The sequence below is a fragment of the Dermacentor andersoni genome, chromosome 10, assembly GCF_023375885.2.
Source record: "Dermacentor andersoni chromosome 10, qqDerAnde1_hic_scaffold, whole genome shotgun sequence".
In the NCBI taxonomy this organism is placed as follows: Eukaryota; Metazoa; Arthropoda; class Arachnida; order Ixodida; family Ixodidae; genus Dermacentor; species Dermacentor andersoni.
The window spans coordinates 66,839,350-66,911,438 of NC_092823.1; the positions used below are offsets into that span (position 1 = coordinate 66,839,350).

The 72,089-nt window shown below is 46.7% G+C and overlaps 1 protein-coding gene across 2 annotated transcripts; it reads right to left on the reverse strand.

The window, feature by feature from the left end:
- Positions 1–15,903: 15,903 nt before the first annotated feature.
- On the reverse strand, positions 15,904–26,575 carry LOC126543992 (uncharacterized). Of its 2 annotated transcripts, none has more exons than XM_055062427.2 (5): positions 26,375–26,575; positions 25,533–25,623; positions 21,630–21,815; positions 19,654–19,815; positions 15,904–16,006 (listed from the first exon to the last, which is right to left on the reverse strand). In XM_055062427.2, the coding sequence occupies exons 1-4, from the start codon at positions 26,452–26,454 to the stop codon at positions 19,738–19,740; spliced, it is 435 nt and encodes a 144-aa protein (XP_054918402.1). In that variant the 5' UTR covers positions 26,455–26,575; the 3' UTR covers positions 15,904–16,006; positions 19,654–19,737. The 2 variants fall into 2 exon arrangements, with proteins under 2 accessions (XP_054918402.1, XP_054918401.1); XM_055062426.2 differs by having other exon boundaries at positions 15,904–16,009.
- Between the last annotated feature and the right edge of the window lie 45,514 nt (positions 26,576–72,089).

Genomic DNA, 72,089 nt, shown 5'->3' on the forward strand with positions numbered 1-72,089 from the left:
ACCTAGGCCTCTACCTAAATGACGGCCTCGAGCCCTTGGGCCCTGGCGGCATCTTCGGCCTGCTGGATTGCCTTGAGTTGGTCTTCCGGTGCACAGCTGAGCAACGCGGTCTTCCACTGCTCTCTGGTCTTAATTATTTTATTCTGTATGGGTGTACGAGGACAAGCCCAAACAATATGTTGTAGGTCCGCCCTTTCTTCACAGAATCTACATCTATCCGTGTAAAGGTCCGGGTAGTAGCGGTGGTAGGCCACCGGGTTCGGATATGTATCTGTTTGTAAGAGGCGCCATGCCGTCGCTTGCCGTCTATTTAACGAGGAGTGTGCCGGGGGGAAATGGGCCCTTCCCAATTTATAGTGTTTGGTGATCTCGTTAAAGCTGGTCATCCGGTCTCTCTCCGTTCCCAGTATTTGTTGCGTGTCACCTGCTCGGCCTGTCAGTTCTCGAGCCAGGTTGTGCGCTATTTCGTTCCCGGGAAGGGAGGAGTGTGCGGGTGCCCAAATAATGTGGATGTCGCGATCTTCACGAAAGTTGTTTAAAATTCTCAGTGCTTCCGGCGAGATTCTTCCCTTTGCATAGTTCTTGACGGCTGTCTTGCAGTCGCTTACTACGATGTTAGCTTCCGTGGAGGCTATTGCCAGTGCTAAGGCAGCTTCCTCCGCCACCTCTGCCTTCCATGTTTTTACCGTCCCACTAACTCTGCAGTCACCCTCTAGACTCGTAGCAACTATGGACATACTATGTCCATTTGCGTACTCCGCCGCGTCCACATAGACCACGTCCCTGGCACTACGGAATCTTTTGTGGAGAGCTCTCGCTCGTGCGTTACTTCGATCTTGGTGAAACTTCGGGTGCATGTTTCTGGGGAGTGGGGGTATTGATAGATGTTCCCTTATTTTCCTTGGGATGTCTCTCCGCACTCCGTGCTGTGCTTCGTAGGTTATTCCGATGTCATCTAAGATGTGTCTCCCCGTCAAACTCTGTGTAAGCCTTTCATACTGCGCTACTCTCTGGGCCTCAATAAGTTCGTCTAATGTGTTGTGCACGCCGAGCGCCAAGAATTTATCGTTTGACGTATTTGCCGGAAGTCCCAAGGCTTGCTTATACGCCCTTCTAATAATGCAGTCTATCTTGGTTTTCTCCGCAGCGTAGAGCTTGAGGTAAGGAACCACATATACAATGCGACTGATTACGAATGTTTCTATTAATCGGATGAGATTGTGCTCTTTCATGCCATAGTGCCTGTTGGATATCCGCTTTATTAGTCTGATTGTTTGTTGAACACTATTGTCAAGTAGTCTAATGGTTTCTCCGTTATGGCCGTTTTCGGATATGCGGAGTCCCAGTATTCTCAGGCTCTCCACTATCGGTATCGTGGTGCCTTCTACTGTGACCACAATGCCCGGCCTTTCCCTAATGCTTTTTCGACCCCGGCATGTGGGCCTATAGAGCAGAAGTTCTGATTTTCGTGAGGAGCATCTCAGTCCCTTGTCTTTGATGTAGTCTTCCACCGTGTTTACTGCTGTTTGAAGGATCTCTTCCACATGCCCATCGCTTCCACCCGCCACCCAAAGGGTGATGTCGTCAGCGTAGAGGCTGTGTCCGAGTCCTTCTATCTTGTCAAGTCTCGCAGGAAGACCGATCATTGCCACGTTGAATAGAAAGGGAGATAGGACTGAACCCTGCGGGGTACCCCTATTACCTAGCTTGAGCGCGTCCGATTTGGATTCTGCAATTGAAATCTTTGCGGTACGATCTGTCAAGAAGTCTTTGATGTACGCGTATGTTTTACGTCCTACATCCAGCTTTTGGAGATGTTGTAGTATGGCCTTGTGCGTGACGGTGTCAAAGGCCTTAGTTAGATCGAGACCTAGTATTGCCTTAGTGTCTAGACTTTTCTCACCCGCATCTATGATCTGATGTTTTAGTTTGAGCATAACATCCTGCGTCGATAACTTTGGTCGAAATCCAACCATGGTATGTGGGTAAAGTCCTCCATCATCCATGTATCTCGTGAGACGTGTGAGAACCACATGTTCCATGAGTTTACCGACGCAGGATGTCAGTGATATCGGCCTTAAGTTCGTCAGTTGTGGTTTCTGTCCAGGCTTTGGTATAAAAATGATTTGGGCTGATTTCCATTGACTTGGAATGCTGCCTTGCTCCCAGCAGTTATTCTTGTAGTCCGTGAGAGCTCGGATGGATACATCGTCGAGGTTCCTGAGTGTTTTGTTGCTTATCCCATCAGGTCCTGGTGCAGATTTCGAGTTGAGCCTGGTGAGTTCATATCTGACTTCTGCCTCCGAATAGGGGTATCAAGATCAGGATTCTCGTTACCTAGGTAATCCGGAAGTAGTTCTCTCTCCGCATCTCCAACGTACATCTTTTGGAGCTCTCGAAAGAGCTCTTCTTCTGTACCGTTGTAGCTGTGTATAACCTTCTGTAGATTGTGTCTTTGTATGGTTTTTGTACTTCCGGGGTCCAAGAGACATCGGAGAATGTTCCAGGTCTTGGACATTCCTATCTGCCTTTCCATCAAGTCGCACGTGGCTTCCCACTTCTGTTGGGTTAACCTATTTGCATATATCTCGATTTACTTGTTTAATTCCACAATTCTCTTCCTTAATTTCCGATTATGTTTTTGCTTTTTCCATCTTTTCAGCATGCTACCTTTGGCTTCCCACATGTGCAATAATCTGCTATCCATCTCCTCTATACCTGCCTCCTCTGGAACAGTTTTGGTAGCTCGTTTAATGTTTTCTTGCAGTTTCTCTGCCCATTTCTCAATGTCCGTTATAGTGTCTTCCGCATCATCTTGTCGGATTTTGCGGAAAGAGTCCCATTCTACTAGCTTGAGTTCTCTCCCCCTCTTTTTCCTTGGGCCTGCTTGTACCGTTGTGACGACGATGTAGTGGTCACTACCTAAGCTTTCCTGCATGTTTGTCCATTGAGAAACTGCTAGATTCTTCGTAAATGTTAGATCTGGTGTCGTGTCGTTGGTTACGCTGTTTCCTATTCTGGTTGGTGTCTGAGGGTCAGTTATGAGCGTTAGTCCTTCGTGCTGAGCGTCTGCCCATAGGCTTCGGCCCTTAATGTTCTCTATCCTGTATCCCCAAGCCGCGTGTGGCGCGTTAAAATCGCCGACCACGACTAGTGCCTACGTCAAGGCTAAATGAAATGTCATCCGTGAACTCAACTAGCTGAGTTAACGTGCTAAAGCCGCGCCTAAACCCATGTTGCATGTTAGACAGTAAATTATTTGATTCCAGAAAGAGCGTGATGTGCTTATGAATGATGTGTTCCAACATTTTGCATGACTGTGACGTCAGTGAAATTGGTCTGTAGTTCGACAAACACTGCTTATCTCCAGATTTATAAAGAGGGAGCACTTTGGCTAACTTCCATGAAGAAGGTATAGTAGAGGATGATGAGGACTTTCTCAATATGACTGACAGATATTTTGATGACCATAACGAGTGTACGAGGTGCACCATGACACAGCACAATGGCATCCAAAAAGAAGGTGGCAACGTCGGAGGCCGAACTAGAGTGTAGAGATGCGGTCTCTGCGTAACGTGTGAGCTAGTCAACAGCTGTCACGATCCATCGGTGACCTGCCGGTGTTATGGGCAGAAGGCCGACTAGGTCTATCCCAAAGATGGCAAACGGTGTCTCAGAACATAGGATGGACGGTAAAAGCACAGCAGGAGGCGAAGTCGGTCGTTTCTGCCGTTGACACTGGACGCAAGAAGCGACGTACTTGGCTACAAAAGTAGACATGCGTGGCCACAAAAAAAAAAAAAGCGGCTTCTAACGCGGTGGTATATTTTGTGGTAACCCAAATGGCCAGCACATGGGTCGTCGTGACAGGCTGCAAGGACTTGTGTGCGCATCGAATGTGGAAGAACAGGTACCCAGCGGTGTCTGTTGGAGTTGTAAATGTAGCAGTGCAGCACATTGTTGTCGAGCTTAAATTGTCGCAGTTGTCGGCGTAATCTGACATTTGGTGCAGGAGTAGTTCCGCGCAGGCGGTGGATAATGCTGTTGCTGTAGGGGTCAGAACGTTCATACGAGGAGAGCTGAGTGACGCGATTGGCAGATAACGTGTCAGTAACAGCTAGAGGTTATAACGGGAGTGGCGACTTCGTCTCACCATCAAGTGGCGAGCAATGGAGTGATGTACTCAAAGATAATAGTGGCAGCGGCCAGCGAGAGGGAGTGTCGGCATCTTGACGCTTTTTCCCAGACTTGCAGACAACGTCAAAATCGTACTCTTGTAAGCGGACCACCCAGTGACCAGGGCGTCCAGACAAATGTTTGATTGACGACGACCAGCATTAGGCATGTTGGTCGGTTATGACCGTGAAATAGCGTCCGTAAAGGTATGGTCAAAATTTTCGTATCGCCCAACCTACTGCGAGACTTTTCTGCTCTGTGATCGAGTAGTTCTTTTCGGCAGCCGTTAATGCGCGGATGACATAGGCAACAACTTTCTCTCGTGACGTGGTATCACGCTGTAGAAGGGCAGCACCGATCCCATGGCCATTAGCGTCGGTGTGCAAACAAGTTGGTGCGTTCTCATCGAAGTGACAGAGGACAGGGTCGGCGGTTAATGCTTGCTTAAGGGCTTGGAAAGAAAGTTCGCAGTTGTCTGTCCAAGGGAAAGAAGTGCCCGACGTGAGAAAATTGTGCAGCAGCGACGCCACGGCAGCAAAATGACTGATGAAGCGGCGGGAGTAGGATGCCAGGCCCAAGAAACTTATTAATTGTTTTTGATTTTCAGGGCAAGGGAAGTGATGCACGGCAGCAACCTTGTCGAGATCTGGTTGAACGCCACCTTTGCTGATAAGGTGGCCGAACACTTTGTTGTTCTTTCTGGCAAAATGGAATTTCTTTGTGTTCAGTTGGAATCCAACGTCGGAAATGCATGCGAAAACTTCGTCCAAACGCTCAATGCGCTGAAGATAAATTGTAGAAAAAATAGCGATGTCTTCTAAATAGCACAGACAGGTCTTTCACTTAAGGACATGTAAATCTATGTCGTTAATGCATTCAAATGTTGCAGGAGCATTACATAAACTGAAGGGCATGACTTTGAACTCGTAAAGTCCGTCTGGTGTTGCAAAGGCTGTCTTGCCCTTGTTCGCTTCGTGCATGATTTGGCAGTACCCGGATCGGAGGTGTAGAATAGAGAAATATTCTGCACCCTGTAGGGAGTCAATGGCATCGCCGATTGTTGGCATCGTATATACGTCCTTGCGCGTCTTCGTATTTAGGACTCGAAAATCGACGAAAAATCGTACAGAGCCGTCTTTCTTCCGAACCAACACAACAGGAGACGAACAAGAACTGGGCGATGGCGGAATGATGTCTATTTTGAGCATGTCATCAACGTTATCCACAATAATTTTCCGTTCTGTGGAAGACACCCGATATGGGCGGCGGCGTACAATCGAACGCCTTCGATTTCGATGCGGTGTACTGCGACGGAAGTGCACCCCAGAAGCTTGGAGTGAACGCCAAATAAGGCGCTGTGTTTTTGCAGGAGTGCCAAAAGGTCTTCTTACTGCGCAGCGGTCACATAAGGATTTATCGCGACCGTTAAAACAGTGGCAGCAGTATGATAATCAGTTCTGGTAGGCAAAGGTGGTGATTCGGTGTGAAGCGGTACCAGTGAGAGAGGATCACTGTCAGTAAAGCAAGTCACAGTAGTGCCCTGGGAGAGCACAACTGGCGAAGATGTAGGGTTACGAACAGCGACGAACGTTCTACCGTCCTGAAACCGCAGCAGGCTAGGAGTAAGGTTAAGCCCACCAGAAACGCAGTGACCGCTCGGCGCAAGGAACACATCACTATTAAAAATAGTGTCGGAAGTCAGTGTGAGAATATACTCGTTGCCCATAGGAATGAAGGAGTTGGTAGACGTGACGAAACGTAGGCTATGAGCATCGACAGCAGACGAAGATTCTGTGTCCGTCACATGAATAGTTTGCTGACGGCAAGAGATGAAAGCTGAGGCGGAGTGCAGGAAGTCCCATCCCAAAGTCATCGCGTAGGTAGACGAAGACAGCACGACAAACTGAATGTGCTGAAGGATGCCATCAATGAAGACACGCGCAGTGCCAACACCGGAGGTCTGAACAAGAACTGCATTAGCACAACGAAGGGGAGGGCCATTATACTGTGTCTTCACTTTTAGCAATCGAGAACACAAGTCAGTACTTATAATGGAAAGCGGTGCACCTGTGTCAACCAAGGCTTCGATTCGGACACCCTCAACACACACCAAACTACATTTGACGGGCGCTCTGGGGGAGTTTCACGTTGCCCAAAGGACGCAGCTTTCCCTCCTGAAGCTGCACCATTTAGTTTTCCGGGCGGTTATCGGAGGACGAAGTAGCCGGTCGAAGAGGGGAAGAGTAGCGCCACGGCGGTGATGGAGAGCGACGACGCGGGAAACGCAATGAACTGTCAGTGTTGAAGTCCTGTGAAGATGGGGAACGTCGTGGAGAATAATCGTAGTAAAAATGCCGACGTTGTGATACAGGGCCATAAAAATCATTCCTTTCAAACCCGTGTTAGCCACCTCTTTCATCTTGTTGACGGCCTCGGCAAAACATCGAAATGTGGCCACATATGCCGCAGTAGTAACAAACCGGTCGAGGTGGGCTCCATGCATTTTAAGACGGAACAGGTGGTGGTCTTGTAGTGATAGGATTCAGGGACGTGTGTGGTGCAGGTGCCTGTTGTGGTGGCTGCTGGGAAAGTGGCACTATAGAGGCAACCTGAGTGTAAGCTGGCGTAGGGATAGGGTGCGGGGTAGGGACTAGCGGACAGGTCAGGGCAGCTATCTCTTCCTTCACGATATGGCGTAGGCCGCCGCCACGAGGCGTCAGATGGACCCCAGGAGGGTTGGACGAAGCTTGGGCGTGCTGTTCCTCACGGATGATAGAGCGAGTGAAGGCACGTAGCACGTTGTCGTTGGACGCCTTGAAATCAGTAGTGTCAGGGTGTAAGCGGAGCATATGAAGCTCATCGAGTCGCTGACACGTACTAATGATGTCTGCGACGGTTGTGGGATTCAGCACTACAAGAGCATTGAATGCCACAGTCCCAATACCCTTGAGTAGGTGGCGTACACGGTCACTCTCTGCCATCGAGGTGTTCACGCAGCGGCAGAGGGTGAGGGCGTCCTCTATGTACGAAGTGTAAGACTCGCCCGAGTGCTGAACACGCTCAACAAGCTTCTTCTTGGCGATATCGGAGCGGACAGACGCGTTTGCGAAAATCTGGCGTAGGTGGTGTTTAAAGGTACTCAAGTTGAGGAAATCGAGCTCATAATTGTAAAACCAAGTTTTCGCAACGCTAGTTAGGTAGAAGGCGACGTGAGAAAGTTTTGATGATTCTTTCCAGTGGTTAAAGTCACTCACGCGCTCACATATCTCGAACCAGTCTTCAACATCGTCAACTGGAAGCCCAGCAAACACAGATGGATCCTTGTGAGGGGTGGTGACTGTCCAAGAAGGGGTTCCCGCAGGAGCAGGCAAGTGGATGTAGTAGTATTGGTCTGCTGCTTTTGGGACATGGTTGAGTGCAGTTAATAGAGGCGGCGGCCCGAGAGAAGTTCCAGGGATGTAGCGTAGGTGAAGCTGGACAGATACCGAAAGCGAGAGGACGAAGGAACCGGGCAGCACACTCCACCACTTGCGAGACGTTGTGAGACGTTGTGAGACCACTGGCAGCCAGTCTCTTCTTTATGCTCTCGAGTGAGAGCAGCACCACCAGGTCCCGAAACGGTGATGATGAGTATGTACAGGTGAGAATATGAAGCGTATGATTAATAATGCACACAATAGCAATAATATAATGCCTCTGTTTGCCATATTAATCATCCGACCTTTTCGTTTCAGTTCTTGGAAAAAGATATGAGAGTTGACTTGGTGATGACAAGCCTAAGAGACGTATTTGCTCATCCAAACGGCAAGAGCGTTCGGTGTATTAGTGCTTTAACGACTGAAAAGGATGACAACACATACGAAGTTACGGAGGTGGTTTACTACAAGCAAGCTGAATCGCAGAACTGGTAACGTATTTATTGAAATTGACCATTCAGACGCTCTCAAGTAGCTATTATTTTTTGTACGTTATATACGTTATAGAGAAACAGAGAGCCCGTCGTACACCAAAACGCCTGCTTTACTGTGTTTCTTCTTCTTTCCTAGCGCCCGCCGTGCGAGTGCCCGCGCCCAAGTGCGTCTCTTGTTCTTCGATGCACTTCATTCTAATTTCCTCGCGCTGCCTTCTGCTTGCCTAACGATGCCAATTCTTAAAGTCGGTCACGTTGCAAGCTCAGTTCCCGTTGCGACTCCATGGCCACTTTGGTCTCCGAACATCGCTCTGGCGGACAGCATTAGCTGTTTCGAGACGCTTGCAGGTCTCGCAGACGGTTATCTTGTCGCACATTAAAAAGCATCGCAAGAGAGCATGTACGCTAAATAGCACTTGGCCGCACTAACGCGTCGTGCAAACCGCGAGAACTTCTGCCTGAGCGTCGCGTGCTACTTCGTAACGTTGGCAGTGACAGATCAAAGCTTGCCGATTGAGTATAATTGGCGAAACTCGTCAAAATTGCGCCTGCTGCCGAGTCGTCTATGTCCCAAGGCAGAGTCTATAGCGAGACCTAGTCAGAAGCCGCGATATTTTCCCGGCTCGAACCAGGGAACAACTATATATGCGCCTTTGTCTCCAGTCTCTTTTCCGCCTGATTGAGAGCTCTCGGTGGTGCAATAATGTTTTCCACAATGACGTTCTACGCGACGCTAGCCGTCTTGGCTTGCTTCACACTCAGTGCGGGGCAAATGGCGCACGTTCGACGAGCGACTGCAGCGAAAGCCCGACTTAGGGCTGCTACTGGTCCAGAACTAAATTGTTTGTAGAATGTAGACAGATTATGGCTGCGGAGTGGTAGAGGTTCATCATCGCAGCTCGACGGGCCAACGACGTTCAGAGGCATAGACGGCCGTAACTGGTGAATTCGAAGTTCCTTTCCGCCAGCCATTGTTATGGGCTGAATGGAGCTTCCGGAAAGCGTAAGCTCGGCAGCACACTGGCGTTGGGTCACCGTAGGAGCAGTGGTTAGCCGGGTGACTCTCCCTGACTGGAGTGAATCCAGCAGTGTCACCCTATAAGCCGGCGCTTTCAGGTGTCCAAGTGATGGAGAGCTTGCAGGCGGCGTCGCTGACTGATGTGGACATAAAATGGGTGCGTCCAAGCGGTGCATCTCGGAAGCAGCGACCGCGTAAGATTTTTGGGAGGAGTCGCTGCAGGCATAGGTGACTGGGCTGAAAGCCGCTATCAATGTTTCAGGCTATACAGTTCAGGACCAGTACCTGATGGCGGTGTACACGTTCCATGCCTTGGCGCGACCATGAAATCAGTTTACTGCAACTGCACATTTATCGTGGTCCGACAAACGTGACGACCGCTGGGACTGTTGGCTGTTAGCACCCAAACGACTGTGTCATCGTGGACGCCAAGAAACTTCGGCAATTCCCAAAAACCTGGCAATGCTAAAGCGGCGGATGAAAGCCCGCAGGTTACCAAGGCGACGTAGCCTAGTTGCTCTGAAAGCAGCCAGATGGCTTGCCGGACGTCCCTGAGACTATCTGGTGAGCCGCTTGAGGAACCCCGGGTGGCGTTTGCAGAAAATACGGCAGCCCCAGTACTCACGCTACGGAAACCTGCAACCAAGGAAGCGTGTACGATATCCATTGACAGCGCAGAGGTGGATGGTGTACTGGGGCAAAGATTTATGGCAAGGGAAACGTGGACGGCCTTCCCTGGCTGCAGGGTGCACTACGGACAGAAAAATGCCACGAGGACTGGGCTTCAAGCTGGCCCGCCTTCGGCTGTTTTTGTAGACTGTGCCATTGTAGAAAAAGACTGGCATTTCCGCCCGAAAGGCAAAGCACCGATTGCGATTGCAAATTAGTAGATAGGTGCACGAAGTAAGGATAGTAGTTTTATTGGCCATATAAACTTGTAAATGTTCGCTTACTGACTAAATTAAAAAAAAGATAGAATATGTAAGTGTGACTGAATGAGGACGTAGAAAGAAACATACACTCAGAGATAGCGCGGTCTTTGCGTGCTTGCTTTTTCTGCGTATATGATCAGTTGCGATTACATATTCTATCATGGATTCACTAGCCCGTCAACGTGTTTTACGTATATTAAACACCACTGCGTCACGCGCACACAGGTATACATGACCACATGTCGCTCTATGAGTCCTGAAACTCACTGTGACAATTCTGCAGCCCGGAGCAAGAAACATTTAGGAGTGGAACCTCCGCTGTTTGCGGCGACCAGAAAAGGTCACAAGCCCGCGGAGCCATTATCATGCTGGTTGCGCCTGGCGCCCTGGAAAGAAATTACCGCCATTTCGGTTGCCAGGGCAACCAGTCGAGCGTGTTCCCGCTCGGCCGCGCGCGCCTGACTTCCGTTGAGGGCACGAGGAAGTGACCGGAGAGCGCGCCGGAGCCGCCTGCTCGGGCGCTGCATTTTTTTTTCGCTGCGGCTGCTACGATGCGGCTTCACCTCCTAAATGTCTTCCTCCGTGTTCTAGAGTAAGTAATCGCGGTAGTAGCAAGCGAACACACCTTCATGCATGTTTTGCTTCAGCGCGAACGAAATGTCCAAAGCACAGCTGATACAAAGCTACTGCCACTACGCGCAATCTGAAAACATCGGAGATCGCTTTCAAGATGAGGCCCGCACGGGCGCGCACTTTAGCCACGTCGCAAATCACTTTCAAGGCACTGTAGCCGTAGAGAAAGGGATTCAGCAAGAGCAGACACTGATATAGAGCCCAGCGGTCGAATTGACTGTAGCGCGCCAAGCGGATGGTATTAACATGTTCCGGTTTCGGTTATGGTCGCGCGCGTTTTGAACGTCAGCTGGTACCCGTCACGTCAGCTCCGCTGATTGGCCGGGCATTTTTCTTTTTTCTTTTTCTCTTCTACTGCTGAACCACGCGCAGCCTTGGCGCGGAATCGTGTTATTTAGTAAAAGTGATTGCGAACGATCTTTACCGAATCTGTGTGACGTGCAATTTCATTAAAAAAAAAAAACTGAAGACGCCTTCCGAAATAGGGAAATGTTTATTTTGCTCCATATAAAAACCCTATCCGGGCTTTTGGCGCACTAATCCAAAGTTGTGGCACCAGGTAAGCAGCAGTCGCCGTACGAAGCCCCACCGGACATTATCAGCTGAAAAAAAAAGGTAAATTACAAGCGTGTATCATTTTGGTATATTGACCTAACAGGAATACTGCATCTAGAGGTGAAACGTGCGTAAGTGGTGAATGAGAGGCATTACAGATAAATTCACTTTGAGGTCCATTTCGAAGCGAATAGACTGCTCCCAAAAAATGCCATAAAATCTGAAGAAAACATCTGAGTTTCAAGCATCCCTTTCCTCACGGGCATTATTTCCTGCACCTTAAGAGAACAAATACACGGGTGACTGCGCGTTTCCAAAACAGCTAGGCGTCAGTCGACGCGACGGTACGCCAAGTACACAGAGGTGGCTACAACACAGGCTCTCAGCCTGACCATGGTACGCGCTCGCAGAATGCCTTCTAGTCGCACTCAAGACAAATTCGTGGGTGCAAGGCCTGTTTTCAGTCGCTTAGAAGACAGAAACATCAAGTTCTTGAGCTGTTCGGCGTTATCTTTTACGCGTTCTGCTGGCGCAAGCAAAACACTCCCGTGTTATCACTCGGCAATCGCTCGTCGCGTTTTCGACAAGGCGAGTACCGAAATAAGGTATTTGTTGTTGCAGGGCCACATGAAGCGTCAAAAACTTGTCCGAATAAAATTCAGTACACGCAAAACTTAATTCACCATGGCCGGCTTGCTTTTTTGCTACCAGCTTCACAACCCCAGGCGCGGCGAGCGTGCCTCAAAAGTATCCCAAAACGTTACGAAATGAATTACACTAATTTTTGGGGTCCGAGAATGCGTCACGAACTTCTCCCAGTAAGATTCAGTACGCACGAAACTAACTACGGCACACAGCCGAGCTGCTTTTCACTAACTGCACCACTACGCCGAGCGCGGCCACTGTGCTTGAAAAGTACCCCAAAAAGTAGCAAAATTAGTTACAATAATGTCTGGGGTCACAGAAAGTGCCGAAACATTTCGCGGTGAGATTCAGTACAACCGAAAATGAGTCACACGGTCGAGGTGCTTTTCGTCACAAAGCCAGGTGCGGCGAGCGTGCCCAAAAACTACCTAAATAGTTATGATAATGCTTGGGCTCAAAGAAAGCGTCGCCAACATCTCCGAGTACGAGTAATTCACTCAAATTAACTAGGCCTGAACGGTGGAGTTGTTTTCCGATAACCGCGTCACTATATCGGTTCAGTTTTGTGCAGTATGCCTAAAAGTGCTTGAACTGCGTCGCAGACTGTCAAACAAAATTCCGCACCTTGCTGTAGTCCAGTAGTGCAGCGGTGCCGTGTCGAAATGCAGATGGAACGCAAGAAAACGCCGGGAGCCCGACAAACTGGCTACATCCAAGAGACGGGTCGCCGAGCAGGCGAGCTTCACATGCGCAGCCGGCCTCGTTCGCTTCGGTGGCACGTCTGGCGAATGTAGCATGCATATGGCGCATCTGGCGTGCCGCTAGCTTGTTGCTAGGGGACGCAAGAAAAATAAGCCGCGAAGTATAAGTTCATTTATACGAAAACCTGTTTAATTTCAGTGGCAAAGAATAAAAAAAAATAAAACGTTGTCCGTAAGTTCATTTCACATTATTTTTTTCCGAAGCTCGCGTCAAATAACGGATGGGGTTTTCACTAGGTGTGACGTGTTTCCTGTGGCCAGTTTTCGCGGAGTGTACCCTTTTCTTGAATTCCTTTTTCTATGCTGTAGAGCCAGCAACGCGTTCCTACGGCGTCGTCGGTTCGCGTGGCCAACGCCGTGGTTGTCTCCAATCTGTACGGAGTGGCGGGCGAGGACGACATCGACGCACCGTAGCAGCCGCCGGAGAACAACGCCCCTGCTCCTTCGCCTCAACCCCTGCCTCGAGCGCCACAGGAGAGGGCGGGCACGCATCGGGGCCGCGTTCTTCGCTCGCGCACGCTATTGAACCGCGTTCGCCGGCTCAGCCTCACAAGCTTCACGGAACCTCACAGTGAGACCGACAGTGACGGCAGAATTGCGCCTGGAGTTCATATAATGGATTATTCTGCTACCTATTGATTCCTAAGCTACAGAATCGTATGCAAAAGGGTCAATGCTGAAAGCGCTCGCGGTTGGTTGGTTGGTAACAACTTTATTTATAATCCTGCAGAGCTTCCTCCGACGGGGCCTTAGATCTCCCGCGTGGGGACGTCGATGTTTTGCCTCGCAGCCGCCTCACCACCCAGAGTTACTTGCTGAGGCTGGGGCGGTGCAAGGCAGCGGCCCACCACGGCGGAAGGGTTCCGGAGTTAGCATCGTGCGGGTTTTTGTTACAGTCCCAGAGAATGAGAGTTAAAGGGGCTATATCAGAGTGGCAGACCTTGCATATATTTGTGGGGTATAGCGCTCGCGGTCTGTCTTTTTTTCTCAAAACTAATCTGTTTTATACCGTGGTCCACGTTCAACTTCCTGTAATGGATGTGCTGTCGGTGCGAACGCGTAAAATATTCTCTCTTGACAGGGATGGCGCCGCCATCTAGGAGCGGTGAAGCTAAGTACTGCATCATGACACTAACGACCGCGGACAGCGAGTGCTTCAGCAGCCTCAACGTAGTGGAGGCTCCAACGCTGTGTAGATTGGTGTAGGCCATGTAGGCCTTCTGCTGAGGTGACAACACAGTTTCCGAATATAGTTTGCCTTGCGCTTCGGATTAGGCTGTGACGCCTCGTCGCCTACGCAGTGCAGCTTTAACATGCTTCAGCAATACCTACATTCCGGCTACAGCTTAGCTTGCAACGGCACCAACTAAGAAAACTGCTGCGCAAGCGGCCCAGAATGGCAACGACGTCAACGGCTGAATCACGCCAGCGAAAAGCAGAACGCCTTCACGCATTGCTTAGAACTATGACACTCGCGTTCCTGAAGCTGCGCGCTTTGCACCTCAATTTACCGCTCCAGACACTATGAAGATGGACCAAAGTGCTCGTACCTTCGCGTAAGTGATTCGGCTGCAGCACACTGATCGCCAAGAAAACCGGCAGCACGATCGCTGACCCACAAATCGTGCGCCTTTCGCTGCAGCAGACCGTCAGTTCACGATGTTTCCCGGTCGTGATTCGATGGACAGCTTTCGGTTGTGTGGCAATTGTCAAGGATCCGTGTGCACGGGTAGGGTACCAATGATGGCTACTTACAACGTGATTCTTCACGTACAATAAACGTGCAACAGGTTCTGTTAAGACACGTTTCACTTTCACGTTTTACTGATGCCTGTGAAAGAAGGATCAACCATATTTTTTTCGCTTTCCTCCTGCGTTTTCTTGTGTTCCCTTCTTTTGTAGCAAGTCGCTTAGATAGTTCTTTGTGCCCATTCTTCTATTTTCCTTGAGCACGCAATATACTGGGCGCCCCTTATCGCTGCTCGGAAACAGTATGCCACGCTAGTATGTTGTTAAAAGCCGAATTAAAACCTTTTGTCACGCGCGCACAACTAGCCTTCTGCGAAAGTACGAGCACAACAGGCCAGCTTCGAGCGGCCCCGGAGGTGATTGTGGTGGAGGACCTTTTTCACGGTCGCTGCGAGTGGTCGCGCAGAATGAGCTCCCGCCTCGAAGACCACACCGCGCGGACATTTTGAATTGACGCTCTCGATGTTGGCATCATCGCATCCGCGAAGGCGAGCCACCCCTTTTGAGCACACCCGGTTGTCAGTATCTCGTCCGCATGGGAATCAAACCAACAACACTTTAACGATCAGCACTACGGTAGAGGTGAGACCTTGGGCATGTGCCCGCATTGTTACGACTTTTAGTTCCTCTAAATGATCAAGGTTGGTCATTTTTCCTACACACCGACGCAATCGAAAGGCCGCGCTGCACATCGGTCCGAAGACTTCACTAAATCATTCAATCGGTGGTAGCGACGGGCAGTGTGTACAGAGGGCAGGGATGTAATCAACGCTACACTGTAAAAAAAATTTTCCTTACTTTACAGAAAATTTGCTGGTAATTTGTGACCGAACACTCTTCCGTAAATTAAGAACGGTCATTCCCGTAGAACGGACAACTGTAAAAGAGAGACCGTAATACAAGATACGAGTGCTTCTGTATCTAGAAAACGGAAGACTCTGTATTCTGAATCTGTACTATAACCGTTAAAGTACGGTGCTTCTCGTATTCAGAAAACGGAACACACTGTATGCTGAATTTGTACTATGACCGTTAAAATACAGGTGCTTGCCGTATTCAGAAAACGAAAGACTCCGTATGCTAAATCTGTACTATATCCGTTAAAGTACAGGTACTTCCCGTATTCCAGAGCATATCCATTGTTCGAAGAATGTGCCATCGGGGACAAAATTGCCCAGGACGTGCGAGAGTCGACCGAATTTTATGGTGCACTATTTGCTGGGATCAGCCGTGCTACCATCTGCGTTCGGAATGTGCATACGTGACCCACTGTTTTCAGCAGTCTTGAACAGAAATGCAATTTGGTCAACGCTCGCACTTCCAGGGTACTTTTGTCCACGACAGTACATCGCCTTTAATGCAAATGTCATGAAGGCAGCTCATAGACAAAGCAGCAGGTCACCATTGAGAAAATTGTCTGGCCAACACACTGACATGGCTGCAGAGATAAAACACTTTGCACTTTGTGATATGAATGCACTGCATAGCATATATACACTAAGGTGCAACATTTCAGTCCTCAAGTTCTTAGATCACAGAAGCAACTTTATTTTCTTCAATCACTCGTCTTGCACTTCTTCCTGGTGAAAGTTGTTCTTGACCCAAAATGCTTGCAAGGATAAACTTGCTGCTGTTAGGAGAAACAAATAGTATTCGTGAATATCCATCCTAAAGAAAGCGGCAAAAAAGTATAATCACAGAACACGACAAAGCAGTAACTTCTGTGTTAGAAAAACATGTAAGTAGACCAACATTGTTGGAACAAGGGATGTTGCTATAGCCAACATTTCGACATAGGTGCTTGTCATTAGGGTAGCAAATGTTTTACTTGGCTGTGTTGTTTTGGATTGTGCATAGCTCAGTGGCCCCTAGCCTCATTGGGGGAGAAGAAACTGGTGCATATAATAGGTCAAGAGAAGCCAGTGTTAAAATAAAAGAAGGAAGGGTGTGCTTAGCAGTGGTGATTGTGATGGAGCGGGTATGAGCACTACTGTCAGTTCTTGCAAAGAGTAGGGGTGACCAAAACAGAAAATGATGTACACATGTAAGCAGTCATTAATCCAGTAGACCTAATCTTCTGAGAAGACAAAATAGGTATGAAGATAAACAGTTTGCACTTTTGGAAAAGCAAAACGAAGAATTAAGGAAAATAAATTTTGTATCAAGATGCATCTGGTTAAGATCACTGTAAATGGTAAATGAAGGCATATTACGAATATATATTTTGTTAAAAGCCGATGAAGAAAAGATATATTAACGAAATATTAAAAAATAGGGTCATTAAAATTAAACTGGGTATGACCATAAAACAGTAAAGAATAGCCTGTGGAAAAAAATGGGATGGACAATATGATAACCAGGTGCAAGATTGCAAAACGTCGAGCGCTGTTTGTATTCATGCTGCTGTTGACGGCTTCAAGTTTCTGTCTTCCTGTGGAACCTTTGTCTTACTTGAACAAGGAAATGGGTCATTTTTTAAACAAGTCAGTTGATATGCAGTTCAAAGCTTCATCATTATTATATTGAAAGAAAATATTATGGTCAGTTCTCCTGGGTGTGCTTTCATTCACCAGTTATTTCCACCGGTGTAAGCTCAAAATTTAATGGTCAAAACGGACCTTAGCTCCTCGCAAACCATTAGTTGGTCTTTTCTTCAACACAGATGCCTGCACATTATATGTGTTGGCAGGAGTGCTAGCGAACTACATTAAACTTGTTGCCACAACCAAAGTGAAACTTGGTAACAGTGATTGAAAAAAAAAAACCAGCATTCCACAATATTGATTCAAGTCGTCTGGAAAAGTTGCTTAAGTTAATGTACACCCCCCACCCCACCAGACACAATTATACACCACACTCACTCTCATGGTGTCAACCATGCTATTATAGCACTAGGCATCAAGTAGGAGAATTAGAAGATAACAGGGCACAATGCTTTTTGTTAGAACATCAAATGTGCTTTACATAAATGCTACATTCCAACTAACAAAGGAGCAGCCGATAGTGACCAATGCATACGAAAGCTAATGACATTCTGTGCAGCAGAATGTTGACGATGAGGTGTTATGCGCACAAGGGCACTCATTCACACAAAATGACATCCTGCAGACAAACCTTGTGCCAACATTACGGTTTGAAAAACACCACATTGGAAAGCAAAGAGTGCTAAATTTGTTGAAAATTACTAAAAATTATTCGATTATTCATTATCGTTACTGTTCGTTAAAGATTCACAGATTGTTCCCTACGGGTGCTGTAAACTGCTTTTATAGTGGTAGCAACAATGATCTGTGGCACAGACAAGAATAAATGCTCATGAAGTTTATTCAAGAGTATACCCTACAAATTACACCCCATTTTACATTCCAATGTGGTAGAAGAGGAAGACGAAAAAAACTACTTTCTCGCGGAGGATGCATACCCCAGAACAGAAGAAACAAGTGTACCCTAACCATTGCTGCTGCCGATGCCTGTGCACTAGCAGTTGCATATAATATGGCGGTTACAATTGTTTTTCCACAAGCACTGCAAGCTGCTGCCAGTTTACCAGTACAGAGCTGTAATAAATTTAGGGCAAGTTAAAGCTCTCTAATGGATTCATCTGATATGACACAATTGGAATGCAATATTCTGCAAATAAGTGAAGAGCGATGTGCCATCCCATACAATGAAACACCTTTGAAGAATCTGAATCACTACCTGCACTCTTAGGCAGTTACACCCTTTGGAGTGCCCCTTCTGCCACACAACAATAATCATTATCTGCCTTGGTGTGTTTCCTTTCTTTAAAACGCCACGCCTGCTACTTTCCTTTCGGGAATGCTATCATGCTGATAACGCGCATGCCGTTCGTTACTGGAAAGTACAGGGCTCGCAGCGTTAAAGAAAGGCAACGCAACAAGGCAGATGACGATTATCGTTGTGTGGCAGAAGGGGCACTCCAAAGGGTGTAACTTTGCCTAAGAGTGTGGGCAGTGATGAGGTAAAAGAGTGTGTTCTGTGTAAAGTAGTGCACCTGTATAACCTAAAGCTGTGGAGAATGCATTTAGTATCAGCTGTGAAGGTTTCTAATTTTAATTGCACACAGTAAAAACCTCCATGCAGTTTTGCAAAACGCAAATCCCCTACCTTTTTGTTGTTCAAAGGCAATGACACGTAGGGCCATAACATGTACATTATGAGTTTTGTTCCCAAACAATCAAAGTGAATAGCACCACCTTAAGTGTTATGTGCCTTCTGTCTCACATTTTCTGTCAAAAATTGGTAGTGTCAAATGCTGCGATCGGCAGAAAAACGGATTTCTGGAGCAATATAAAGTATTAAGTACCGTGATCTCAGTTCTTTCACTGCTGTTTAAGCATTATCGGGTCTTAAAGTAAAAAAACGAGGAATAAATACACGCATATTTTACGTCACAACCCTCATGAGGCATTTAGTAGTCTGGATTATAAAGGATTCCAGATTTACAACGCAGGACAGATTTTATTCCACTGAAAGAATGGCATCATGCCAATGATTCTGCATTTGGTGCTATATTTATTTGTATTTAGTTCCGTTGGAATGTGTGTGTACTGTCAGCGATATTGCTTGACATGTTTTAGATTGACTGTTTTCTAAATTTAGGCAAATTCATACTTGCAAATAACCTTGTATGACACCAAGAACTTGCTTAGCAGGAGTATTTCTAACATTTGCAAGACATTAGGCTCTTGAATGCATATCTAAGCCTGGGGTGCACGCCGCCCCCTAATCTCATCAGCAAGTTTCTGGAACTCATCTACAAGGTATGTTATGATGAATGTAAAGTTGCTTGAACGGGAGAAATAGGGAATTTAAACAGGTGAATTATGCAGCATAAGAATGATGTCAGCAAGAAGCAAGCATCAAGAAGCACTGTCACTCAATGCGCATAGACTATGAAACGCAAGAATTATTTGGGATGATTTAAAATTCTGGCATTGGAACGAAATGTCTTTTAATCTATATATAAACTGATTATTCACTCTACTACCACTACCTTTACCAGAAACATTCATAATCATTATCCTATCTATGCCACATCATCCTAGCTAATATTCAAGCCTTCATAAGCTGCTTTTTTTACTGCTAATTCTCTGTGGGAAAGAGGTGTCCGTATGAAGACCATATCATATACTTATTACCCGCTTTTTGATAAATGATAAGGGAAAAACTTCACACCAAAAATGCGTTGAGCTTGAGCAAGTTCTACGTTTGAAGCTGTTTTCTTTTTTCCCTTTGCCATCATTGACCCACCTGGTTAGCTAAGTAGACAGAAAAGCTGCAGGAGAAAGGTAGGGGTGCCAAATTAGACTTGTGCCCCAGGGGACCTTTTCACGGTCACTGGAGGAACTGCCTGTGGCCTCGGCATCTTCCTTGAGGGCCATGGCCATGTCTAAGAAACCTTGTCTCCACAGGCTGCATAAAGAAGGATAATTTTCTGAGCCAAGTCTTTTTCTTAAAAGAACCCATTTAAGGTGTATTCGTGGCTTTGCACCACAAAACTGACACATGACTGGCCACTCAAGACACTTTATGTGTATTCGCAGGCTTATTCCTTGGAAAAACACTTTTATGTAGCACACAATGAGTAACAGTAACAAAAAAGTGTATAAGGAGGCTTTCATATTGCTCTACAACTTTTCATTGACACATTTCATTTTATTATTTGAGATATTTATTAACTAATTAAGAATTATGTAATTAGGCAGAATGCAAAATGTAATCAGAGTATCTCCAAGCGACGGCAAAGAACATTACCTTCATTTTGTCTAGTTACATCGCATTTACATATTTCTAAATCTTGGTGCACGATAGTTAAGACACCCTGTAGATCAAAAAACAATATTACAATTTTCATAATCATCTCTTGCGTGTTATTGGTGGCTATGGCTGCTTCAAGTTATTCTTTCAGTACGGCAGAAGCAGTTTTGAAGTGAAATTGTTTTGCATCGAGGGCGGTAATCTAGAAAATGAAGCAAAAGGTCAAGTTGTGTTCACTATTCAGATGTTTAACTAAGAAGCTGCAGGAAAAGGAAACAGAACACAACACCTAATAAACAATGCAAAATTTGAAAATTTGAACTGAACAAGAAACCAGTTTTTGAAAACACAGAAAAAAGCCAGCAGCTTACGTCGAATACACCCTTGCTATGTACTCCAAGTGAAGTTGTTACCGCAATGCTTGGGCACCATAGGAACGTAACAGTCAACAACTTTGAGCAGAATATTAACACCACTAAATGAACTGGCCTTTGAAGATTCTTGATCTGAAATCCTCAACGACTTGTTCTGGCGTTTAATCTGTCGAGCTCAATCTGTATTCTCAAAAGCTGGCTCTCGACCATAATTTCTCTAAACGCAACATCAGCTTAAATCTCAAGATAGGGTTGACCTGTAAATAAAGTGGATAATGCATGGCAAACATCATGAACACTCTTACATGTTAACCAGAGGGTTCACTCATGCAGCCATGAAATTGTGATGCAGACACGATATATTGAAGCTGGTTTTGTGAAGTGTTTCATGCTTCCGAGGCTTCTTCTCCAGTTGTGAAAGCTGTCTACACTAGCTAAATAAGCGATGAGAATAAAAAAAGAACTTCAACATGCTCACAATACGTTGGCCATTTGCAAGTAAACAGCAGCCTTTTTGGGCGCACAGGTTGCCTGGTGCAAATCTACTATGCCACAGTACTTGCGTTACCCAGTACCAGCCACTTTAAAATGCAATGTGTTCAGAGCCCTTTCCCTCTGTTTTTTTGCTTTGGAAACAGTTTACCATGTGTTCAGTAGGCGTCGAGAAAGGGGACAGAAAACACTGTGCACCAGTGATTTCTAATGTTTTGCTGGATGCAGCACACCGCACCGGATGCAGGTGAAGCCAGTGGAAATGCGGTGTCATGCAGGCGCTTGTCCTGGAAGCAGGGCATATGGTGGACTAACTAGTGCGTGCGATCAGATAATATTGCTGCCGAAAAACTTTTCTTTGTGGTTTTTCACATTTTAGGAGGTCTCTACATGTCTGGTAAGCACTTTTATGACAATCTGAACCCGTATACGATAGTGTTCTCTTACATCAATTTTTCTCATTTACCAGTGTTTCCATTGCACGCCACTTATGTTAGCTACACTGTAGACATTGCAATGAAAAAATTCTGGACACCTCGAAACACTGCTTGGGTAGTTTATGGCACATCAGGCAGGCATGTTAGGGGAAGAAATGCCACACACCCGTGCAAACGAAGTGCTGCCGCAAAGTTGTGAAGCACCAACTTCCGGGACAAGGTTGGCTTCAGTCGAGGGTGCTCGATGTGCTGTCCATGCCCTGTAGTAGAGATCAGTGGTGTGGACCCTTTTATACTGGCTGTCTTTTCTGGTCGGAACCTTGGCAACAGCTTCCACCATACTTTTTTGAACCTGCAACATGTGCAGAGAAAGTCACATCACTGTGCGTTGATTGTATGGCTTTATTGTTCTACACATTCTATCAAATCATTAAAAAATACAGTTCGCACATTTTTACTACTGTATATAGACAGTCTAGTTGCTAGACACGCGAAACATTACCATCCCTCTGACAGAATGCAACAATAGAAGCGTACACTGTAAAGCTACACTAAAATTTAAATTGATGTGACACCGTATGAGCATACAGTATGCTTACTGTATGCTCTAGCCCTGTGTCAAGTAAAAGTTAATCGTCAATCATTTATGGTGTATTTCTACTTATTCTGGGTCATCAAACTGTACAATCAATGTTCCAAGTTTACACATTGTTGGCTTTTGATTGCCTATGTGATCCGTTTCCTACTTACACATGCAGTAATCCCACTGTAATAAGGAAAAAGAGTTAGAAAAAGAAATGCCATGATAATCTTCCACATTTGCTGAGGGCAGGAACAATGGCCAATAGCATGTGGTTGAAGCTACATAAATACTCAGTTTTCACACAGCTTAATTGTTCAGCAAGTAATAAAGAGGTACACTGTGCGCCTCTGCATAACCAATAAAATCTGACTACTTGACACTGTACTAAGGCTGCTGCTTGATAGTGTTCGGCAGTTCGGCTTTGGTTTTCTGATATACAGAACTGTTTAGGTACCAGTAGTTTGCTTTGCGATAAAATGGAACTTAGAGCACTGGTCATTTGCACATAAATAATGCGACAGCAAATATAACACAAGGATAGGAATATGGGTCTCTTAGAAAAAGTACATACACATTATGAATATAATGTGATGTGATGCCACAATGAAACAGAAAGCAACGCATAGAAGTGGACGGCACTTCCATGCCACCAAGGTTATTGGACAGACAGTACTTCAGAAGTGCCCGCAACACAGTCAAAGAAGGCAAAGCAGCATTTCTTTGCGTTCAACACAATGCATTGGCGGGCTAGTTGGTGCGAATCCATAAATACTTTGTTTAGCGCAAAACAATGGACACAAGAAAGACGACCAGCACAAGGCGCTACTCTCAACTGACATCACAGTGCATTAGTGTGCTTTCTTTAACCTTGTACAGTGCTCAATATGGTTTTTTTGGATTCTGTCCTATGAGTGTGCTCTTGTGATCAGATGTTGGTGGTTCCTGTACATGGTGTTCACAGCGCATGTTCTTCTAGATTCTGCTGTCTACAAAGGAGGGACGCAATAAAGTGATGTCACTTGAGAGTAGCGCCTTGTTCTGTCGTCTTTCTTGTGTCCATTGTTTTGCGCTAAAAAAGCAATTATGTATTCCTTGTGTGTGTTTGAAGACAGCTCCACACGCAGTAGCGATTCCAGTATTGCAGCCCAGTGGTTTAGCTCGCCGCAGCTTGAAGTGCCACAAAATATAAGGAGAGAAACCTGCATTATAGTTTTGTTGCAAACAAGAATATAACGTGAAGTGCATTCTGAGGCCCGAAACTATAGAAAAAAATTTCATGATGCACCACTGTGCAGGGTTTTATAGCAAAGTCAAATACATTTAGTGTAAATATCACACTATGATGGTACACAATGGTGGTAATCTGTAATAATATAAAAGGTGCCTTAATGTTACAACAAAAGTTGACATTACTTAATAATAGCCCTGTAAAATTTAGCATGCAGGGGCACCACTTGGTTAAACAATAGTGATGTAATGTCTATGTACACAAGTATTGCCCATGCATTTCTGCCATTGTCCAAATGGCATAAATGAATGGGTAATACTTGTATACATAGATATTACATCTCTATTGTTTAACGAAGTGGGTAAACTATGTCTGCCTCATACAAGATTAGAATTAAGCCATAAATTATATATAGTCACCCTAACAGTAACACCTCATTTGAACTTCACAGTAAGTAGACGTCACCTATTCAAAGTTTATATGTTGAATGTAACGAACCCTCATTACAGCAGCGCAGAGCATTCCTCACATTTCCTTACGTACTCAGAATTCAAGTCATCACCGCAACACATATGCTACAACATCGTCACACAGTGCAACTCACGCTTACACTACAGAAATAAACCAAACATGTTTAGGCCACTTGTACTGCAGTATGAGCAATAGGGTCGGGATTATGAAATTCCCCACGAAGTCCTCCAGGTTGCCAAGAAACCAGAACGGTTGGCCCCGTGGTACGATTTCACGCAGTTGTGTGACTGGACATTAACACATTTAAGGAAAAGAGACACTCCTCACGACCACATTATACAAGAATTCCGTGCTCTTCAGGACCAATATCAAAATCACATGCAATTCTACACTGATGGGTCCAAAACAAAACAACACGTGGGTGTAGGGGCCGTAACAGAAAATTAGGAAAGAAGTATTCGTCTACCAAAACATGCCTCTGTTTTCACTGCTGAAGTTTACGCTTTATGGGTTGTAGTGAAAAAGATTATCACTGGCAAGCACAAAAACACAGTCATTTACACTGATTCCTTAAGTACACTGAAGGCTCTAAACCTAAAATCTGAGTGTGAACCCCTGTTAGGGGACATACTAAACATGGTCGCACTTAACAAATATGGGAGATCAATCCACTTCTGCTGGGTACCAAGTCATGTTGGGATACCGAGTAACGAAGCAGCGGATAGATATGCATCGATGGCAGCGAACAAAGAGATAACAAACACAACACTTCCATACAAAGATAGCATCCGCGCGATTAGAAAAGCCTTAACGGCGAAATGGCAACGTGAATGGGACCACTGTGCTGACAACAAACTACATCTCACGAAACCCATAGTTGGCGAGTGGAAGTCATGCTACCATCAGGAGCGGTTCATCAATGTAGTTTTATGCCGACTACGCATTGGGCACACACACCTCACACACAATTACTTACTTACGAAAGAAGACACACCAACATGCGAGAAACGTCAACAGCCACAAACAGTTATGGACATATTACTCACATGTACGCAGACTGAAACACACAGACGAACACTTTTGCACAAATTATATCAACTACACATACCTTTACACCCTGCTCTAATTTTAGGTGATGATCCGCTAGTCCCATTATGTGACGTTTGTAAATTTCTAGACGACACTGGATTTTTACATAAAATATAATTATTAACAAAGCCTTTTCCTTCATTAACTGGATTTTAAAACACCTCATGTTTGGCGCAGCATAGCCTTAGCCGCTTTTGCGCCATTAAACCCCATTTAACTAACTAAGTAAGTAGACGCCTGTTGATGCCAGCCTCCCCCAATGCTAAACTGTGCTGCATGCTTTACAGAGAAACTATAGTGCTATCACTAAACTCTGAAGCTATTCAGGACTGCAGCATTGTAGAAGACATCTACAAATGTCCCATTTCATGTGTAACAGCCTGAATTGTTTGCACATCTTACCAAGTGCAAATTAAAATTACTTCTCCTTGTTTAGCATTTTTGCCTGCTAGACCACAATCCAATGTCATCAATATATTAACATATTACCTCACAGAACCTAATTTGGCTTATAGATTAACACCTTTGCATACTGCCACAGCTACACTCTGTCATATGCATTGCAATCATAAAGGAGTGCTTGTCCACCAGCACTCCAATGTCACTAACAAAGATCACCTACACAGCTTGATTCAGGTGGCAGGTGGCAGTCATGATTCAGGTGGCAAATAGCTAAGAGAAAAAAAAAATCCACTCACTTTGAGAGCTACAATACTGCGATAACTTGAGAGAGATGGACCCATTGCAGGCAGCAGACCTCTTCTCAGCTCCAGCACAACAGCAACTTGCCTTTCAGTAAAAGAAAAGGATTGATTAGTAATGATAAGTTACCTTGTTTTTGCTGAGTATCAATACAATCTGACTTTCATGCATATCCACTCTCCGCTTTAGTAATACAACTGAATTATTCGTAAAATAAAAGAGTCAATGATGATACCATTCGCTTCTCTTGTATGTCCAATTTTTTTCGCACTGATACCCCGTTTACTGCTTGCTTACTGACACGAATGCCTTGACTGCCCAGACATCATTCGAAGCAACACGTCTTGCTGCACTGCAAAAAGTTGCACCGAGGAAACACAGCAGAGCAGCCAGAGGAAAGAACTTTTTTTTTCTGGTCACAATTAAAACGTGCACCCAAGCAAGAAAGTAACGATCACAGGTAGTGAGCGACTGCTATTGCCTCGAACGTTTATTTCCGTATTTTAACAGAAGTTCTTGTATCGGATACAGTATGCTCTCAAGCCAATACAAGCGTCAATACAAGTGCGCAACTGAACGCAGTTTTATTCTACGCTTTTAACGCGAGTGAGCAAAAGGTTAGAAGTACCTCACGGAAATTGCGATCGAGCCGATCGCGCTACGACTGGAATCGATCTGAAAAGATAGGGTGATCCCTTTCCCCATTCATGCGTCAGTTTTGCCCTAAGAAGTTGCATAGTGGTCTTTTGAAACAATATTTCTGTTCGCGACACCGGCTTACCGCACATCACTTTAACACCTACGTTATGCAAACCAAATAAGATTAAAATGGGCTTACCTCATGAGCAAGTTACGAGTGCGCGTAGACTGTTGAACACCCGTTGAGGGCAAGCAGGATATATCCGTGTCCAAGCGCATACGTGCACCCAAACACAGGACAACTTCTTCGATGCCGCAGCGTGCAGAGTTTTGTACACGAAGTGAAAGACATCCAGCGCAAATATCTCCGCGCGATGACGGCAAATGACGAGCGCGCAAGCGTACAAAACACAGCGACAAATTCGGAACTTTGCCCATTCGAACGTGCCGAGACCCAAGCAGCGTAACCATCCATCGTTTTTGTTCTTCGCTCCCGATGCGTCAGTCTCTCTTCTTTGGAGTCTTGCTTCACTCTTGAGTACAAATCAAGAGATATTTACGGCAATTTAACAACTTTTGCAACACGACACGATAAATTCCGGCTGACTACACATGTGCAGCTCCGTCTGCCACTCCTAACGGGCGCGCAGCGCGCGCTGCTCCCTGGTGCCGCACTCTGTGAGCGCGGATAACAGAATCGGTTTCGTTTTCGCATTTGTGCTCTAGTTACTGTATCGTATCAGTTCAACGAGCACAAGCTATCTTGGCACGCTGGAACGACACGTGCCTTTCCTTGCCCTCTATTTCCACTACCCCCTTTCCCTCGCTCTGGTATAAAATGCCCAGCGCAATAAACATAACAGTTCACTGTTGTCTTGAAACGCCTGCTGTTGGTTTCTTCGACCGGGACCCGGTCGATACAGTTACTGGAACTGCAATATAATTGCTTGACAATTAATTGAATTCTAAAAGAGGAAAACACTTTCTCTCCCACAAGTTAGTGCGTTTTATACAAAGGGAGAGAGAATGCAAGAAGCAGAAAGGCAGGGAGGTCAACCAAAGCGTTCGCTACTGGGGATAGCTAACCCCTGTGCTGCAATGAAGTGCAAAGCAATGCACTGCGATGCGTCCATAATCTCTAGTATAGCGATAATTTGGGCTGGTTGGTGAATGTAATGAACGGGTAAATAATGAGTTGTGTCATAACATTACCCATATATAAACCACATGGAACTAATGGTGTTGCATTCTAGGTTAAAAAGAAATAAAGCTTGAATCGTTACATCTCGGCACTGGGCATTCTTTCTTTCCGTATTATTTTTTTCTTCTTTTTGACAGTACACACAGTACTAGCACGGTAATAGGTCCTTCATCTTCAGTCACCTTCCAGTAGTTTACACACATGTCGGTGCATGTTCGCGTTCTTTATTCTACCGTACAAGAACGAGCGCGCTTACCGGTCTCGGTTCAAGATGAAGCGCCAAATGTTTGCGATTACATCTTATCGCAAGAATTAACACATGAACAGTGAAGATTATGCGTAATCGATTTGTCTCAATGAATGGGCAGTAATTGTCAGAGACGAGATATTTTGTAAATATTAGGGGAATGAGTTAAACCAACTACATTGCAGTTCAGCAATGCCCTTTGACACCTGGGTTAATTGCTTGCCGCATTCGAAAATTTCATCCGACCGTTGTACTTGGATCTATAGGCCGCCAGCCCCCTTCGAGACCATTTGTTGCAAAATGTAAATGCCGTTACGGTCATTATACCACTCCCTGCGTTTCGGTACTGATTTAGAGTGCACACAATTTTTGGCGTATACAGAGCACCAATGTCATTCCCAGTGCACCAGCACCTGAATGCTGCAAGCTTGTTTACGTATGCACGTATGTCCACGGCTCTTCGTTCACTTAAACTACAGCTATTAACTACAAAGCGCTTAATTTGAGAACATTGCGAGAACACGCATATATTTGCGAATATGATCAGCGAGGCCCATATGCGCGGCAAACTGCGACCGCAATAGAAGATGCGTATATATATTTATACGATCTGTTATTGCAGCTTTTGGTAGAAGGCTAGCTCTCACATTTTGTACGCATCTTCATAATGCGTACAGTTTGCGTGTTCAATAAAATATTGTTGGCTGAAACTTTACGAGTACGAGCGCTCATTCAGACAGCTTAAGTTTTCTCACAATAATAGGGATGTTCGCATAACAAAAATACGGAATTCTGTCTGTTTCGTCCAAAACAGTGTATAGCCGTACATATGATTACAGTGAAAATGTCCGTAAAGCTGAAAACGGAGAGCACTTTCCGTAAATTAACGGCAGATTTTGCCGTATTTTTGAAATATGACATAGTTTCCGTATTTTTACCCTGCAGTTCTCCGTATAATGACGGAAATCCTCCGTATAATTACGGAAATTTTTTACAGTGTAGCTTATGACTCGCGCTTACTGTGAATTCCTCGTTCAAGGGGAACAATTGCAAGCCCCTATACCAAATTAAGAAAGAAGTTCCACGGTTTAACGAGTCTTTTCAGACAAGGATAAAGACACGCTGCTTCCTTCAGTGTATCGCGCGTGCGGCCCTGGACATCTAAGGGCATCACAGACCTGTTACTGCTCTGTTTCGTGCGGTTAGGAACCGCTTGTCCCTCTAAGAAGGTTGTAAAGTGTTGGGAACCCCGTACCTATTTAATAGGCTAGTCTCGTTCCTTATCGGAATTAACCAGACAAATAGCTCTACGAACTAAGAACGGCCATGCACCACCATCCATCAGCAAGAGCTCTACTGATGCCCTCACCTACTTCGTTCCGCCTGATGACACCGTGCGGTAGTAGTAGTGACAAACTTTATTTCTTCTATTTACAAGAGAAGTGTGAGCTAAGCCCTAATGGCCCAGCACTTACAAAGTCTAGGGGGCGGCCCCTAGTCCGGGACCCCCGTGGCTTCTGCAGCGGCTCAGGCTAGGGCCACCAGGGCACGTTGTTCCTGGAGGGTTCAACAGCCTAGAAGGGTGGCCTCCCAGTCCTCTCGGGTAGAGTGGGGGTTTGGGGGGAATGCAGGGTTGGAGGGGCATGCCCACACCATGTGGTATGTGTCCGCAAACACCTCCCCACACTGCGGGCGGCACTCGCCCGAAAATGCCGGGTTGAAGTGTTTCAGCACCGCCGGGCCCCGTACTGTATTCGTGTAGAGACGGAGAAGCCAGCGCTCCTCCGTTTTATTGAGGCCTTTGCTAGGGGGGAAGTATCGGCCTTGATTAAGCTGATACAGCTGTATGATTTCTTTAAAGGTGATTGCCGGTTTGAATTCAGGGACCTCATCGACGGTTGATAGAGGCGACGCCCGGAAATGAAGCGCGCGGGCTGTAGCGTCGGCTACTTCGTTCCCCTCTATTCCCTGATGAGCTGGGGCCCAAATAAAGGAGCGCCGGTGTTGGAATCTCTGGTTCTCACATTTCTTAAGGATTTGGAAGGCACGATATGGGATTTGGCATTGTTCTATATTGCGGCAAGCACCCCTCGAATCGGTGATGATGACTCGAGACGTTGGATCTGCGGCAGCAAGCGCGATGGCCACCTGCTCCGCGTAAGTAATATTGGGGGCCCGGAAAGTGAGGCCATTAACGGGTGTGTTTTGATGGACGACTGCCGCCGTAAACCAACCCCCATGGTGAGGGCCGGCAGCGTCCGTATAGAATACTCCCGGGCGATCTCCATATGTTCTGGTGATCCTTGTAGCGCGCGCTTGGCGGCGGCCCTCGTGAGTATCTGAGTATCTCGTGTCACGTTATAAAGGAGCGGGTTTACCTGTAAGGTGAGACGCCAAGCGTCTGGCAGTGAGACTCTGGGTTCCGTGTGGGTTATATATCGGACGTGCAAGCGTGACAAGAGGCGGCTTCCCGCTGGTGTTTTGCTCAACCGCAAGAATTAATTGTTAAGATGAGCCTCGCGTAGTTCCCCAAAACTATTCTTCATCCCCAATTTGAGGAGACGTTTCTTGGACGTAGTAATGGGGACATCGAGGGCTCTCATAGATTTTGCGTAAGATCACCTCAAGGGCGTTGTTGCGTAGGTGAAGATAGGGCGCCGAGTAGAGTATTCGGCTGGTTACGAATGCATTCGATAGCCGCAGAGCGTCTTTGCATCGCAAGCCCCCCTTTTTATTGGATACCCTGCGGATGATACGACCCACTTGGTCTCCCACCTTACGGAACTCTTGAAGAGTGGTATCAGTTTTGCGGTTCCTAATGTATGCAACGGCCCGAAACTCGGATCTTGTCGCGTTCTGGGATGGGGCCTGTACGTAGGTATAGGTTGAGTTTAGTGGTGCACTTCGGTTTGGGTCGTAAGTGCACAAATTCCGATTTGGTCGGGGAGCATTCCAGGCCGCATCGACGGGCATATTCGTCCACAATAGCCACCGCATGCTGCAGGTTGGCCTCGATTGCTCCAACCGATCCGTGAGTAGCCCACAATGTGATGTCATCGGCGTACAGAGCATGCTGCACGCCTGGGACCTCACCCAGTTGGGCAGGGAGCTTCATCATGGCCAGATTGAAAAGGAGTGGTGAGAGTAGCGCTCCCTGCGGGGTACCTCGCGTACCGAGCTGGTACGGGCCATGTTTCGTGTCTTGTATCTGGATAAAGGTTTGGTGGTCTGTGAGGAATTGTTTAATGTAGTTGAAGGTGTTGAATCCATAGTCTACATGGGATAAGTGGGTTAGGATGATTTCGTGCGGGACGTTATCGAAGGCACCCTTTAGGTCTAGCGCAAGGACTACCTTACAATCACTAGGGTGTTCGACTGGCTCGAGAATCTCCGTATGAAGTTGCAGTAAGCCATCCTGCGCGGACCAGTGTGGGCAGAAGCCGCACATGGTGTCTGCAAAGATGTGTTGGGTTTCTAGATGGGTGGACAGTCTATCCCGTACCATAGACTCCATCAGCTTTCCCACACAAGAGGTGAGGCAGATGGGTCGGAGATTGTGTTTATGGCATTTCCTGGTTTAGGGATGAAGGTGACCAACGCCGTTTTCCAGTCAATGGGAAGAGGGGTGTCACCTTGCCAGATTGCATTAAAGTAAGTGAGGAGCTGCTCATAGGCTGGGTCGGGGAGGTTGGCTAGAAGCTTTACCGTTACCTTATCCCTGCCAGGAGCTGTTCCTCGTTTCATTTTGGCAAGTGCCGCTATGAGGTCATGAAGGTGGAACGGTCGATCCAGCTCAGCGTTCTCAGAGCCTGCATATGAGTACGCGTGACCTCGGGCATCCTGGTGTGTGGAGAGATATTTGTCTCTGAGGGAGATAGCCAGTGCGGCTGTGTCTCCGTTAAAGTTGTGGATCGCTCGCTGGAGGTGTTTATGGGTTTCTGTCTGGGTTTTCGTAGGATCAATTAGGGCACGGAAAAGACGCCATGTACTCCGGTTCGACATTTGTCGAGCGGCCGTATTGTGTCGGTCTACCCAGTTGGAGTCGGCGAGCTGGGCCGCGTACTCCGCCGCCTCCTTGGTGAGTTCGGCGATGCAAATTTTGAGTTTACGGTTGTGTTTTTGCCGGCGCCATCGGCAGACAAGGCTGTGCCGGGCCTCCCAGAGGTGAAGGAGGTGGTTGTCCACCGCCGGATTCGCCTCAGAGAGCTGAAACTGCTGTTCAGTGTCTGTCAGTTGCGTGATTAGCAGTTGTGACCAGGTGGTGTACCCCTGTTCCACTATAGGTTGTGGGTTGTTGTAGTTGGAACGAAATTTTGGCCAGTTTGGAAGGGTTGCCTTGTGGTGAGGACGAGTGAGGGGTGAAGTGCGAATTGTGGTCGTGAGAATGCAGTGGTCACTACCGAGGGTTTCCTCGGTATTGTGCCAATCTGCGTATCTTATGGTTTTAGTAAATGTTAGGTGCGGGCAGGTATCCCGAGTCACGGAGTTCCCAATCCGAGTGGGTTTGGCAGGGTCCGTGTGAAGAGTGAGGCTCAGCGTAGACGCAAGCTCCGTCAGCTTGTGTCCGCGTTTCTCTTCACGGTGGTAGTCTCATAATCGACTGGGGGCGTTGAAGTCCCCAACAATTATGAGGGGTTGCCTATTTGCCACCTTTAGTGCCCTGCTGAAGAGATCAGCAAAATTGACGTTTGGTAGTTTTGGTGAGCTATACACATTTATAATGTGAAGCGGGGGATACTGTTTTTGAAGCGGAAGAAGGGTGACCATCGCATACGAAAACGTTACATTATAGCCCAGGTCCGCCGGGGAGGCCGTATAATTTTTATGGACACCGATACAGCTCTGTGCGTCCTGCTGATAGCTTATGTGGTTCGTGAAAGTGACGCCCTCTCCCGGCTCTTGGAGGGCTACTACAGCAGGAAGTTGAGGGAGGGTTGTAATGAAGAGTCTAAGGTCAGCTCTCTTGGTGCGCGCCTTGAATCCTCGAGAATTCCACTGCAGGATTTCAACAGTATTCGAGTTGCGTTGTGACACCCGGAGGGATTTAGGGTGTCCCGCCGTGTTGAGTACTAGGATTTAAAATGGTCACGCGCGGGGCCTGTTCTGAGCCGGGGGCCCCGGTAGACAGGGTAACCGGCAGAATCGGTCCTGCCGGAGGAAGATCCTCCTCCTCGTGCGGAATTTTGGTTCTGCTCTCCTTAATATTTTGACCGACAAGGCGCTTGACTGTGCCTCTCCGTCGGGTAGCAGGAGTAGATATCGAGGTATGTGCCGCTATAAGGCACGGGATTTTGCCGAGGGCTGCGTCGAGAGCGGCTGTGAATTGCTTTTCGAACGCCTGAAGTCTAGCGTTTATTTCCGCCTCCAACGCGTTGAACCTCGCCTCTATCACCGAGTGCCCGTGGTCAGGGGACGCGGGAGGGGAGGTATCGCTATCCATCGCCTCTACTGACAGAGGGACGGGCGGTGGGGGAGATTTTCGACGCTCTTCTGCAAGAGCTAGCCGTTTTTGTAGGTTAGCTATTTGCTCTTTAAGAGCAATGATTTCGATTTGCTCCGGCGTGCGGGGGGAACGGGGAGAGGAAAAGGGAGGACGTGAGGGGGCCACCCCACCCTCGCTGCTCACCTTTGTTCCCTCTTTGACCGCGTTGACCCAGGCTCTTTGCATCTCCCGTCTCGCTCTGGTGGCTTGTTTCCCTGCCTGCTGCTGTGGCAGGAGGGGCGCGTCCTTCTTTCCCTGGTCAATGGGACCGGCCGGGGGCGCCCTTTGTTTTGGGTGGTCAGAGTCGTCTCTCTGGTGCACGGGTTGCTTTGGTCGTCGTTTCCCACGTTTACGACGGTCGCGCTTGGGTTTGGAACGGTGACCCTGTTCCAAGCGCTGGTGTTGCAGTGGGCGATATTTAGCAGTGCAGGATCGAGTCCCCGTGGCATGGGCTCCTCCACACAAGGTACACTGAGGGACGCATTCGTGTGGTTCGCGTTCTCCGGCTATGAGATGGGCCGCAGTTCCACAAAGCCCGCACTTGTCCGGCCTGGGGCCGGGACAGACGTCAGTACGGTGGCCGACCATGCCACACTGGGAGCAGGCAGGGATCGTGCGCCCATACGGGCGGACTTGTATAAGCGTAGCCTCGTAGTGAATGTAGCGTGGTTTGTTCTTGCCAGCAAAAGTTACTCTTGCCTTATTTGATGCTCCGAATTTCCGGACCTCCAGGATTTCTCCGGAGCGCCACTGGAGACTGGACTGTTGTGAAGCCGCGAACACGGGTGTCTCTGCACGAGAAGTTACATGAAGCCGGATACGGCAGAGCGTTCATCGCTTACCTGGGCGCGGAATGCGCACAAGTCATCACGGTTCTCCCAATTAAGGAGCAGAACATTATACTGGTTTACACTGCAAAGCCCGAGATCGCTGACCGCATCATCGGAGCTTTCGAGCTCGACTCTCCCACTGAAAAAATCCCCCTAATCGGACATCTCCGGCAAGACGGCGGCAACATTTGTTATTGTGTGGTCACGGTGCGCAACACGGATACCAGTGAAATCTTGCGTTCATGCGCGCGGCGCGTCATTCATGTGGCCCAGAGAGTGAGTCATAAGCTAAAATCCTAAAAGAACTTGCCCCCTTAAATCCTAATCTGCCAGTCATTGACGCCCGGCCCTTTGAAAAGAAAGCGGTCCATCATCACCACATTTGCCATCATCCCACTGCCCAATGCTATCCGGTTTTCGGCAGGTGTTCACACAAGCTTTCCTCATTGATCCAAATGGGAGACATGTTACGACTACCACCGTATCAGATACCACCAGGATATCTGTCCCACCCTTGTCAGCGGATGCTGTCACAATTTCGGTGACAAGTGCCCACCGACGCTGGCCCCAACCTGCCCGCCCGAGTGCAGCGTCTGTGGGGGCGAGCATCCTATTAGGAATATGCAATACAAGTACCGGTAAGCCCGTCCGCTACCACGCACTACCTAGCCAGTCACCGGACGCCAGTCAAAAACCCGCGAGCAAGAGCGAGCCCTGCGAAAGTCATCGCGCAGTGCAAGTACTATGCGCTCCACCTCCCGTGACCGCAGCTGCAAGCCCCGGCAGGGCCTCATTTGGGCCGACTATGCAAGAAGACTGCCCCCTGCACCAGTCCAGAATATCCCGAACTACAGTGAAAGGAAACTCCGGGCCCTGCGAGAGGAGGTAAACCACCTCAGAGCCCTTACTTCGCACTCACTTGCCTCTCCTTATCTTTGGTTTTCAACTTCTACTCTAACACAGACCAACACAGTACTACCATAATTATCCCCCTAAAGAAACGTATCATCCTCCCTTTGGGCCACCGATGTGTACTATAAACTGAAAGACCTCTTCGAAAAATTCGAAAGAACTCAAAGATCTGAAGATTCGCCTCGAAAGCAAATGCAAGGACCTTATCTCTGAACTCCCTACAAAATTGGAGGCGTACATTCAACGTTGCATGGAATCTATACCCCAGAAAATGGTCGACCTTCACGAAACAAGCCTCACACAGGTCCCCCCGCTTTCTACGCCCCTTCTACTCACAAAACAACCTACCGCCATGGCACCCGACATCTAGATACACGCCAAACTAGCCTCTCTTATCCATCCCCATGCTCCATTATGGCGGGATGGGGCAACAATCATTCCTTCGAATCATAACCTCAAACTGCTGCAGCTTCAGGGTTCAAGCAAGCGCCCTTTCAGCTTCTACTTCCTACACTTTCTCCAACAGCCCAAGTCCTCCTCATGCAAGATACTGCCACTCAGGTTGCATGACCCAGTTTACAACTTCACACACTCTTACAACACAAACATTATCAGGGCATCCACACTTGTGTACCGTACTCTGACACATAAAACACATTACATCACATCAGAGACGTCATGCGTAATCAACGAAATTATCCGTCACACACATAAACTCCAATCCAGGCTTATTGCTAATATGTACCACTCCCCATCCCAACCGATGGCCTCGTTGGACTCCCTACTCCGAGAATTTCACCGCCTAGCAGGGAAGCGCCCAATACTAATCGGTGGGGATTTGAACACTCAGTACACTGACGGAGGACACAAAAGAACCACTAAGAGGTTACAAGCTCCGGTTGCTGCTGCAGAAATTCCTACTTTCCGCCCACAACAACCTTCAGGACCCTACGGGAATCGATAACAGTGTCAACAGGGACACTAGTTAGGATCTGATGTTCAGCCACTGCCTCCATGATTTGACTTGGAAGAGAACACAACACACACTAGACAGTGATCATGACATGATACAAGTCATTGTGCCATTGAAATCACCCCTGCACACAACTCATTAATTCGCATGCTCTCCGCATCACGCAGACCGCCCTCCATGAAAAACCCAATACCGACATCAACGACTGGATAGACTCTCTTCATAATGACATCCAACACCATAGGCTGCACATTGAAAGTACCGCAGACACCTCCATACTAGACACCCGAATCGCCTACAACTGGAAGATCCACCACAGCCTCCTAGATGATGATGATGATGAAAAACGTTTATTTTCTCTATTTTGCAGTGATTTTTGCGGCTTCAGATGAAGTCTTCCATCTTCTCTCCAGGGTCGGTTCGCCTAGTCCAGGGCTCCGCTGAGGGTAGCTGCCCTGCGTGCACGCCTTACTAGTCCTTGTTGGACTTTCAGGATGTTGCTGGATAGCATCCTCTCCCACTGTTCCGCACTCGGGTTTTTTATTATGGCTAGCCCATCTGTTTTCTGGCAAGCCCATGTGGTATGGTATAGGGTTGGTTTGTCTCCACACCATGGGCACTCGCTCTCGTACTGCGTGGGGTAGATCTTGCTTACCATCTTTAGGCACGGGAATGTTCCCGTTTGTAGCTGTCGCCATGCTACGGCGTCTTCTCTATTTAGTTGTTTGTGAGGGGGCGGGTATTTTCGTCTGATGCCTCTGTAGTAGTTTAGTATCTCTGAATAGCTTTGGGCTACCGGCTCGGGTTCCTCAGCAAGGTCGGGATTGTTGGATGCTCGGTTTGTTGCGTGCCCTCGAGCTATCCTATCCGCCCCCTGATTTCCCGTAATGTCGGTATGTCCCGGCACCCAAACTATCATGTGTTTGGCCTGGTTGTTGACGGTTTTGCCACTTGAGCGGAGGATGCGGAGCGCGCTGTGGCTGATTTTGCCGTTTAGGTAGTTGCGGCATGCTGCTTGGGAGTCTGTGAGTATGGTTAGGACCTGTTGGATCGGTAGCCCTCCGCTGCCGCTAGAGCCACGGCTGCCTCTTCGGCCTCAACTACCGCACAGTTCCGAATTGATGCGCTGGAGAGGTGGAATTGGGATAACCATAATAGAACACTCAAAAACGCTTAGCCACTCTACAATCCCAAATTTAACTACATTTGGAGGAGCTATGCCACTACAACCGGAGGCTAGTATGCGACCGCATCGCCTGCAAACTGTCCAACAAACGGGCGTGGCCCCTCCACCGACACCTCATGGATCCCTCTAAAACAAAACAACAACAAAAAAACACCCGGCACCACGTCAAGCGGCTCACACATCTACACATGGACACCTCCGATGCTCTCTTGGGCATACTCCGTGACGCAAACACCTCACCCAGCATACCAACTCATCTCCCCTAAAGTACAAGATAGCCGAAGCTCCAACTCGACACCTACATAGCAGGCGAGGAGGTCAGAGCAGCTCTTTTGAGTCTCTGCCCCAATTCCTCGCCCCTCCACAACCAGGCCACCAACGCAAAGCTCAGTAATGTGGACAATCGATCGATTACTCGCATCACGGATTACTTGAACCAGTGCTAGAAGGAGGGCTCCCTGCTCCAGTTCTGGCGCAACGCGAAGGTAATCATAATTCCGAAGCAGAACAAACCACTTCCATTCCTGAACCTTCACCCAATCTCGCTAAGCTTGTGTCTCGGAAAGCTTTTCGAGCATGTGGTATCAGCGGGGCTCACACAGCACATGGGAGACCATGGCCTATACCGTCATAGCATGGCGGGATTCCACCCCATTCGTCCAGACAAGACGCCATGTTGCAAATGACCCATTAAATCTTCGGCCGGCTCATTCCAGGCCATGCAAATGCAGTCTTGGCTTTAGACTTATCCGAAGCCTTTGATCCCATTGAACCTCATGTCATCAAGGACACTCTCCCCAATGAATCTGGGTACACGTAGAGTGCTCCGCAATCAAAACGTGATACTCAGACAGCATTGCGGCCGACGCTTTTTGCGCCACCGATGATCGCTGGATTATCGGTACAGTTTGAATGCATCAAAAAATTCTCGTTTTCATGTGACACAAAAATGCATCACCAGCGTTCGCCGTCACCAGCGCCCACCGGTGGCGCAAGAAAGCACCGGTCATCATGTTGTCCGAGTATCGCGTTTCAATCGCTGAGCACATTACGTACACATACAATAAGGCCTATCTCACAGCACGTACGGCTGAAGTTCACTTCAGCACGCTAACCTACTCCACATACTCTCTAAAAAGCGTCGGCACCCCGCAAGGGTCCATCCTTTCACCTTTTTCTATTTAATATCTCTCATACCCCTAGCATGGCAACTGGTAACCGTTCCTCACTGAAACATACTCTCCACGCTGACGACATTACGCTATGGACTACCCATTGCAGTGATGGCGCCATACAGGAAACTATCTCACAGCCGCCAATCTGACCAAAAACTATGCAATTAGCTTTGGACCTTCTTTCGAAGAGAAGTTCGGGCGGTTCTGCATCCGTCCCAAAAACCGCAACTCGCCCTGATCCCCCATCGTCATCACACTGGATGGCAGACCGGCACCGGAGGTGTACACCTTAAGGATAGTGTGTATGCATATCCAGAGAGATAGGAAGCACACCAATACACACCGCTTATTAAATCAGGTGGAAGAGATGATATCACACCTCATTCGCCCTATCATGGGCCATCACAATGGAATGAGGGAACGTGAGCTAGGCCACCTTGTTCACGCCTTTGTGCTCAGCCATGTGCTCAACTCGCGCCCCTCCCTATCTCCAGCTATCTCGTCGTGGAACTGACACCATGGATGCCCTCATTCATCAGGAATACAAAGCCGCCCTCCACATTCTCATAAAAATAACTAACGACAAACTCTTACACCGCCAAGCACAATACATCCGCCTCACACAAGCCGACACTGGCCGGTACATCCTGCATTCCCTTGGAAACCAGATACTGGCCAATGATCCGACGTTACGCCGCATATCAAGACCTTTATACACTGCGAACTGCTTTATGAGGTGAAGGTATCACGACCGCTATCAAGCATGTAGTTCCAATTCTCCTACCAGGCGACGCCATTTCGTCATGTTTGGAAAAAGGAGAAAAGATCTGCTCTTGGCCGTTGCAGCATGCTCCGGTGTGTCGCTGTTGCAACGCCGCGACAGGCGATCTGCTATAGTTGAGGAAAATGCCCCCTCCCCTTTTCTGGACGAGCTGCAATTGGCACCACAGCCGTTTTGTTTCTGCGCGCTGTGACCATCTCCCTGCTCATACTTTCAACAATGGTTCGGTCAAACCATTCTTTATGTAAAATGGTTAGTGCTGCTGCTGATGATGGCTATACGCATGGTAAGATGTTCGTCACTTCCGCTTTTGATGAGGCTGTTGTGTGAGTGCGGGCGGCTGCTTCGAAAACGGTGTCGGTAGATGACCTGCAGACTGCAGTACTCACTACTTCGGTGGAACACAACACGTGTAGTAATGAAGACAGATTGATACGGAAATAAACGGAACCTTGAGTAACATTGATCGTCAACAAGTTTTGTTCCGCTTTCTTTGTACTGTCTACTTTTTTTGTAGCAGTCTTCAAAGTACGGGCCCAATTAAGCAACATTCTAGGCTTGAAATTGTAACTGTAGCTTTGTGCATATCAGCACATAGAAAGGGAAATAAATTGCTATGGGCCGCCGTAACTGTCTAGCGCCGTCGGCTGACACCTGAATAGTGGTCAATGGGGCTCCTGCTTTGGCCAGGGGGCGCTGCGAAAATGGTGCTAAAAAGCGCCCTCTGTCCTGAACTGGGTATTACCAAGCTCGGTCGTCTGTTTCGAAAAGCACGTTTACTATATGGACCCGCCACTTTCGGTTGTGTTGTACCACGGCTTGCAGCGAATACCGGGTGCCGAATATTTTTTCAGGGGTGGCACGCTGCGTAAAGGCAATAAATTATGGAACGGTGAATACGTGTACGCCGTTCGAGAAATAAGCGGCGAAGTTTTAGCGCGGTGTCGATCGCAAGTGAAGCGAGTCGCGTACGAAGTTGAACTTCAGGTAAGGTTTGCGCGCTGCGAGATTCAGGCGCACAAACGCGAGGAAATGCTTGCTACAAATGAATTTACAGCAGTGATAAGTAGACATCATGTGTACGGAACTCGTCGAGCGCACGACGGTAAGCGCCGCGACGGCAGCGGTCTTTCAGCATGCCGCGATGTACGAACTGCTCGAGCGCACAATCGTACGCGCCGCCACGGCAGCGGTCTTTCGACATGCCGCGAAACGGCGGGCCTCCTGCAATCTTTGTTGACTGCATGCCGCTAGAAAAGTAGTTATGCCTGCGCTGTAGTAGCGGCTATCTGTCCCTTTAGCAACTGATAAATAACTGATGCAAAGCATATGAGCTCGCAGTAACGTACGTGCGAATCCATACGGGGTGACTGGCCGATTTGCTTTTCTCCTTGCCCGCAAAGTAGCCACTGCATATCCTGGTGTTAGGCTCTGGTTCTCACGGTTTGCGTTGGGACTGTAGGTGCAAAAAAAAAAAAATCACATTTTAGCAACGCAGATTATCAAGCAAGCTTCAAGACAGGCGAAGCAGTCAGCATGGCGCGAAGTTTCGCTTACCCAGCGCGACGAACTGGCAATTATCCAGCGCGCGCGACGCTCCGCTTCGTGAGGCCTTGAAGGAAAGCGGTAGAATCTGATGTTGGGATTCAGGCCTTCTTCTTCAGGCCTTCTTGTTCAGCCCACGACGCAGCAGTAACGACGGTGACGCTTTTTCGAGGCTGAGGTAGGTCTCTCCGGATCGTCGTCGCCGATTCCTTCTGCTTCCAGCATTACGTCCCACGGCACACGGAGAGTCCTTTTTCGTTAAACTATAGGCTGTGCCTAGCTTGCAGCGTGGTCGGCGTGGTCTGTGAGCAGTGACGAGCCTTTTCGCACTCGCAACACGGCAGAAAAAAGTGCGAATCGCCGTAAAACTCGGGCTAGAAACGTGCTCGCTCTAGCCAGGGCTCAGTACTACCCAAGCTGGTACTACCCAGATAACGTTTCTCGCCGCTACCAGGCGCCGCTACTATACCTCAAACTCCAGCGCAAGACGCCCATAGTGGAGGAGGGGTAGGATGAATCAGTAGGCGTAAAGGTTAGAAGAGAGTATACACTAAAAACGAAATATTTTCAACATGGCTACTATCTAAAAAGAGAAGAGAAACACAGCTCTTTTGTGGGGTGACCTTCGCGACAAACTTTGTGCCCGGCACTGTTAGGTCACGTGAAATGGCGGGCTGGCGAGGCCCGACCGTTTGAAGAAGTCGCAGTGCTTTTCTATCCTAGCCCGGACCACGCGCATGTGTAAGAAATCAGAGTCGTGTGCACCGATGAAACTAGCTTTGTTGCAGCGCATGTGCCGCGTGACCTGATGCCTATTCCGTTCAGAAGCCCTCGCTTTCGTGCTTTTGCCCTTTTTGCGTGCCTTGCAGTGCGCCAGAAAGGGTGAAGGAAGGACCCAACGAATAGGGCTTGTGTGCCATTGTGTTTTCAGCAGATGAAAAGCGAAAAACGACATTATGATTAAACTGATAAATGTCATTCAATGCGATCATGAATATGCCTATGAGCATAGATAAAAGATCGTGATCTTGTGGGTTGGTTTCAGCGTTTGGCAACGCAATGGATGCAACCCAAAGAATACTGCTTGCGTGTCAATGTATTCTTTGCAGATAAAAAGAAAAAGAAATAGAACGTTATGAGTGAACTGATAAGTGCCACTTAATGACACGACGAATATGCGTGTGGGCGTACATAAAAAATATTTATTATGTGGGTTTGTTTCAATGTTTGCCATCTATGAATTGTTGATGCCCACTTATTTGGTTGTTTATCCAAATATATTGCAGTCATACAACTCTTATCACGGAGACAGCAGTTATAAATTCGAAAGTTGCAGGTGTAGTGTGGCGATAACTTTTCGCAAAATGAAATGCTAGTAGGGGTGTGCGAAATTTGAATAAAATATATATTAATGGCCTATACGTTTCGGTTGTTGAATCGAATAATGATTATTCAATTCGGCAACCGAACTGCATAATAGATTTTTATTTACTACTATTCGTTTCAATGTCAAAAGTTACTATTCGCACACCCCTACAAAACAGACAACACAGTAGGCGCGGTTAGGTTGTTTTATTGCGATAGAAATCACGCCAACTTCCGGCGCACGTGCAGTGCTCTTGCGGGTGCGCTGGCGCACCCGCTTGATAGCCTACTCAGCCCACGCGCGTATCATTGGAGGTCACATCATTCGAGTTTCAGAGCTATCGTACAGTAAAATGATAATAGAAGCGATAGCACAGAACGTTTGCGTTAAAAAAGGTACGCGCGCTCACCGCTGCTAGCACCAATCACACAAGTGTTATGATCACAATGACCACTGTAAGCACTCGCGCATAGCCTTGCGCACAGCCCTCAGATGTTTTCCGAGTTTTGCCGACAACCGTATTCGTTCTCGCGGACACTTTTCCTAACCCGCCCTGGCACAGGTGTCCAATGCCAAGCCCTAACACTCACCTTTGGAAAAACATCGCGCGCTCTATACAAGTAGGAACTGCAGAAGTACATTATTTGCCAAAAGCCCTTTTTTCTAAAAGCAATCAGTCTACATTGCGTAAATTGTGCGCGTGTTGTCTGCCGTTTTCACCCTGTCTGCGCTTTTTCTTTTCTTTTTCTGCTGAATTCGAAGATTTTCGAGCGCACGTGCGCTGTTGCCTATGCAATGGAGGAAGGGCTTCGCAAAACGAAATGGCGGGAAACTCTCCTCAATCGGCTGCCATTCACCGCAACAAGCAGAAAACATTCACTGCAGTAATTTTCGAGGGTACGATGGTTACTCCAAAAAGAAAATGTGTAATATGGGGGTTCGAGCATTATGCGACAGCGATGATTACGCAGGTAAATACCATATAGCTTTCTACAAGAAGACCATCCACTGGAAATTAAGTGTTTCAAAACTTCACTAGGCATCGGAACATGGGACATTCGGTTTGTTGTGCGCGGCCTGAAGTGCTACAGGTCAGCCAGCCATGCGCACTTTTCGCTGCATTTGGGGAGCTCAAGGTTGGCTCTTTGTTTGTTGCTGATCCTATCGTTCAAACGTGTCACTCAAAATAGGGCAAACACAGTATTCTGCCAAATACATCGGACCTGACCACGTGGGGAAAGCAACTTTCCAGATAATCGTCTTACGAACCTGGGAACTAGGAACAGACAAGGGCAAGTTCTTTGTGCAATTCAGAAACGCTTCCACATTCACCTCGAAACAAAACTGAGCACCAGGACATTTCTGGAATCTTACTTTATCTGCAATTCTGACCACAATGGCAAAATAGCCTAACCTGCTGGCTAGCTGGCATGCAGCCATAGTGTACCGCGCACTGCGCTTTCTCTCTTTTTTTCTTTTTCTCCCAGCAGCCACAATTTAGTGAGCGGGCTTAGGACCACGTTGAAGGCCGGTTTACAGACACGTGTGTTTGAAGGAATGGGGGATAGGCTCCGTGGTTAGATTGAGCCAAGCACTCAAATCTGGAGAAAGAATAACTCGCGTTTTGTGCGCTCTAGTGGGGTCACATTTGAAAAATTTTGGCACTGACGTTAAAGAACTTTATTTTTTTGCTCAGACGGTGTCACCAGCCAAAAACACGCGTGAAATTGATTATTTACGGGCAATTGATTGTTTCAAGCATTGCTTAGTTCAACTCGTGAGTGATAGTATTTACAAGATATTGTATGGATCCACTAATGTGAAAGACTCCTTGTGAATTAGCGTGTACCTGAAGAAGTGTCAACTTGCACGCACTTTGCCAGCATAAATTAGCTAAATTCACTCTTCCCTTGTATAATGCTTAATTAAAATCAGATAATGTCCTCTTCATAGAATTGTAGAGAATGGTTTGTGCTTGATTATTCAAAATTTAAGTTTCAGCTTGAATAGTTTTGCCTCTTCAGTAATAGCTGACCAAGTGCAACCATAACCAAATGACAAGTGCACTGTATACTAGAAAATAACTAAACATTTTTGTTGTGTGTTGAAAAGGAAAAAAAATATGTTCATTCATAAATTTTTATTGTTTTGCCAATTTTTATTAGGGCCTATATAAATTCCTATTTGCTTTCTACGCAATACTTCTTCATAGAAACCTTGTATGGCATTTAATTTAAAGGCACAGCAAGCTTTATTTTGTTTTGTAAAGCAGTTTTGCCCGAAACGCAGTACAACGGAGGCTTGTACACCAAAAACACCGTTTTTTGCTCACAGTTTTGATTGCCGTCAGGTAACGCTTCAGGCCAGACGATAATGCCATGTGTCGTTGTAAAGCGCCGAAAGTATGCTTTCCAATGCGATATAATTCACATTCTTCCAATCAGTGCTGAAATCAAAACGCAACCGCTAACAGTCGTTAAAAGGCGGAGAGCAGGCCACCGGAGTGGTACCACCACGTTCTCTGACCACCACAATAAGAGCCGTAGAGCTCGAGCTTCAGTACTCCACCGATATTACGGCTCGGAACTGGATGCCGTATGGCTAGGCGCAGCGTGCATGAGCGATGAAACTATCGCTGCCATGGTTAATCTCAGTGTATTCTCTATAGAAACACACACATTCTCCCCATGCACGTCCCCGAAGCTGCAGAGGAAGCCGTCAATGCCCAAGCCATCGTCAACACAGAATCACGGTATTTTTATCAGATTCTAAAACTGCAATACTAAATTTCGCACGAGGCCAAGTCATTGTCCCTGCTTTTTGCATACTAGACACACCCGTTGCATCCATGTCGCGCCGTGTGGAGCTGATTTGGGTGCCCGCGCACTATGGGAATCCTGAAAACGAAGGCGCCAACCTCTTATCCCGAGGCTCTCTAAACCGGGCTCTTGCAGCCTCCGATTCGGGATACACGAAGGAGCGCGCACGCACTTTCAACGAGCTGACGCATGCCTCCAAGGTGCGCGTCAGCTGTACTTTCACCGCATAAATCCCTTAATAATCGACAAGCAACCCCTTGGCGCCAGTTACAAATACACAGTCTCCCTTCTCCTCACTTTTTTCACTATCATCCATTTTTCCTCATTAAAACCTGAGCTCTTTGTTGTGATGTGCGCACTTCTACTCTCCATCTCCTTTCTCATTGCCGGGCGGATCATCCCCCGATGGGCCTAGAGCACTTGATTACCCTGGAGGGCAGGGGTACACTGCTATTTTATTTATTTCTTTTTATTTATTTGATACCTGCTTCGCCTTTGCAGGCATTAGAGCAGGGGGATACATAAAAGTAAGCATCATATTTCAGACCGATAAAGAAACTAATTACACAAAGCGCGGTAAAAAGCATCATTCGACACATTGTATACAATCACAGCCGGACGATCATTCCACTCTCTTATACATCTAACAAAAAATGAATAGCGGAAGACGTCACCTTTAAAGGAAAATTCATTTACTTCGAGACTGTGGTCCCTTCTTTGGGATATATAGGACGGCTCTTGAATGTACTTCTCCTTATTGATTCCAGTTTTAGAATGGTAGATATTATGGCAAAATTTCAACCTGAGGTTTCGTCTACGATCTTTCAAGTCTTCCCATTTAAGTTTATGTTTGCTTTCTCTCATGCTAAGTTGACGATCCCAATTACTTAGAACGAATCGCACTGCCCTATTCTGTATTTTTTCAAGCGTATCGGCCAGCTCTTTGGTATACGGATCCCAACAAACGCATGCGTACTCCAGCAATGAGCGCACATGAGTGAAATACAGTTGTTCTTTTAAATTAAATAGAAGTTCGCTGAAATTTCGTCCTAAGAAACCCAAAACACGTGCAGCCTTTACTTTGATGTGGTGAACGTGCTTAGTCCACCTCAAATCACTCGTTTAATAAACTCCTAGATATTTATATTCCCTGGCCGTGCTTAAAGTAGCGCTATTTATGGTATACGTATTCAACTGGTATGAACGTTTCCTCGTAAAGGTGACGTGAACAGACTTTTTAACATTCAACGACATTTCTGAATGGGCACAACAGGATGATATTACATTCAAATCATGCTGCAGGTATTCTGAATCACGTTCATTCTCTATAATCCTGTAAACTACACAGTCATCCGCGAACATTCTGAACGAAGATTTGAGGCCAATAGTAATATCATTTATATACATCAGAAACAAAAGAGGGCCCAGAACTGAGCCCTGAGGAACTCCTGATGTCGCGGGAACATATCCGGAGGAACAACCGTTGAGAACTACCGACTGCTGTCTTAGAGAGAGATACTCGGCTATCCATGCAATAACTGATTCATTCAGTTTATAGCCCCGTAATTTACTAATAAGAAGGTCATGGGGAACAACATCGAACGCTTTTTTGAAGTCCAAGAAAATACAGTCAACTACTTTACGCTTATTTATTGCTCGAGCCAATTCATGCGTGAACTCAACAAGCTGTGTTGAGCAAGAAAAACCTTGCCGAAAACCGTGTTGACTAGAATGCAGAAGAATATGTTTAACCAAATGTGTCATTATACAACTATAAAGGACATATTTAAATATTTTACGTGCTATACTGGTTAACGAGACCGGCCTGTGGTTCTCAACGGCATTTCTTGGCCCATTCTTATAAATAGGTGTAAGACGTGCTAACTTCCAATCACAAGGTAGTGCTTTCTCAACTAAGCACTTCTGAAATAGACGGTGAAAGTACAACGATAAGGTTGCCGAACAGTTCTTTATTATCGCTGCTGGTATATCATCTGGGCCACACGCTTTAGCTGGTTTGAGATTTTCTAACAATTTTCGAATACCAGGCACACTAAAAGTGACCTCGGGCATCTTTTCTGCCTGAGTAGGAGAAACCATGTTAACAACGCGTGAAAAACTTGGACTAAACACGTACGAAAAATAATTGATAAAGATGGCTGCCTTAGACGCATCATCGTCAACGATTGTGTGAGAATATTTTAGAGCAGGAATAGATGTATTATCTTTACCGTTGAGACGAACGTATTTCCAAAACTGTTCCGAGTCCTCCAATAGCTTCTTACCAAGACTCAAGAAGTAAGAATTCTTAGCTACTTTAGTTAGACTTTGAAAGTTAAGTTTCATTCTTTTCAGCTCACACTTGTTTTCCACAGAATTATTTTTTTTACATTTCCTGTACATTCGCCTTATACGTCGCAGTAGAGTACGCAGCAGAGTGTTAAACCATGGTTTATCTCTAGTGCGCTTAGTTGACAAGATTCGAATGGGAACGAAATTTTCACGCAGATCAAATAGTTTTTCTTTAAACAGGTTCCATAACTGTTCAGTATTCAGTTCGGCTGCTAGTGTATCAAAAGTGGGAAAATAGGTTTCAAGTGCCGAATTAATTGCATCATAATTTGCTCTAGTTTACGCGTACACCTTTCTGGCAGCTTTTTGGGGAACAGATATAGTCTCAACATTTACATCAGCCACAACTATATTGTGGTCGCTAACACCGGGTAAAACATGGACATTCGATACAATATTAGGCATATTACAAAGAAGTAAGTCAAGAACATGACCTGCACCGTCATTTCGAGATGCCTCACGTACGTACTGCGTAAATGTGTACTCGTCCAGAATATAAAAAAAAGTCGCATATAGTCGGCCTCCGGCAGTATACCTTGGTTCATTGCTTGACCAATTAATATGTGGAAGGTTAAAGTCACCCCCGATCAAAATATGATCCGCTTTAATCGTTTCAAGACACTCAGACAATTTGAATAACTGTTGGAACGTTGTGCTAGGAGGCCTATAATATGAACCAACTACGACACCTTTCCCATTCTGCAGCCGTATTCTACAAAAACACATTCAATATCAGTAACAGAACAATCGAACAATATACTAGGTATATCTGAATTTACAAGTATAAACACCCCTCCTCCTCTTGCACTTCGGTCGCGACAAAAGCATTGATACCCAGGAGGAAAAGCTTCAGAATCCGCAATTGCAGAATCAAGCCACGACTCTGTGCTCAAAATGATTGAGGGTCGTAACGATCGAACCACCATAAAGAAATCGTCGATTTTGTTCTTTATGCTCTGACAGTTGATAACCATAACGGTAAGCGGCTGCGCAACTCTAGGCGTACAAAGTGGTCATTGTTGGACTACGCACCCTGTGGCGCTATCTACTTGATACCGCTTGCCGTCTAAGTGCAGCGTATCAAACTTTAATATAACCTTCTTTCCTTGCTGCTTATGCTCCCTTGCAAACTCCCACAATTTCTTTCTCTTGTCCCGAACAAAACGCGAAAAATCTTCCGATATGCGATAATCTGTTCCCTTTAACTTATGTGCTCTTGACAGCACAGATTGACGAGCCTTAAAAGAAGAAAATCTAACAATTATTGGACGTGCTATGCCTTTACGATACGGCCCTATTCGATGCGCACGTTCAATGCTGACATCAGTAAGTTCAAGCCTTGAGGTACACAAATTTGCGACAAGTTCCTCAGATTTTAAAGCTGTCTCAGCTGCAACTGCGTCCGTAAAGCCCTAAAATACCAAATTGTTGCGTCGTTCTCTGTTTTCAGCGTCGTCAATCTTTTTGGTAATTGTCGCCAGTGCTTCGTGATCCTGGCGCTGCTGAACTTCAATAGCTGTTAAAGCAGTACTCATGCCATCAATTTTCGCAGCTTTAAGTTCCAACGAAAGAAAACGAGCTTTCAAATCTGTTACATCAAGAGTGAGCTTATTCTGTTTTTCTTCCATGGACGTTAGTTTTGCCATGATAGCATTTTGCCCTTCAAGTAACTGCGCAAGCAGTTGTTCAGTATGCCCTTGATTGAATTCCATATCCTCTCCACACAATAATAAAAGCAGCAGGTAAAAGGCGGGTCTCCGAAAAAGAGCAAATTTTCGTTTGCTTTGTGCCTTTGTCCGGTCAGTTCCGGATGGACGAGAGCATAGTACGGTAAACAAAGTTTGGGGTGGGACCGGCAAAACAAGATACTGCCGCTTTAGACAATTAGTGACAGGACCAACATGCGTAACCAGAAGAAAACCGGTAAGCGCTCCCGCCACGTCGCCGGTTCCACGCCCAGAACAGCATAAATCCCTTAATAATCGACAAGCAACCCCTTGACACCAGTTACAAATACACAGTCTCCCTTCTCCTCACTTTTTTCACTATCATCCATTTTCCTCACTAAAACCTGAGCTCTTTGTTGTGATCTGCGCACTTCTACTTTCCATCTCCTTTCTCATTGCCGGGCGGATCATCCCCCGCTGGGCCTAGAGCACTTGATTACCCTGGAGGGCAGGGGTACACTGCTGCGCTCCGGAGAGCCGGTCGTGCGGACCATGGCTACTGACCGGGCGGCCAGCGTTATGAAAAGACAGAACATAAACGGTTGAGTGCTGTCGGGTCGGGCAGGGGCCCTGCATGCAGCCTTCATGCCTCAACAGCCCTCTCATCCTTAGCGCATACCACAATGCTTTGCAGAAGGGTTGAAATCTGGGCCAGTTGGTACATACTTGAACGAGAAAACCAGTCAAAAACACAAAGGACAAGATGAGATGTTCACATCTCATCTTGTCCTTTGTGTTTTTGACTGGTTTTCTCGTTCAACCACAATGCTGCAGCTCGCGTTCACGAACGCTCACCGGTGGCGCAACTAGCACCGGCGGCTACGCGCACCGAATATCGCTTTTGTTGGCTGAGCGCTGAACATGAGTCCGCAATCTATTTGTCCTTGAGATCGCTGCGCCAGTTGCATCTGCCGCACCGCTGGATCTGTCATTGCATCTGTCGTGTGCTGCAACCGTAATTGACATTATGGCAAACGCGGTCTGACATTATGGCAAAGGCGGTTCATGATCTGAGAACGCCTGCAAAACGCACCTGAGCCATTTTTATTCTTCTGATTATTTCCGTCTCATGATCCGGATCCGCCGTCACTACCAGCGCTAAGTAGATGTATTACCTTACCACTTCCAGTGTCTCGCTACCTATTGTAAATTGCTGTTATCGTCCGAGACTGTTAACCATTACTTTAGTTTTCTGCAGATTAATTTTTAGACCCACTGTTCTGCTTTGCCTCTACGGGTCAGTGAGCATGCATTGAAATTGGTCCCCTGAGTTACTAAGCAAAGCAATATCATCAGCGAAACGCAAGTTACTAAGGTATTCTCCATTAACTTTTATCCCCAATTCTTCCCGATCCAGGTCTCTGGATACCTCCTGTAAACACGCTGTCAATAGCATTGGAGAGATCGTATCTCCATGCCTGAGGCCTTTCTTTATTGGGATTTTGTTGCTTTCTTTATGGAGGACTACGGTGGCTGTGGAGTCGCTATAGATTTCTTTCAGTATTTTTACATACGGCTCGTCTGCACCCTGATTCCGTAATGCATCCATGACTGCTGAGTTTTAGACAGAATCAACCGTTTTTCGCTATCAATGAAAGCTATATAAGGGTTGGTTAAGTTCTGCACATTTCTCTATCACCTGATTGATAGTATGAATATGGTCTATTGTTGCGTAGCCTTTACGGAATCCTGCCTGGTCCTTTGCTTGACAGAAGTCTAAGGTGTTCCTGATTCTATTTGCGATTACCTTAGTAAATAGTTTGTAGGCAACTGACAGTAAGCTGATCGGTCTATAATTTTTCAAGTCTTTGGCGTCCCCCTTCTTATGGACTAGGATTATGTTAGCGTTCTTCCAAGATTCCGGTCCTTCCAAGTCATTCCAGTCCTTCGAAGTCATGAGGCACTGCGTGTACAGGGTGGCCAGTTTCTCTAGATGAATCTGCCCACCATCCTTCAACAAATCTGCTGTTACCTGATCCTCCCTAGCTGCCTTCCCCCTTTGCATAGCTCCCAAGGCTTTCTTTACTTCTTCAGGCGTTACCTGTGGGATTTTGAATTCCTCTAGACTTTTCTCTCTTCCAATAGCTACAACTTGTAGCATAACGCAGAGTGCATTTTGCAGCATGCGGTTGCCATTATTACTGCTATACAATGATTGTAGTCAAACCACTGAGAACCAAAGAAAATTCAGAGCTAATATTATTTTACTATGTATTTGTTTTAACTTAGTAGCTATTTCTTAGTCCGCGTAGTTAAAATGACTGCGCACACACTGTTGCCTCGCTCAACAGATAAGTATTGCTGCTTATTCTATACCAAAACCAGTGTGATGTGCGGTGTGAAGTTAGGTGCGACAAGTAAAGCGGTCACTTTCAGGGAGGCTGCTTGAACGCATTGCGTTGTGATACCGTTGGGAGCGTATGTCACATAGTCTGCTTATTGTTTTGTGTGCTTGCTTTCCCAGCCTGAAAAACGTTTCCCGCTTATAGCTTGTTCCTGAAAATATCGCAGTTGAATGTTCGTTTTAAATGTGTATAATTTTCCGACAACTTGACACATAGCACAGTAGTCCTACAGTCGCCTTTTTGACTCATTGCCAGCACAATATTATTGCTCGACTTCTGTCTACTTCTGGCGAATCAACTAGACGTAGAAACGCATCTGAGAAAGCTTAATGAAGAAGCCGAGAAATTTTCTACATTGTCGTGGGATTGCGGCATTATCAACACCTCGTTGTAAGATGTGTTGGGGTATATCTTCTTTCGAATGTGGTGCGGTTCTGCAGGTTTATCAACTTAAAGCAACCACTTATTTGCAGGGAGTACTTCGGCCAGACGTACCAATTTCAACAACCTGCATCCGGTGCTCAATACGTGAAAATGAATAACACAGCTTTGAGTGGTAAGAAACTCTCTTCAGAATCTTCTATAGTTCGCTTATGTACGCTATTTCATTTTCATAGTTAGGATATTACTGCAATATTACTGCTGTTAAGGCACGTTGGTTTCATCAGGCTAATTCTTCTTAGGGGCATTGTTCTTCCAGCCTTATGAAGTTATGCATATATATTTGTTGAATGTAATGAATACATTAGTTGAATGAGTGCATACATTAGGTGAATAGTATTGGAAAATGTTCCAGCAGAAATCATTTCAGGGTGACTGTCGGCGTTCATGCAAATAGCGTTGAAGTAATGTTGGGAATAAGCATATTTATTTAGACGCTATTTACAATCTGTAGTACCTATTGTGGAATATCATTGTATTGAATTTATGCGAAGTAGATAGTCTTCGTGATAAGCCTAATTTAATATGACACTCGGTTATCAGTGTCGGTCATGAACACCAGGCTATGACGACGATTATATGACCACGACAGAATGAGAACGAAAGAATGACGCCGATGGAACGAAGAAGCCGGTAGGACGATAAAGGCACGCCACCCGCCGTGGTTGCTCAGTGGCTATGGTGTTGGGCTGCTGAGCACGAGGTCGCGGGATTGAGCCGCGGCCACGGCGGCCGCATTTCGATGGGGGCGAAATGCGAAAACTCCCGTGTACTTAGATTTAGGTGCACGTGAAAGAACTCCAGGTGGTCGAAATTTCCGGAATCCTCCACTATGGCGTGCCTCATAACCAGAAAGTGGTTTTGGAACGCAAAACCCCATAATCTATTTTTTTTAATTTAATTTTTAATAAAGGCACGCTGACAATGGGCTGACTACTTTGTAATGAAGGCGATAGAAATATGACGGCAGCCGAAGATGATGACACAAGGAAAATGAGATGACGACGGCATGACAACAATGGTTTGCCAAGAAACTGAATAACAAAGCCAGATGACGACTATAGAACAGCCACGAGGGTATCACTGCTACGGCAGGACAACCAGTGACGACAAGACAGTGACAACGACGAGATAACAACCGGGCAAATCACGTCGGAATGACGAAGGAAGAATGACGTCAATGGAAAGACGAAAGGAGTGACGATAATCACATGACGACAATGGGATGGCGACCAATGCATGACGCTGACGGCAACACAATTGCGATATGGAAAAGAATCCATGACAATGACTATACGCAAAAGATAGAATGAAAATAATGGTATGATCGCAATTGAATGATGACAACATGAATGTGGTGGCCCGATCACGACGACAAGCTCTAAAGGATAGTTCTAACTCAAAATCGGCGTACAGAGGCTAGATATATACGCACAAAGTGACTGCAGTATGCTAACGTTGTTAATCGCATGAAGAAATTGCACAAAATACATCGACGATGACTGCCCTTTCAAACGAATAGCTGAACGCTTTTAGAAAGGTTTGTACTTCATTAACATAATGATGTGGTGGAGGGTTTAAATTTTTTGTATTGACGACTCTACGCAGAGGCTTTTGATTCATTGCGTAATGCATAGAGAACACCATCCTTAACCAGCACATTTGTGTTGGTGCCGGAACCCTCTCTCGCAGCCACTACAGGGGCACATGGCAGCAAGCACAAAGGACGGGAATCCTTCCTGAGCCCGGCTTCACAGTATCTACTGTTACGGTGCCCCATATCTCTGCGCCGACATAATGTGCATGGAGGTGTCATTAATCGTTTTCACGCACATCATTTCTACTAAAGTGCGCCATCTACAGAGCGAAGGTCTAACGTCGCCTTGTTGTCCATAGCCTATCTTGCCCACCACCGGAGAGCCCTGGCGATAAAATGATAGTTTATGAAATAATTCCTGTTCATTGTAAACGGCGCATTTTAAACTGATAGTATTGTGAGAAGTTTGTTTTCATGACATGTATTTTTTTTATTTACTCTTGGCTACGAAGGTGGTCAGCATAACGGTTGCGCGAGAGCACGCGCCCTTTGTATCAGCGCCAAAATCCAACCGCCAAGCACTGGCCGCCAATCACCAACCATGACGGCAGCTTAAAAAGCCAAAGAAAAGCTCCAGGACTGTGTGTTCTCTACGAAGGAGTATTGAGTTCCAGCGATGACATAGTGAATTTCTGCTTTGTTTGCCACTGTCTCACTGTTTTACTACAATGCGCAGGGTGGAAAGACACGGCGATCGTAGGCAATGCATAGCATGGCACAAAACCAGCCCCTAAGGGCTTGTCCCTACCTGTGCCTTGGATAGTGCTCTGTTATGATTTGCTCAGTGGTGGTGAGAGGACTGTGGCACAATTTCTGACCTGTTGCTTCAAACCTAAGCACAGTTGAAAGGCGACTTAACGAAGTGATAACCACGCTCGAATTATTTTGGTTAAATCGGGAAGTAAGGAAAATTGAGCAGGGAATTTTTCAGTCCTTCGAAATGTAAAATTGTAACGTAGCGACACCAAAAATGCACAGCGGCAGTGTATTTGCCACTAATCCACGCTTGCGCATGTAAAACGTCCGCGATGGGTGCCATACCATCGCACCTAGTGCATATAGTAAGCAGGAATTCTAGCGACTGCTGAGTCCGCTGTTCTGTGCATGGGCACATTGTGCAGCCACGTCAAAATACAGGTAGGGCTGTGAGTGGGATGCGAATATGTTTTAACGTGATGGCGTTAGATATCACGCATGCAGAAAAGCTCGTTTGCATCAAAATTGGAAAGACATTCCACCTTTCTTAACGCATTTATTTCTGGGAAAGCTTCCTTAAGCCGGGATTTTTTGCAAGCTGGTTTCAGTAATTGGTGTTGATCCCAACATTGATACTTATGGGTTGCATTATGTAACCGCGCTGACGAGAACGGACCAAAAAGGAAACACAGAACAAGCGCGGAACTTCAACTCAGATTTACTCCAGGAAAGCCATACATTTATACATGCTTCAACTCAGACTTACTCTAGGAAAGCCACACATTTATACTTTGTCATTCGCGTACATGTCATCATGTCAATGTCAATATATGTCATCCCATGCCAATACATGTTATCCGCGCTTTTCCTGTGTGTTTGTCTCTTCGTCCGTTGTCGTTTACGCGGTTGCGTAATGCATTTCAATATCGACCACTATCTAGCCCACCTCTCCCCGTTAAAAGCTTATGGGTACTTGCGGGGAATGAAAATTTCTTCGTTGGATTGGGAACATCGTAAAATCGGGTTTCGTTAGGTCGAGTTTTAACTGCACTTGCTGCTGACAGAACTTGTGAACTACACCATCACAGCGCAGGCGCAATAGAAGATAGAACTTGTGAACTGCACCATCAGAGCGCAGGAGCAAGAGTAGTGTCTGCCTTCCGGTCTTCACAGTAGATAATGCCAATAAGCTAACTGCGAAAAGAAGCAACTGCACCGGCACCAACGGCTTTTCTCAACCGTGGTAGGCAGCGGACAGTGGCAAAATTGCTAACCATATTCTTCGAACTGGTCCGGCTGTTGTTGACAGAGCTTGGGAACTGCACCATCGCAGGGCTGGAACCATAGAATATGGAAATGTCTGCCAACAGTTATGTGCCATTGATGATGTCTCTGGGCCAAATACCAAAAGCAGCAGGTCTACCGGCACCGACCTACGGTGTCAGTGGTGGTGGAAGGGGAAAGCGGTGCAACTGCTAATCCAGTTATTCAAGGATGTGCAGGTTGGTGCTGCACAAAGCGCTCTTCTTAACAAAAATCTGTACATGTAATCTGCCACCACTACTACCCCTTCATTCGATTAGCTGAATATGTTGCTGAATGTTTGAAGTGCTCAAACACAATCTTCGTGCGCGAATGGAGTATAGATTGCAATGAATCACTTTTGTAGGCAGAAGCCTATCCCACCTCTCGAGTAAAGCATTGGTTGCCATCTTTTGCTACCATATCTTGAGCTGCTCTTCGCCCTCAAATGGAGCCGTCAAAAGTCTGTATTCAAATAAGAGCACGACGTGAGAAAGGTTAGCTTGATGCTTTAGCAGGTTAAAGTCCAGCAAAAAGGTGAAAGTCCAGTTTTGGGTTGCTCGGGAAAATGATGGTGCGCGAATAGAGGAGCAAGACCACTCATGAGACTTTGAAAATCCACAAACCGAAATAAATCACAGTTTGCTGAAATACCTGTTAATTGGAGGATAGTTGGTGAGCGACTGCTGCTGAATCAAACGGTTGGTGAAGTGAAGCAATCCATCCACCCTTTTCTGAGCAGTACAATAACCGAAACAATAATAAGCCGAAACGAAATAGCTTGGTTAAGCCAAGAATGCGTTGCATATTTGGGAGTTGGGAGGAGCGGGAGTCAGGTGGTGGCTGCGGCCGCGCGCGACCGCGCGAGTTGGGGCCCAGCTTTTCCTCCGGCTATCGTGACGTCACGTCACGTGGTCGCGCTAAAGGTCAATGGTGGCTGCCCGGCCGCGCCCAAGGGCTGAACTGAGTGATTGCAAATTGCAACGCATAAAAGCAACACACACAAATTGCTGACCTTCAGAAGAAGGCAAATAGTGACACGGAGCAAGTATTTCACAAACTTCGATAGTATGGAAATGCCCTGAACACTGCAGCAGGCGTCGAAATATTGAGATTCATGGTCCGCTGTAAAGCAAATATGAAAATCTGCGTGATAAAGTTAACCTGGCGGAAAGAAGTCATCATGGAGAGCTGATTCCAGCCGATATGGAGGGCTTTCCCAGGCTTCAACCTAAAGCCGGTAAAGAACCAGTTGTGGTCATTTGCTATGTGTCGCGCATCACATGGCATGAATGGATGCAGAACATGCCTATGTAAATTCTACCAAGTCGAGCGTCCACTTTTTGCCCAAACTAACGCAAGAAAACAAAAACGCCTGTCTGGGCCATGAGGGACAGGTTGTATGGAAAATAGTATCAGTATTCCTGGAAACAGAATGGAAAGCTATTTGCGCGTAAGGCACAGCTGGAGCTGTGCCTTACGCAATTATAGCCGTTGCTGACATTGTTCGACCCATTATTCCGCATATGTAGCAATGCAGCAATGTAGCAATGTAGCAATGCAATGTAGCAATGTAGCAATCTATATATTCACTGGTCGCTTTCCTATAGCATGCAACTTGCCAGAGTAGTCGTCTTGTATTGGAGGCTTCCTTATTAACGTCAATACTTACACTGATATATAGAACGACATATAGAAATATTGCAAAATAATATATAGGGTCTACCTTCCGTCCTTTATTTTTTATTATACATGTAAATGATGTAGTCAATATACCACTTACTTGGGATGTCGTTCTGCATGCTGATGTTACTAATGTGTTTGTTTTTTGTGGTTATGGGCAACTAGAATTACAAACTGCGGCAAATATTTTCTAAATGACCTGTTACATTGCTTGTCATGAAACCAATTTAAGGGTGGTTCAAACCTGGCTTCTAGTAAACACTAATTCGGTCAAATTCAAACAATTGTTTGCTAATTTGGGGCGCTGCAAATAAATATAATTTAGGCAAACTAATTATTTTTAAGAAACAAGCTATTAGTTTTATCGAACACTTTGGCCACCGGGATCGTACAGCTGAGTTGATTGGCTATTTGATCTGAAGCTCATAATTTTTATACAGAGTAAACTAGTTAGGATGACTATATTTTCTTTGAAACATATACCTCTAGTAACGGAATAATTATCTTAGGTATAACTATTCCCAATCAACTCCGGTGCTAAACAACTTCGTTATTGATATCTAAGATCCAAGGACGCTTGGTACAATTAGGCAAATGTTTATTGCCGAATGACTTCATACAATATATAAAATTGCTAATAAAGTTATGTTTAGAATGCCAGTGTGTCGACATATATTCCTTTAATAATATGTATCTTAATTTTCTATGCTGTACGCTGTAGTTATTCTTGTCTGTTTTTTAATTCTGCACTGCTCTTGAGATTGTAAACGTATTCTTGTTTTGCTTTGTTGTACCTGTGGATGATGGTTACAAAATCGAATCCGTTCTTTTTTTCAATTTTTGGTTTGTATAACTGCTTTCTTTGCGTAGTCGCTGTCGTGTCAATCGCAAAAGTGAATCATATCTGTTGTTTGTATATTGGACCTATTCATTTTACAGTGTGCGTTTTGCAGTGCATGCGTCAGGCAGAGGATTTCTGCCTTTCGCCTTGTTATCCGAGACCATCATTGCGTATGAAACGATTCGAAATAACTAAATCTTCTCCAAAATAGCCAAAAACAGCATTCTTTCTACCTCAAAGCTCATTTTGTAGCAGTGCTTAGCTTTGTGGGAAACGAATGCTCTCATTTTACAAACAGGCTGTCCCTTTTAAAAAAGCCTATACTGGGATGACCGCGGTATTGGTGTTTTGTAATGTTCTAAGGAACCTAAGTTTCAGCTATGAAATAGGTGTAAACCGACTCCGTCAAGAAAATTGCTTTATGTCCATGCTCCTTTGGGAGAGCAGGACGAGTTTGTATAATGATATTTGCAGGCTATGATACTGGAAAGTCTGCATTATTATAACTAATCTAGCACCTCAGAGGGGAGTGATTCCCACATTCTGTATCAGATTGTTGCTAACATAGTAACATAGCAGCATAGCCATGGGTTTGACGCGGGGGTGTATGGAAAAATACCCAGTAGTGTTATGTGGTCGTACCCTTCTATACGTCAAGACGCAAAGGTTTCTTGGAGTGACGATCGATAGGAACCTCACATAATCGCCTCAAGGGAAAAAACTGAGGGAGAAGATTTCCACGGTGTCACACGTATTCCGATTTTTAGCCAGATCACAGTGGGGCAGCAACTGTCGATCAATGGTACTCCTCGATAGGGCCTACGTCGACGGAATACTTCGATATTACCTCCCAATCCTGCACTGAATGTCTCCTACAAACAAGAGAAAACTTGAGGCAGCACGGAACAACTACCTACATGTATGTCTTGGCCTTCTGAAGGGGTCCTCCCACTCAGGAACTGTAGCAGAAGCTGTATGCCTGCCTCTTGAAGTAATATCTTCGAAGGAGACACTTCGGATACACCTCCGCCCCGTCATTCATACGAAGACTCAATTTTTAAACGATATTTCTAGAACACGTGCTACATCTAGCTTTGGGCAGGCCGTCGGAAGCATACCTATTTCGATTCCTGCTTAGGCGTCACAAATTATGCCCCGAAACATTTCACCATGGACACTGTCGCTACTGAAAATCGTGCGATATATCCCTGGAATCAGTGCGAAAACGAAAATGCTTCTAGCAGCGACTTATCGATAGTTATCGAATATATGCACAAAGGATACGCAGCTGCAACGCACATTTACACAGATGGCTCTACAACTCCACATCACTCATCATGCGGACTTTTGTTCCCTCTACAGGGCAACGATTCTCGTGTCGTCTTGAGCGAGTGACATCATCTACGTCAGCGGAGCTATATGACATTAAGGAGGCCCTTCTGTATGTATAATTCGACAGCAGCCGCCAAAGACATGGGCGATTTTCACGGATTCAAAAGCCGCCCTACAACGTATGTGGAACAGAGACAAGCGTTGCAATAATGAACGTGCAGCATCTGGCATTGCTTATCTTCACCACAAGGCTAAGGTTGCTGGGCATTGCATTACGCTCCAGGATACCTAGCCAAGTCGGCATTTTGAGCAATGAAAGAGCGGATGAGTTTGCCAGAAATGGACTCCAATAACCCACATTCAAAAGAACATTTTTAATGAAAGCAGAGTTTTCAAACATGGCAAAAAATATGCCTATAAAAAACACCGCATCTGGAATCTGCCGCTTCACCAAGGTAACTTCCTGCGCTACAGTGACCCAGAAATGAGACCGAAAATTCCACGACCACTTCCTCGACACTTAGAGACATTGTACCACCGTCTTCGACTGAACGTGGTATATACGAACAATTATCTGTACCGCATAGGGCTTACGACTAACACGTACTGTGATAACTGTCGAAACTTAGAGACAATGGAGCACATATTACTAGAATGCCCCGCGTACCGCGACGAGAAGCAATTTTTTGAGCATCAAATGGACATAATTTGCCACAAACCGTTAACATTACCGAGCAGCTTATGTCCCTCAAAAGAGCGGTAGGCTTTGGATTTATTGTTCAAATACATGTCAGAAATTGGTCTAATAGAAAAGCTTTAGAGGTTGCACACATCATATACAAAAGCCTAAATGTACTCGCCATGACACCTGTAAATATTAGTATCAGGTCCACTTGGACGTAGCATATTTATTTGTATTCTCTTTTTCTCCTACTCTACTCTGGAATCTTTTAATGCCATTCCCAATCCCTATACAGAATAGCCTGCAAGCTGTTATATACGCGCCTGCGAAATTCTGTTTTTCTAATAAAGAGCCACTTTTTCACTCTCTCTCGGTTGCTAACATAAAATCAGCTTTCGCTCAGCAGGCTTGCGCAAAAAACACTTGTACATGCATTGTCCAGCACTTTCCAGCTAAATGTTTTCGGTGAACGATAACATTAATGTGGTTGTAAATTATTGGGAATAAGTCATGTGAACCACTGCATTTATTCTCGCGGCTTTTGCGGCAAGAAAACAAAACGTGTTTCCCGAGGGCTTGATTTTATTTAAAAGGTTTCTGCTGGCGATATGTCCACAAGTGGTGCACCTACCTGTCACTGGTTGCGCGCTCATGGACACAGCCAATACTGATGAAAGCGTTTTTGGAAATACATCACATTTATAGCCACCAATAAAATTGATTTATTTGCTATTGATCATTATGAGCACTGGTGGCGTTGTTAGGAACGGCCTGCAGAGGTGCCGATATGCAAAGTTTTCTCAGCCCGCTGCAGCTGCGAGCGTGGCGAGCTTCCACGAAGAGACCATGGAAGCCTTCAACACCTGCCGCAGTGACTCGTTTCGTAGGGACGACGAGGTGCCGCGTCAACACCCCCTCGTCGCCGCTATGACTAAGCGCGATCGGCGGACCAACTATGGTTAGTGAACTCGTCACCACCGACCCGGTCTTTCGGGAGCGAGGTAGTTCCCGAGGGAATGTATTTGGCGGCAGCGTCATACGCGCCTTTCAAGACGCAGAACAATGGAGAAGCAAGGCGGCCACGCTGCGGGGGTCAGCTTGGGGAATAAGAGGAGCCTCCTTTGGGCAAGACACAGTTCTGTGAAGACCGTCTCACCTAGGTGGGGGCAGTGAAACCAGTGCGTAAGTGTGGGTGTGTGCCCTCCTCCCCCAAAAAGGCGGGTCAACTACAATGACGTTGGACGCTACGAATTGGCGCTGAACGGCTGTTTTCCTTCACCTAGGGATCTAGGGAGGACGGAGTGTTTATAAACAGCTGTTTTTCGGCTGTTTACTGCAACGTCCTAATGTAAATACCTGTAAATAAATCCTGTGCGCCTAGTTCCTCCCTACGACCTCCAACTCCTACAGCGTGTGCCATTGTTCCAATCTATATAGTTTGTTTCCCAAAGGTTTAACCTCTTACAAATATGGCGGAATTGTCCTATGAAAGAACATGTGAATCAATGACGATTTTGGTTAACGGCGTTCCTTTGTTCTAGTGTGACCTAATGTATTCTTGTTTTCTGTTCTAGTGTCTTAATGATGTAAAAAGACGTGCAGAACGTAAATTCGCAAAAACGTTCTTTCACGTTTTTTCCCCATTTGTATATGAAAGATCACTCCTGAGCACTAATGTCATATCTAACACCAATACAAGCCCAATTTGAGCCCTAATTAAATTCCTTTGGCTAATTTTACAATTTCTTGGGATAAAGACCTCCATGAGGATTGGTAAATGGCAACTTCTTGGCAACATATATTTGCCGCGTAAGAGACGGTTATTTCAGTGTTAGCAATAAATAAATCAACCATCGGTGAATTCGATACTGTGATGCGTCTTGGCATCATGATAATATTCAGAAAACCAGTTTAGCAGTGTTGTTGAAGTCGTAGACGCAGGTGCATCTTTAGGTGTGTTTGCATTGCGCAGAATAGTTTGAAAAAAAAAAAGAACTACTTAAAACAATGTGCAAGAAAAATGGTTCACCATCGCCACTTGCTGGAGGGGGAAGGAGAATACAGTGATAACATCGATGCTGTGCTTTATGATTTGGGCCTTCCAATTGTCGATAATAAAAGAATAATGGGAGAATAACCCATATTGGTCACATGTTTCTACATAGATAGCGACCAAACCACCCCGTCGGTGACAGCGATTGGTGAAGCAGTTTCTGCATTCATTAAGATGAAGCTTGTCACAACCGTCGCGATGGCATGTCTCAGTGAGCGTTATAACGCTACACCGAAAAGAAAATTGATTATCAAGAGAAGCGACGCCGTCATGTTTCGGAAAAATGGAGCGTTCATTATTATGCAGAACAGAACTGTTCGAAAGAGGAAATAATTGCGTGAAGTCGTGATAACGTATTTTGAGAGTGAAGTCGGCACACATTAAAGGCCGGATGACACCAATGTTATTTCAGCGAAGTCTTTTTCACAAGTGAGGTATTTGATAATGGTGTCCGACCGTCTTGCGAAAATTTTTGCACTCTTATCCAGAGAGGGAGATTAAGATGGACTGCAACGATTGTAATGACATCATTGGAATCGGACATATGCTGGCGGGGTGCCCCGCGATGCTCCCCGACCTCGTTGAAGAATGGACACAGTGGGAGAAAAGGATTCAAAGCCCATTGTTTCAGGACCAACTAAGGGCAGTCCACAGGGCCCATGATGTCGCTGAAAGGCTTGGCCTGACAGTGCCAACGTAGGAGCGGCCCGCCTTGACTTAAGAAGTCGAGCCTCCGGACCTCATTCCAATAAATGTTTTAACATACACACTCTGGGGTCAGATGGATTGCTACTGGCAAATGGTGTAAGAAATATCTTACACACGTTAGACACGCTTGGAAGCCTATTTAGTGTAAGACTGTTCTTGCTGCGCCGCCGGCGCCGCCGACGCGAACTGATGGAAGTTCGCGTCGTTCGCGTCGCGAACGACGCGAACTGATGACTTTTTTGTCGGCGAGAGCGGCGCGATATGTAAATAGAAATGAAGTTTTCTTTATTAAATCAATCCAGTTTCATCTGAGATGTTGTGTTCTCTCGTTTATTTTTGCCTTTCTCAAGAACAGAATCATGTCAAGCAAGTGGGCAATGAACGACAGAATACAAATGAAAGTAACCCTGTTCTCCACGCGTTTGCGCAAGGAGAGGCCGGTCCTGGAACAGGCGATTGCCCTCCCTAAAACGTTGGTTTCTGCAGCTGACGGCAGGCGGTGACACAAGTTTGTGCGTGCGCCGTCGCGACAACAGCTCGCGCCTCCATAAGCGCAGGCAAATTTGCATTTCTTTCTCAATAACCATACAATTAACTGGGCCAAGTGTTATACAAAACAATGCGACGCCAAAATTCGATCGTTAAGCAAAATTTTTGCAAGAACAGTGTAGCGCTGAGTGCAACACGTTTTTTTAGAACACTTGCAGCGAAACATTCAGGGCCCTGTATCTAAAGGCGTCCATATTGAGTGCGCTTGTGCATTCCTTCCTTCAAGCTCATGCAAAACGTTTCTCGTTTTTTGCGTCGTAGTCGAATTTTTTTTCTTTTTTGCTATGCTTTAGTTTATACGAGATATTTTTCGATTCAGCAAATAGTGAATTGAATAGGATACAAAATAAAAAGCAGCTGTTAGCAACCAAGGCACACGGCACTTGCAGGGTTCGGTTAGCTTGCCAGATAATCCCAGAAGCAAACAAAATCGTCATCATGCGACCTTTTCAATAAGCGGCGTCGTACTTGATACCTCCGGAGCATCTGCTCTTCATGAATAGTCTTTTCCTCGGCGGTAGCGATGAGAAGCGAGGAACGCTTCTCAGGCGGTAGCGAAGAGTGTGCGTCACCGTAGCCGCCATTGCGGCTACTTGCGTTATGTTGCCTAAAATCGAGCAGTGGTGGACGCGAGCGACATGCACTAATATGAAAGATAAGGCGAATATAAGCAAAACAACAATGAGAACCAATCTTCGTTCCTTCTCAGTGCCGCGGTTTGATGCCCCGCTGCCGTCCGCTACTGTGCGACAGCGCAATGTGCGAGAGTACCGGCAATGCACGGTTTCCTTCGTCACAACCGTCAACCCTAGAGCAACCGAATGGTGCACTAGAAATTTATCAAGCGTGATGAGGCCCCGTGTGAAAGTGAGGGCAAACTCTGGCGTCACTAGGGGCACTCTCGCCATCAGCGCGCGGAGCAACATAACAGCACCCCGCTGTGGCCCCACAGCCGCTCCTGCCACCTAAGCCATGGTCCGTTTACATTTTTGGTCGACAGTACACAGGATAGATTGTCATTGGATAGCGGCAGAGAACACTGTCGTGTTAATATGCCATAGAAAAGGGCACAGCAACAACGTACAGCAAAAGAAATAGCAGGGGTAGTTTGTAGCAAAACTATTAAGTGGGTAAGGCAATGAACACCGATGTAATTGCCTCTGCCAACTTCATTCGATCAACTGATCGAGTAAATTCCACAGGCCCTTTCGGTGGACCTGCACAGAATATCACGTAAATAAAGAAAACATATGCAATAATATAATAAAGTAAGATATACAGGACTTCAGTGGATGCAACGAAGCAAGAACTAGGCTGCAATGCATTTGTTTTGACAATAAATAGCAACGAAGCTTCTGTTTTCCATATATTTATATGTGTATGCTTCTATCTCTATTAGGTGCGCCGTCCGGAATATACACTTTCATCTACGTTATGAAAGGCTGTGCAGTGGTCAAGGTTGAAGGATTCGGACATCGCCTAAACGGTGAGTATTGATTTCCTTTTAACTTTAATGATGTTTATACCTCTTTATAGTTGATTCGTAAGACATAAATTAGGTTCTGCATTAGTTCATTGTTGCGGCGCTTGCGCTTGAAAAAACACAGCGCCAACTGTAGGAAGATACAAAGGTCGTCTTACTAAAATTCGGGTTGCAAAAAGAGAAGCGCCTAGCTTCGATCAAGCTGCGAAGAGTCTCTGTGTGAAACATCTCAGAAAAACACGAATAAAAAAAATTGCAGATCCCACTGATAGGCTGAAATCTGAGACGCGAATGTTATGCAGAGAGGGTAAAGGAATGCCATGCAAGTTATCGTATTCTGAAGAGTTATCTGCATTAGAGCAACTACTTTGCTGCTAGTTTAAACGGTAAGACGCACAGACCTCAACAATGTGAGCCACGTGATAACTCATTATACTGTCTCTGGAATTGCCCCATTTGCTAGGACCCTCCGTCCGTCGTCAGAGCGTCTACTAGAGGAGACCAAAACGGTAAACTGTTCATGAAATAACGCCAAAGCAGAGGCACCAAATATTAAATCTAGGAATGTAGGCCCAGAACTGTGTGCTTCAATAAAGGAAATATGCTATTGATGAGAGATATTTGTTCTCGTGAAGATATTTAGGAAGGATTTATTTTAATAGTGAGCAATTTTCTAGTCGCCTGCATAGTGCATAGAGCAGCACCCAGCCATCTGTAGGAAAGTGCAGGAGTGTTGGCAAAAAAAGCTTTGCTTTAAGTACCCCGCGCCACCGTCATGGAGGGACGACTTAACTCTCCATTAATGTAACGTTCCTGGCCGAGCACTTCTGCTTCAATTCAGAAGAGAAGAGCCTAAAGCGCGAACAATGTCTGAATTGAGGCGAAACAAAATTCACACTGAACAACCTGTGGAAATAGACCATGCTGAAAAAAAAAGATAAAGCAAGGACAGAGATAATTGTGGACACATATCTCACATTTTAGGGCTCCTTTTACAGGCAGGTACACGGGACAGCAATAAATGTTGCCGTATTGGTTACGGCAGCAAAGCTTACGATGGACTGGCTTGAACAACACGCACTCAATTCGTGCTGCCCTGCGCCGAAAACCTTTCCACGATACGTCGGGTATTGCTTCAGCGTAGTCAAGAAAGAGGCACTGACTGCGTTCACAGTACACTTGAACGGCATGGATAAAGCAGTCAAGTTTACTGCAGAGGAGGAGCAGCACAATCAGCTTTCTTTCCTCGACGTGCTCGGCAAGCGCCAAGGAAATACCTTGTTGTTCAGCCCATACAAAAAGATACCCACACAGGCCGCTGTTTGCATTTCAACTCTAGGAACCCAGTCTCCCACAAGAAGTCTGTAGCCTAAATAGTACTATGTACTACGTACATAGTAGGGCATGTGCCAAAAAAAAGTTAAGAAACCCTCCAGAAAGCAGTCAAGACAAGCTACCACAAGAAAAATTCTCAGGCGTTAGTTAACGCATCCCAAGCGCAGACTGCGAATGAAGTATTACCTTTCAAATCATGCGAATGGTCAGCCGTATCACCACCAAACAATACGGACTGAAAGAAGACGACATAATACAGCTCGTCCAGGCCCTGATAATCAGCCGCATTGCCTACGGTGCCCCGTACTTGCCCCTCACTCCCAAGGAGATAGATCAATTAGACGTACTTCTTCGGAAAGCCTACAAGCAAGTGCACTGCCTACCACCGGGAACAGCGACACTCAAGCTTGAAGCCCTAGGAGTCCATAATACTATAAGAGAAACCATAGACACCCACCTCACAAGCCAAAGAGAAGGACTAGCCCACACACCAACAGAAAGAACAGTCCAAGCTCGCCTAGGCTACCCCACACACGGCAAAGGCCACGAACAAGCAATTCATCTGGCCCCCAACTTCCGGGAGCACATCAAGGTAGCCCCTACCCCCAGAAGCATGCACCCGGAACATTATGCCGATCGTCGCCAAGCTCGCGCAAAAACTCTACAGACAAAATATGGCAGTCTCCCCACAACACTATATACAGATGCCGCGCAGCACCCCCAAAAAGCAGCCATGACGGCCAGCGTTGTCGACTATAACCTACAAGAGGTGGTCTCGATGACGGTCCGCACTGCCAGCGCCCTCGTAGCGGAAGAGACAGCCATCGCCTTGGCTATCACCTCTAGTCTGACCAAGCAGTACGCCACAATTATTACTGACTGCCAGGCAGCTTGCCGTAACTACGCGAGAGGCAGAATATCTTCAATCGCCCACCGACTCCTCAAACAAGCCTCCCAATTCCCGGACGTTCAAATAGTGTGGAGTCCAGGACACGAGTCCCTCCGTGGAAATCAGCGTGCGCACGCTGTAGACCGAGCTCATGCCTCCCGGGCGCCACAACAGAGGGATACGGCCGCATCCATGGAGCCCGCACCTTTACAATACAACGCCATAATACAACACCACAGATTGAACAGACGACAATACCCACCTCCATGCAAGACCCTCTCACGTGGAGACGCCGTAACATGGCGACAACTACAAACCAACACATACCCCCATTTAAGCAGACTACACGCAATACACGCTACACTATATTCATACAAATGTCCCCTTTATAATGATTACGCCTCCCTATATCACACCACATGGGCGTGCCCCAACGTGAAGGCGGCCCCGCAAGTACCCAACCCCACACCCTAGTAGTGGGAGGCCGTGCTGACTAGTTCGGACCCTCGTAACCAGCAGCAACTGGTGCGGCGGGCCCGGGAGACAGCAAGAGCCGCAGGAGCCCTGGACTAAGGACGCCTCCCGCACAAGCAGAAAGACACCTGCTTGTCCTTACTTTTTTTAATAAATGTTTCTCCTCCTCGTCCTTGCGTCGGCGAAGCAGGCAATTTCCAGCGAAGAATGAAGCCGCACATGTACGATTTAACAAAGAAGAGCGTATCTTCGAATTCTCCCGCCGAACACTCAGAAGGGACTCACCATAAAATGGACTGGGACAACGCAAAGATAATGGAAAACGAAAATACTGGACTTCTAGGCTTTTACTTGAATCGCTGTCAATGCAGACCACGGAGCGCACAATGGCGATGACGGCAACTTTTCCCACGTGTACGCACGTTGCCTACGTCACATCTTAAAGCCCAGATAACTTGACCATTTCCGCCTTGAACTTCATTCGGAGCAAGGCTCCCGTGCGGGAGCCGACATGTTTTTATATTTATAAATTTTCGGGGTAGGTGTCCGCTTTTAACTGTTCTCACGTTCAGGTATGCAACTACCTAGAGATGTCGCCAGAGATGGAAAATAGAAGATTCTTACATGTTACGCACCAAAAGCACCATTGAATACGAGGTATGTCGTAGTGAGGCCCTCTGAATTAATTTTGACCACCTGGGGTTCTTTACCGGGCACCCAATGAATGGTACACGAAAGTTTTTGCTTTTCACCTCTATTGAAATACTGGTGCCGCTGCTGGGATTCGAGCCCGCCGCTCGGGCGTAGTAGCGCAATGCCATATCCACTAGGCCACCAGGCGGCTACAGCGATTTGAGAACGAGCGGCATATTCACACATATGAACAAAAAAGTGAACTTTATTGCCAAAAATATAGCTGTTCAATGAGTAACACCCCAATGATACAGCGTGCGAATAACTGAGATTTGGTTGAAAGCAGCTCAACAGCTGGTTCACTTCTCAGAAGCCACAGGAGGCCATACACATAAAGTAGTGACTACAGTGACGGAGCCCGGTACTTTAACATATGCACTATAGTGACGGGGCCCGGCACTTTAACATCTGTACTACAGTGACCGGGCCCGGCACTTTAACATATACACTACAGTGACGGGGCCCGGTACATTAACATATACACTACAGTGACGGGGCCCGGCGCTTTAACATCAGCCCTGCAGTGACGGGGCCCGTCTCCTTAACCACAGACGGGACCGGCACTTTACGTCAACACTGCAGCGACGTCAATGGCCGCACTTCTTTCAAACATTCTATGCAAACAACTTCGAGCACTTCACGGCAGGCAGTGAACTTTATTAAGGTCCTGAGGAGCGACTCCGAAACCCACTTATGAGGGAGGGGGCCGCCGCGAGCCGTTCCGACGTTGGGACGGGCAGGCCGTGCCTGACCGCCTCCTCCCACTCTTCTTCCGTGGTGAGACGACCGTGGTCCCGTGACGAGGGACACCGCTAGAGCATGTGTTCTAAAGTGCAGAATGGATCTCCGCAATCCTGACACCTGCCCCGCACGGACGCGGCGTTAGGTTGCCCCTGTGATCCACCACGGCCGCCGCGAACCGGTCGGACGAACCGTATTGGGTGACGTCGACGAACGCGACCGATCGTGGATCGTCGGCGACGGATCCGAGAAGTGCGGCCGCTCGGGCCCGGCGTGTGCCTACATTGCGTTGCGCGGGAACGGCGAGACCGTGACGGCCTCCCGCGACCACGCGTCGAGCACGCATCGCCTTTCCCTGACGGGTTAAAGTCCAGCGCCTCCAGGATCCGCCTCCCCGCAGGCGAGGAAGCGAGCCTGACAACCTGGACTAACTTCTGTGACCCAACCTAATCGAAGGTGTTGTGGACCCCCAGCTGCATGAGCTTCTCGGTGCTGGCGCCTATATATGGGGATGCCGAGCACTTCACGGACCGCGGTATTTTATTCCAGTGCTGTCCACAACACCACGTGAATTTCACGATGTCAGCAACTTCCGTGCAGTATACTTGTCCACGAATGTACAACCTTTGCGTATGCACTCACCTATGATGATTATAATAAAGAAAGAAAGTTCACTCTAATGGAAGGGGAGCGGTAAAAACACATTAAAAAAATTACCGACGATTACGTTACTTCCTAATGCGAAATTTGAGCGCAGCAAATAAGCTGTTTCACCTTTTCGATAGATTGAGGCAAAGAAATCGAGCAACACATGTATGCGCTATCACAGAATTTTTTTTTTTATTTTTCACACGTATTCCTTTAACAAAGACTCCACTAACAGTTCTTGACAGTCATGAAGGAAGCTTTGTGGTCGGAGAAATAGACTGATATATGTTCGACTTGGTACACCAATGCTTGATTCTCAAAGACGAGATCTATACAAGTGCCTCGCGAGGTTGTCACAGCCGTGGGACGCGTTACGAGCGAGAGGAACGGGATGTTCTCCCGCATAAGTGTTAGGAAATTGCTGTTTGTCTTTATGTCAACATTAAAGTCCCCCACTACTAACATCGGTGTGGATCGATGGCTCAGAAAGAACTGGCAGATAATTTCGCAGTGGCGAACGGCAGCGGCAATTTCGGCTCGGGCGGTGCACATATACAGATCCGCCGCCACCGATCTGGCTCTCTGATTGCCACCGCACAGGGCGAACGGCAGCGGCAATTTCGGCTCGGGCGGTGCACATATACAGATCCGCCGCCACCGATCTGGCTCTCTGATTGCCACCGCACAGGGGTTGCATTGGAGGAGGAGCGAAGAAAGGAATTAAGTTCGAGCCGGCGCTTTGACAACCGGAGACTCGCAGGAAGAGGGGGGAGGGGGGCGGCGTGTACACCCAGCGGCAAACGATGGGGGCAGAAGCGCGCGCAGCAAGCGGACAACACGATAAAGGGAGGAGGGAAGAGATAGCAGCGACTGACTGATGCCGCTGACGCCGATAGTGAGTCAACCCCAGCTGCGGAGTTGGTTTCAGGGACAACGCCGCCGATGCCGACACAAACAATATGATACCCTCGCTTCCGCAGCGCTAAGAACCAGGTCTAGCCGTGGGAAGGTGGTCACGTATTCGTCGACGTGCCGGGGCCTACGTGAAATAACCGGCGCGTCGGCAACTGAAGAGCACCCTATCCGCCACACAAGAACAGGGGGGGGGGGGGGGGACCCTTTCCTCCTCTTTCTGCATGGCGGCGACGGTGTTCTATGCAGTCACGTTATCTTGACTCTCTAGCGGCGTCAGCGGCATCCAGCGGTATCAGTCGGTCGCTGCTAGCGCTGGGGGGATGAAAGGGGGGCGGAGCTGGTTACGAGGCCGACGACAACGCCGACGACGACGCGAAACCCAGGAACGGACGCCAAAGAGCTGCGCTCTAAAAAGGCACGGCACATGTTCCTGCTTGTGTAGCACCAGACAATGAATACATTCTACTGAATTAAGAAAAAGAAGCAGCGGGTAATTGCTCACTTAGAAGACCGATAAACATGCAGTTCGATGAAATTTGAGAAATAATGATATTGAAGCTTCCAAGACTTTAGAAGAAAAGAAAAAGAAAATTAAGACTGAATCATCGCGATGGAACATCACAAGTCTCTGTAGGCGTCGAAGACCCTATAGCTATAACGAAATTATTTTTGAACAGCTCCGATAGTGTCCATGCAACAATGGTTGCTTGCGTACTGTCAAATGCTCATATGCTGCGGCATAAAGCTCATGGTACGGTGCGAAAACGTGCTCGGAGCGAAAGCGAAACATTGCGCGAGGACATGCATGCAGACGCGAAGTCGGTCACCGCGAACCCGTGCGATCGCTGCATTGCAGCTTCATTCTGTTATGCTACATTTAGTTACACAGACAGCCATCCCACTATAAGAACATATTTCACATAGTTTTCTCAGCGAATGCTTACGTTTCACGCAAACCGGTTCGGTGGAATCGATTGCGGCGACCGCTCGCAGTGTCCCAGCTTACTGTACGTAGTAGGCAAAGAGATAGCGTTTGTAAACCATTCTGTGCTTTCTGTTTGTCTAACATGATTATTTTAAAGGTAAAATACTACCATTTCGAGAGTACTTGCAAAATTGTTCAGGAGGGCTGCCGCGTAGTATGTTTATTTAACCTTTATTTAACGCCGACGCATGTGAGGCGCTTCCGACAGATGGCGACTCCGTAAGTCGTCCTCGCCCCCAATACCGACATCGTTATAGTGACGGCCCCGTCGGTGTAGTGTTGTTAAAGCGACGGGCCCCGTCACCGTAGTGTGGATGTTAAAGTACCGGGCCCCATCACTGTAGTGCAGATGTTAAAGTGCCGGGCCCCGTCACTGTAGTCACTACCTACACATAAACATGAGCGCAATGGTAAAACAAAGGTGAAATTTTACATTATCTACAATTATGAATAGTGATCCCTTCACGTTTGCAGCTATGGTGGTTTTGCTAGTATATTGTGCTCTTCTCGTTGCATTTGGCTGGTAGAGCCAGTGGAAGTAAATGCTAAGCCACAACATGACAACTTCCCAAGAACATTTTTGAACAAATAGATGTTCAGTGCATGCGGTTGTTGGAAATGACACAATAGGTTGATGCAGGCTTCCCACCGTCTTGAACAAATTACTTTGACGGCAAGCGTCTATTCCTTAAGAAAACTTTCTGCACATCGTTTCTCACGGAGGTACATGGTAGTCCTTTATTAAGGCAACACGCGAGCGCGTGGCCCGTGCTCTGCGGACGCTGTTTAAAGCGCCAGCAAGTGGCAGCAAGGAGAAGCACGTCTGCTTGGGGCGTCATCTATTGGCGGCCAGAATAACCAGGCATGGCCGATAGGCAAGTGCCTGCTAGAATAAGCTTCACCAGCTCTGATACAATATGGTAGAG

Excerpts from the sequence above, each read along its gene's own strand:
- LOC126543992 (XM_055062427.2), bottom strand. The coding sequence starts at position 26,454 with ATGCGCTTGGACACGGATATATCCTGCTTGCCCTCAACGGGTGTTCAA. Across the intron at positions 25,624-26,374 it reads ACTCGTAACTTGCTCATGAG|GCAAGTTGCTGTTGTGCTGG; the intron begins GTAAGCCCATTT and ends TTTTACTGAAAG. Across the intron at positions 19,816-21,629 it reads GCAGCACTTCGTTTGCACGG|CCTGTGGAGACAAGGTTTCT; the intron begins GTGTGTGGCATT and ends TTCTTTATGCAG.